The sequence below is a fragment of the Mesoplodon mirus genome (assembly GCF_964341445.2).
Source record: "Mesoplodon mirus genome assembly, chromosome: 1".
Classification (NCBI taxonomy): domain Eukaryota; kingdom Metazoa; phylum Chordata; class Mammalia; order Artiodactyla; family Ziphiidae; genus Mesoplodon; species Mesoplodon mirus.
In genome coordinates, this window is record NC_138976.1 from 99,112,311 (window position 1) to 99,184,399 (window position 72,089).

Genomic DNA, 72,089 nt, shown 5'->3' on the forward strand with positions numbered 1-72,089 from the left:
TCATCACAATGCTCAATACACTTGTCATCACAATGCTCCCTGACATTAGTCGTCAGAATGCTCCTTGAACACTCTCATAAAAAGACTCCATGCCTTTTTCATCACAATGCTCCATCCAAATGTCATCACAATACTCCACAAGCTTGTCATCACAATGCTCCATGACACTTGTCATCACAATGCTCCATGACCCCTGTCATCACAATGCTCCATGACACCTGTAATCACAATGCTCCATGGCTCTTGTAATTAGAGTGCTCCATGACACTCGTCATCAACATAATCCATGGACTTCTCATCTCTATGCTCCACGGTCTTGCCATCACAATGATCCATTCCCTGATCATCACAATGATCCAAGTCCCTTGTCATCACATTTCTCCACATCCTCCTCATAACAATGCTACATGACATTTCTCATCACAATGTTACATGCTCTTGTCATCACAATTCTCCATGCACTTGTCATTGCAATGCTCCATGACCCCTGTCATAGCAAGCTCCATGCCCTTCTCATCACAATGCACCACGCCCTTGTCATCAAAATGCTCCATGACCTTTGTCATCACAAAGCTCCTTGATCCTTGGCATCACAATGCTCCATGCTATTGTCATCACAATGCTCCATGAACCCTCTCATCACATTGCTCAATGCCGTTGTCATCACAATGCTCCATGACGCTTGTCATCAAAATGCTCGATTCACTTCTCATCACAATTCTCCACGCCCTTGTCATTACAATCCTCCCTGACTCATGTATCACAGTGATCCGTGCCCTTGTCATCACAATGCTCCATGCCCACTCTCATTAAAATAATCCATGAAACATTTCAGACCAATGATCCATGCCCTTGTCATCACAATGCTCCATTACACCTGTCATAACAATGCTCCATGATCCCTGCCATCACAATATTCCACGGTCTTGTCATCCCAAGGCTCCATGACACTTGTCATCACAATGCCCCAAGACCCCTGTAATCACAATATTCCATGCCCTTTTCATCACAAAGCTCCATGTCACATGTCATCAGAAGGCTCCATGGCCTTCTCATCACATTGCTTGAAGCCCTTGTCATCACAATGCTCCATAACCTTTGTCATCACAATCCTCCATGACACTTGGCATCACAATGCTCCATTCCATTGTCATCACAATGGAGCATGACATATGTCATCACAATGCTCCCTGACACCTGTCTTCACAATACTCCATGACCTTGTCATCACAATACTCCATGCCCTTGTCATCACAATGCTCCATAACCGCTGTCATCACAATGTTCCGTGACTCAGTCATCACAATGCTTCGTGACTTCTGTCATCACAATGGTCCATGCCCTCGTCATCACAAGGCTCTGTGACATTTGGCACCACAATGCTCCGTGAACTTTTCATCACAAAGCTCCTTGACAATGCTCCATTCCTTTGTCAGCACAATGCTCCATGACCCTTGTCATCACAATGCTCCATGCCCATGTCAGCAAAATGTTCCATGACCCATGTCATCACAATAAGCCATGCACTTGTCAACACAATGCTCTACCACATTGTCATCACAATGCTCCATAAAACTTGTCATCACAATGCTCCATTTACTTCTCATCAAAATGCTCTCTGACAACTGATATCACAAGGTTCCATCACTAGTCATCACAATAATCCTTCACCCCTGTCATCACAATGTTCCATGACCCCTGTCATCACAATGCTACATGCCCTTATCCTCACAATGCTCCATGACCCCTGACATCACAATGTTCCATAACCTCTGTCATCAAAATATTCCTTGACACTTTTCATCAAATTGCTCCTTGATCCTGTCATCACAATGCTTCCTGCCCTTCTCATCACAATGCACAACGCCCTTGTCATCAAAATGCTCCATAACCTTTGTCATCACAAAGCTCCGTGACCCTCGGCATCACAATGCTCCATGACGCTTGTCATCACAATGCTCGATGCCCTTCTCATCAAAATACTCCATGGCTTTGTCATTACAATCCTCTATGACCCATGTATCACAGTGTTCCGTGGCCTTTTCATCACAATGCTCCATGTCCACGCTCATCATAATAATCCATGAAACCTTTCAGACTTATGCTCCATGACCGCTGACATCACAATGTTCCACGGCCTTGTCATCACAAGGCTCCATGACCCTTGTCATCACAATGCTTCAAGACCCCTGTAATCACAAAGCTCCATGTTGCTTTTCATCTCAATGCTCCATGAACACTGTCATCACAGTGCACCATGCCCTTCATCATAATGCTTCATGCTATTGCCATCACAATGAAATCAAAATGCACCAAAACCTCTGTCATCATAATGCTCCAAACCCTTGTGATCACATTGTCCCATAACACTTGTCATCACAATGCCCAATGATGCTCCTCATCACAATTATCCATGGTCTTCTCATCACAATGCTCCATGCCCTTGTGATCACAAAGCTCCATTACCCCTGTCATCCCAGTGCTACATGCCCTTATCATCACAATGCTCCATCACTCCTGACATCACAATGTTCCATGACACTTGTCATCAAAATATGCCATGACCCTTTTCATCAAATTGCTCCATGACCCTGTCATCACAATGCTCCCTGCCCTTCTCATCACAGTGCACCACACACTTGTCATCCAAATGCTCCATGACCTTTGTCATCACAAACCTCCATGACCCTTGGCATCACAATGCTCCATGAACCCTCTTATCACATTGCTCCATGCCCTTTTCATCACAAAGCTCCATGACGCTTGTCATCACAATGCTTCAGGCAATTCTCATCACAATGTTTCATGCCCTTCTCATCACAATGCTCCATGACCCCTGTCATCAGAATGCTCCATGAACCGTGTCATCACAATGCTCCATGACCACTGACAACACAATGATCAGGGACTCTTTTCATCAAAATGCTCCATGACACTTGTCAACAAAATGCTCCATGCTCTTGTCATCAAAATGCTCAATTACCTTTGTCATCACAATCCTCCATGACACTTGCCATCACAATGCTCCATGCCATTGTCATCACAATGGACCATGACATATGTCATCACAATGCTCCCTAACACCTGTCTTCTCAATACTCCATGACCTTGTCATAACGATGCTCCATGCGCTTGTCATCAAAATGCTCCATTTCCCCTGTCATCACAATGCTTCATGACTCCATTCATCACAATGCTTCATGACATTTGTCATCACAATGGTCCATGACCTCGTCATCACAAGACTCTGTGACATTTGTCGTCACAATGCTCCATGAACTTTTCATCACAAAGCTCCTTGACCCATGTCATCACAATGCTCCATTCCTTTGTCAGCATGATGCTCCATTACCCCTGTCAAAACAATGCTCCATGATCCCTGCCATCACAATCTTCCACGGTCTTGTCATCACAAGGCTCCATGACACTTGTCATCACAATGCTCCAAGACCCCTGTAATCACAATGCTCCAAGCCCTTTTCGTCAAAAAGCTCCATGACGCATGTCATCAGAAGGCTCCATAGCCTTCTCATCACATTGCTCGAAGCCCTTGTCATCACAGTGCTCCATAAACTTTGTCATCACAATCCTCCATGACACTTGGCATCACAATGCTCCATTCCATTGTCATCACAATGGAGCATGACATATGTCATCACAATGCTCCCTGACACCTGTCATCACAATACTCCATGCCCTTGTCATCACAATGCTCCATAACCTTTGTCATCACAATCCTCCATGACACTTGGCATCACAATGCTCCATTCCATTGCCATCACAGTAGGGCATGACATATGTCATCACAATGCTCCCTGACACCTGTCTTCACAATACTCCATGACCTTGTCATTACAATACTTCATGCCCTTGTCATCACAATGCTCCATGACCGCTGTTATCACAATGTTCCACGGTCTTGTCAGTGCAACGCTCCAAGACCCCTGTAATCACAATGCACCCTGCCCATTTCATCACAAAGCTCCATGACGCATGTCATCAGAAGGCTCCATGGCCTTCTCATCACATTGCTCGAAGCCCTTGTCATCACAATGCTCCATAACTTTTGTCATCACAATCCTCCATGACACTTGGCATCACAATACTCCATTCCATTGGCATCACAATGGAGCATGACATATGTCATCACAATGCTCCCTGAAACTTGTCTTCACAATACTCCATGACCTTGTCATCATAATACTCCATGCCCTTGTCATCACAATGCTCCATGACCGCTGTCATCACAATGTTCCGTGTCTCCAGTCATCACAATGCTTCATGACTTTTGTCATCACAATGGTCCATGTTCTCTTCATCACAAGGCTCTGTGACATTTGTCACCAAAATGCTCCATGAAATTTTCATCACAAAGCTCCTTGACCCATGTCATCACAATGCTCCATTCCTTTGTCAGCACAATGCTCCATGACGCTTGTCATCACAAGGCTCCATGCCAATGTCAGCAAAATGCTCCATGACCCATGACATCACAATAAGCCATGCACTTGTCAAAACAATGCTCTACAACATTGTCATCACAATGCTCCATAAAACTTGTCATCACAATGCTCCATTCACTTCTCATCAAAATGCTCTCTGACAACTGATATCACAAGGTTCCATCACTAGTCATCACAATAATCCCTCACCCCTGTCATCACAATGTTCCATGACCCCTGTCGTCACAATGCTCCATGCCCTTATCCTCACAATGCTCCATGACCCCTGACATCACAATGTTCCATAACCTCTGTCATCAAAATATTCCTTGACACTTTTCATCAAATTGATCCTTGATCCTGTCATCACAATGCTTCCTGCCCTTCTCATCACAATGCACAACGTCCTTGTCATCAAAATGCTCCACAACCTTTGTCATCACAAAGCTCCATCACCCTTGGCATTACAATGCTCCATGACGCTTGTCATCACAATGCTCGATGCCCTTCTCATCAAAAGACTCCATGGCTTTGTCATTACAATCCTCCATGACCCATGTATCACAGTGTTCCGTGGCCTTTTCATCACAATGCTCCATGTCCATGCTCATCATAATAATCCATGAAACATTTCAGACTTATGCTCCATGACCCCTGACATCACAATGTTCCACGGCCTTGTCATCAAAAGTCTCCATGACCCTTGTCATCACAATGCTCCAAGACCCCTGTTATCAAAATGCTCCATGCCCTTATCATCACAAAGCTCTATGACGCATGTCATCAGTATGCTCCATGGCTTTCTCATCACAGTGCTCCATGCCCTTGTCATCACAATGCTTCAAGACCCCTGTAATCACAAAGCTCCATGCCGCTTTTCATCTCAATGCTCCATGAACCCTGTCATCACAATGCACCATGCCCTTCATCATAATGCTTCATGCTATTGCCATCACAATGAAATCAAAATGCACCAAGACCTCTGTCATCACAATGCTCCAAACACTTGTGATCACATTGTTCCATAACACTTGTCATCACAACGCCCCATGATGCTCCTCATCACAATTATCCATGGTCTTCTCATCACAATGCTCCATGCCTTTGTCATCACAATGCTCAATACACTTGTCATCACAATGCTCCCTGACACTTGTCGTCAGTATGCTCCTTCAACACTGTCATGACAAGGCCTCGTGTTATTTCATCACAGTGATCCATGCCCTTTTCATCACAATGCTCCAAGACCCCTGTAATGACAATGCTCCATGCCCTTGTGATCACAAAGCTCCATGACCCCTGTCATCACAATGCTACATGCCCTTATCATCACAATGCTCCATCACTCCTGACATCACAATGTTCCATAACACTTGTCATCAAAATATTCCATGACCCTTTTCATCAAATTGCTCCATGACCCTGTCATCACAATGCTCCCTGCCCTTCTCATCACAGTGCACCACACACTTGTCATCCAAATGCTCCATGACCTTTGTCATCACAAACCTCCATGACCCTTGGCATCACAATGCTCCATGCCATTGTCATCACAATGCTCCATGAACCCTCTTATCACATGGCTCCATGCCCTTTTCATCACAAAGCTCCATGACGCCTGTCATCACAATGCTTGATGCACTTCTCATCACAATGCTTCATGCCCTTCTCATTACAATGCTCCATGACCCATGTATCACAGTGTTCCGTGCCCTTGTCATCACAGTGCTCCATGCCCACTCTCATCACAATAATCCATGAAACTTTTCAGACCAATGTTCCATGCCCTTGTCATCACAATGCTCCATTGCCCCTGTCATAAAAATGCTCCAGGACCCCTGGCATCACAATATTCCATGGCCTTGTCATAACACTTCCCCATGACCCTTGTCATCACAGTGCTCCAGGACCCCTGTATTCACAATGTTCCATGCCCTTGCCATCACAAAGCTCCATGACACATGTCATCAGAATGCTCCATGGCTTTCTCATCACAATGCTCCATGCCTTTGTCATCTCAATGCTCCATGAACCCTGTCATCACAATGCACCATGCCCATCATCATAATGCTTCATGCTATTGTCATCACAATGAAATCAACATGCTCCATGACCTCTGTCATCACAATGCTCCAAACCCTTGTGATCAAAATGTTCCATATCACTTGTCATCACAACGCCACATGACGCTCATCATCACAATTATCCATGGTCTTCTCATCACAATGCTCCATGACATTTGTCACACAATGTTCTATAACCCCTCTAATCACAATGCTCTCTGACAATTGTCATCGCAGTGTACCATGACCCTTGTCATCACAATGCTCCATGCCTATGTCAGCAAAATGCTACATGACTTGTCATCACAATGCTCCATGCACTTGTCATCACAATATTTCTTTACCATTGTCATTCACAATCCTCCATGAACACTGGCATCACATTACTTCCTGCCCTTTTCATCACAATGCTCCATGCTCCTTGAAATCAAAATGATCCATGACCTCTGTCATCACAATGCTCCAAACCCTTGTGATCACAATTTTCCATAACACTTGTCATCAAAACGCTCCATGATTCCTTTCATCACAATACTCCATGCACTTGTCATCACAATGCTCCATGAACTTTGTCATCACAATGCTCAATACACATGTCATCACAATGCTCCCTGACACTTGTCGTCAAAATGCTCCTTGAAACCTATCATGAAAAGTCTCCATGCCTTTTTCATCACAATGCTCCATGCCCTTTTCATCACAATACTCCACAAGCTTTTCATCAGAAAGCTCCATGAGCCTTGACATCAGAATGCTCCATGACCCCTGTCATCACAATGCTCCATGACACCTATCATCACAGTGCTTCATGCCCCTTGTCATTACAGTGCTCCATGACGCTCATCATTACAATTTTCCATGGTCTTCTCATCACAATGCTCCACGATTTTGCCATCACAATGCTCCATGCCCTGGTCATCACAATGCTACATGTCCTTTGTCATCAAAATTCCCCACGTCCTTTTCATCACAATGTTCCATGACACTACTCATCACAATGTTTCATGCTCTTGACATCACAATTCTCCATGCACTTGTCATCGCAATGCTCCATGACCCCTGTCATAGCAAGCTCCATGCGCTTGTAATCTCAATGCTTCACGACCTGGTCATCAAAATTCTCAATGGCCCTTGTCATCACAATGCTCCAAGCCCTTGTCATCACAATGCTCCATTACCTTTGTCATCACAATCCTCCATGACACATGGCAACACAATGCTTCATGCCATTGTCATCACAATGGACCATGACCTATGTCATCACAATGCTCCCTGACACCTGTCTTCACAATACTCCGTGACCTTGTCATCACAATGTTCCATGCCCTTGTCATCACCATGTACCATGCCCACTGTCATCACAATAATCCATGAAACTTGTCAGACCAATGCTCCATGCCCCTTTTCATCTCAATGCTCCATGAACCCTGTCATCACCATGCACCATGCCCATCATCATAATGCTTCATGCTATTCTCATCACAATGAAATCAAAATGCTCCATGACCTCTGTCATTACTATGCTCCAAACTCTAGTGATAACAGTGTTCCATAACACTTGTCATCACAATGCCCAATGACGCTCGTCATCACAATTATCCATGGTCTTCTCATCACAATGCTCCATAAACTTTGTCATCACAATGCTCAATACACTTGTCATCACAATGTTGCCTGACACTTTTCGTCACTATGCTCCTTGAACCCTGTCATGAAAAGGCTCCATGCCTTTTTCATCACAATGATCCATGCCGTTTTCATCACAATACTCCAAGAATCCTGTAATCAAAATGTTCCATGCCCTTGTCATCACGAAGCTCCATGATGCATGTTATCAGAATGCTCCATGGCCTTCTCAGCACAATGCTATTAGCACTTGTCATCACAATGCTCCAAGACCCCTGTAATCACAATGCCCCTTGCCTCTTTTAGTGAGAATGCTCCATGATAATTGTCATCACAAGGCTCCATGGTCCGCTCATCACAATGCTCCAGGACGTTGTCATCAAAATGCTCCATTCCCTTGTCATCTCAATACTCCATGAATATTTTCAGCTCAATGCTCCATGACCTTCTCATCACAATGCTCCATGACCCCTGTCATCACAATGCTCCATGACCACAGTAATCACAATGCTCCATGACCCCTGACAACACAATGATCCTGGACTCTTGTCATCAAAATACTCCATGACACATGTCATCACAAGATCCATGCTCATGTCATCCCAATGTTCCATGTCCCCTGTAATCACAATGCTCCGTGACGCTTGGCATCACAGTGCTCCATCACCCTTGTCATCACAATGCTCCATGCCTTTGTCAGAAAAATGCTACATGACCTTGTCATCACAATGCTCCATGCGCTTGTCATCACAATCCTCCATGAACCTTGGGATCACATTGCTTCATGCCCTTGTCATCACAATGCTCCATGCTCCTTGAAATCAAAATGATCCATGAACTCTGTCATCACTATGATCCAAACCCTTGTGATCACAATGTTCCATAACACTTGTCATCACAATGCTCCATGATGCCTGTCATCACAATACTCCATGCCCTTGTCACCACAATGCTCCATGACCTTTGTCATCACAATGCACAATACACTTGTCATCACAATGCTCCCTGGCACTTGCCATCAGTATGCACTTGAACCATGTCTTGACAATGGTCCATGCCTTTTTCATCACAATGATCCATGCCCTTTTCATCACAATGCTCCAAGACTCCTGTAATCACAATGCTCCATGCCTTTTTCAGCAAAATGCTACAAGACCTTGTCACCACAAAGCTCCATGCGCTTGTCATCACAATCCTCCAAGAATCTTGGGATCACATTGCTTCATGATCTTGGCATCACAATGCTCCATGCTCCTTGAAATCAATATGATCCATGACCACTTTCATCACAAGGCTCTAAATGCTTGTGATCACAATGTTCCATAACACTTGTCATCACAACATTCCATGATGCCTGTCATCACAATACTCCATGCCCTTGTCATCACAATGCGCCATGACCTCTGTCATCACAATGCTCAATACACTTGTCATCACAATGCTCCCTGACATTTGTCGTCAGAATGCTCCTTGAACACTCTCATAAAAAGACTCCATGCCTTTTTCATCACAATGCTCCATCCAAATGTCATCACAATACTCCACAAGCTTGTCATCACAATGCTCCATGACACTTGTCATCACAATGCTCCATGACCCCTGTCATCACAATGCTCCATGACACCTGTAATCACAATGCTCCATGGCTCTTGTAATTAGAGTGCTCCATGACACTCGTCATCAACATAATCCATGGACTTCTCATCACTATGCTCCACGGTCTTGCCATCACAATGATCCATTCCCTGATCATCACAATGCTCCAAGTCCCTTGTCATCACATTTCTGCACGTACTCCTCATAACAATGCTACATGACATTTCTCATCACAATGTTACATGCTCTTGTCATCACAATTCTCCATGCACTTATCATCGCAATGCTCCATGACCCCTGTCATAGCAAGCTCTATGCCCTTCTCATCACAATGCATCACACCCTTGTCATCAAAATGCTCCATGACCTTTGTCATCACAAAGCTCCTTGATCCTTGGCATCACAATGCTCCATGCTATTGTCATCACAATGCTCCATGAACCCTCTCATCACATTGCTCAATGCTGTTGTCATCACAATGCTCTATGACTCTTGTCATCAAAATGCTCGATTCACTTCTCATCACAATTCTCCACGCCCTTGTCATTACAATCCTCCCTGACTCATGTATCACACTGATCCATGCCCTTGTCATCACAATGCTCCATGCCCACTCTCATCAAAATAATCCATGAAACATTTCAGACCAATGATCCATGTCCTTGTCATCACAATGCTCCATTACCCCTGTCATAAAAATGCTCCATGATCCCTGCCATCACAATGTTCCATGGTCTTGTCATCACAAGGCTCCAAGACCCCTGTAATCACAATGCTCCATGCCCTTTTCATCACAAAGCTCCATGACGCATGTCATCAGAAGGCTCCATGGCCTTCTCATCACATTGCTCGAAGCCCTTGTCATCACAATGCTCCATAACATTTGTCATCACAATCCTCCATGACACTTGGCATCACAATGCTCCATTCCATTGTCATCACAATGGAGCATGACATATGTCATCACAATGCTCCCTGACACCTGTCATCACAATACTCCATGCCCTTGTCATCACAATGCTCCATGACCGCTGTCATCACAATCTTCCGTGACTCCAGTCGTCACAGTGCTTCATGACTTTTGTCATCACAATGGTCCATGCCCTCGTCATCACAAGGCTCTGTGACATCTGTCAACACAATGCTCCATGAACTTTTCATCACAAAGCTCCTTGACCCATGTCATCACAATGCTCCTTTCCTTTGTCAGCACAATGCTCCATGACCCTTGTCATCACAATGCTCCATGCCCATGTCAGCAAAATGCTCCATGACCCATGTCATCACAATAAGCCATGTGCTTGTCAACATAATGCTCTACAACTTTGTCATCACAATGCTCCATAAAACTTGTCATCACAATGCTCCATTTACTTCTCATCAAAATGCTCTCTGACAACTGATATCACAAGGTTCCATCACTAGTCATCACAATAATCCCTCACCCCTGTCATCACAATGTTCCATGACCCCTGTCATCACAATGCTACATGCCCTTATCCTCACAATGCTCCATGACCCCTGACATCACAATGTTCCATAACCTCTGTTATCAAAATATTCCTTGACACTTTTCATCAAATTGCTCCTTGATCCTGTCATCACAATGCTTCCTGCCCTTCTCATCACAATGCACAACGCCCTTGTCATCAAAATGCTCCATAACAATTGTCATCACAAAGCTCCATGACCCTTGGCATCACAATGCTCCATGACGCTTGTCATCACAATGCTCGATGCCCTTCTCTTCAAAAGACTCCATGGCTTTGTCATTACAATCCTCTATGACCCATGTATCACAGTGTTCCGTGGCCTTTTCATCACAATGCTCCATGTCCACGCTCATCATAATAATCCATGAAACATTTAAGACTTATGCTCCATGACCCCTGACATCACAATGTTCCACGGCCTTGTCATCACAAGGCTCCATGACCCTTGTCATCACAATGCTCCAAGACCCCTGTTATCACAATGCTCCATGCCCTTATCATCACAAAGCTCCATGACGCATGTCATCAGTATGCTCCATGGCTTTCTCATCACAATGCTCCATGCCCTTGTCATCACAATGCTTCAAGACCCCTGTAATCACAAAGCTCCATGCCGCTTTTCATCTCAATGCTCCATGAACCCTGTCATCACAATGCACCATGCCCTTCATCATAATGCTTCATGCTATTGCCATCACAATGAAATCAAAATGCACCAAGACCTCTGTCATCATAATGCTCCAAACCCTTGTGATCACAGTGTTCCATAACACTTGTCATCACAACGCCCCATGATGCTCCTCATCACAATTATCCATGGTCTTCTCATCACAATGCTCCATGCCTTTGTCATCACAATGCTCAATACACTTGTCATCACAATGCTCCCTGACACTTGTCGTCAGTATGCTCCTTGAACACTGTCATGACAAGACCTTGTGTTATTTCATCACAATGATCCATGCCCTTTTCATCACAATGCTCCAAGACCCCTGTAATGACAATGCTCCATGCCCTTGTGATCACAAAGCTCCATGACCCCTGTCATCACAATGCTACATGCCCTTATCATCACAATGCTCCATCACTCCTGACATCACAATGTTCTATAACACTTGTCATCAAAATATTCCATGACCCTTTTCATCAAATTGCTCCATGACCCTGTCATCACCATGCTCCCTGCCCTTCTCATCACAGTGCACCACACAGTTGTCATCCAAATGCTCCATGACCTTTGTCATCACAAACCTCCATGACCCTTGGCATCACAATGCTCCATGCCATTGTCATCACAATGCTCCATGAACCCTCTTTTCACATTGCTCCATGCCCTTTTCATCACAAAGCTCCATGACGCTTGTCATCACAATGCTTGAAGCACTTCTCATCACAATGCTTCATGCCCTTCTCATTACAATGCTCCATGACCCATGTATCACAGTGTTCCGTGCCCTTGTCATCACAGTGCTCCACGCCCACTCTCATCGCAATAATCCATGAAACTTTTCAGACCAATGTTCCATGCCCTTGTCATCACAATGCTCCATTGCCCCTGTCATAACAATGCTCCAGGACCCCTGGCATCACAATATTCCATGGCCTTGTCATAACACTTCCCCATGACCCTTGTCATCACAGTGCTCCAGGACCCCTGTATTCACAATGCTCCATGCCCTTGCCATCACAAAGCTCCATGACACATGTCATCAGAATGCTCCATGGCTTTCTCATCACAATGCTCCATGCCCTTGTCATCTCAATGCTCCATGAACCCTGTCATCACAATGCACCAGGCCCATCATCATAATGCTTCATGCTATTGTCATCACAATGAAATCAACATGCTCCATGACCTCTGTCATCACAATGCTCCAAACCCTTGTGATCAAAATGTTCCATATCACTTGTCATCACAACGCCCCATGACGCTCATCATCACAATTATCCATGGTCTTCTCATCACAATGCTCCATGACATTTGCCATCACAATGTTCCATAACCCCTCTAATCACACTGCTCTCTGACAATTGTCATCGCAGTGTACCATGACCCTTGTCATCACAATGCTCCATGGCTATGTCAGCAAAATGCTACATGACTTGTCATCACAATGCTTCATGTGCTTGTCATCAAAATACTTCTTTACCATTGTCATTCACAATCCTCCATGAACATTGGCATCACATTACTTCATGCCCTTGTCATCACAATGCTCCATGCTCCTTGAAATCAAAATGATCCATGACCTCTGTCATCACAATGCTCCAAACCCTTGTGATCACAATTTTCCATAACACTTGTCATCAAAACGCTCCATGATTCCTTTCATCACAATACTCCATGCACTTGTCATCACAATGCTCCATGAACTTTGTCATCACAATGCTCAATACACATGTCATCACAATGCTCCCTGACACTTGTCGTCAAAATGCTCCTTGAAACCTATCATGAAAAGTCTCCATGCCTTTTTCATCACAATGCTCCATGCCCTTTTCATCACAATGCTCCATGCCATTGTCATCACAATACTCCACAAGCTTGTCATCAGAATGCTCCATGAGCCTTGTCATCAGAATGCTCCATGACCCCTGTCATCACAATGCTCTATTACACCTATCATCACAATGCTTCATGCCCCTTGTCATTACAGTGCTCCATGACGCTCGTCATTACAATTTTCCATGGTCTTCTCATCACAATGCTCCACGATTTTGCCATCACAATGCTCCATGCCCTGGTCATCACAATGCTACATATCCTTTGTCCTAAAAATTCCCCACGTCCTTTTCATCACAATGTTCCATGACACTACTCATCACAATGCTTCATGCTCTTGACATCACAATTCTCCACGCACTTGTCATCGCAATGCTCCATGACCCCTGTCATAGCAAGCTCCATGTGCTTGTAATCTCAATGCTTCACGACCTTGTCATGAAAATTCTCAATGGCTCTCGTCATCACAATGCTCCAAGCCCTTGTCATCACAATGTTCCATTCCCTTTGTCATCACAATCCTCCATGACATATGGCATCACAATGCTTCATGCCATTGTCATCACAATGGACCATGACCTATGTCATCACAGTGCTCCCTGACACCTGTCTTCACAATACTCCGTGACCTTGTCATCACAATGTTCCATGCCCTTGTCATCACAATGTGTCACGCCCACTGTCATCACAATAATCCATGAAACTTGTCAGACCAATGCTCCATGCCCCTTTTCATCTCAAAACACCATGAACCCTGTCATCACAATGCACCATGCCCATCATCATAATGCTTCATGCTATTGTCATCACAATGAAATCAAAATGCTCCATGATCTCTGTCTTCACAATGCTCCAAACCCTTGTGATCACAATGTTCCATAACACTTGTTATCGCATCGCCCCATGACGCTCGTCATTACAATTATCCATGGTCTTCTCATCACAATGCTCCATGACCTTTGTCATCACAAAGCTCAGTAAACTTGTCATCACAATGCTCCCTGCCACTTTTCGTCAGTATGCTCCTTGAACCCTGTCATGACAAGGCTCCATGCCTTTTTCATCACAATGATCCATGCCCTTTTCATCACAATGCTCCAAGACACCTGTAATCAAAAGGCCCCATGACGTTGTCATCAAAAGCTCCATGACGCATGTCATCAGTATGCTCCATGGCCTTCTCATAACAATGCTCCATGCCCTTCTCATCACAATGCACCACGAACTTGTCATCAAAATGCTCCATGACATTGGTCATCACAAAGCTCCATGACCCTTGGTATCACAATGCTCCATGCCATTGTCATCACAATGCTCCATGAACCCTCTCATCACATTGCTCCATGCCCTTGTCATCACAACGCTCCATGACGCTTGTCATCACAATGCACGATGCCCTTCACATCACAATGCTCCATGCCATTGTCATTACAATCCTCCATGGTCCATGTATCACAGTGTTCTGTGCCCTTGTCATCACAATGCTCCATGCCCAGTCTCATCACAATAATCCGTGAAACTTTTCAGACCAATGCTCCATAACCTTATCATCACAATGCTCCATTATCACTGTCACAACAATGCTCCATGGACCCTGCCATCACAGTGTTCCACGGCCTTGTCATCACATGGCTCCATGACCCTTGTCATCACAATGCTCCAAGACCCCTGTAATCACATTGCTCCATGCCCTTGTCATCACAAAGCTCCATGACGCATGTCATCAGTATGCTCCATGGTCTTCTCATCATAATGCTCCATGGCCTTCTCATCACAATGCTCCAAGACCCCTATAATCACAATGCTCCTTGCCGCTTTTCATCTCAATGCTCCATGAACCCTGTCATCACAATGCACCATGCCCATCATCATAATGCTTCATGCTATTGTCATCACAATGAAATCAAAATGCTCCATGACCTCTGTCATTACCATGCTCCAAGCCCTAGTGATCACAGTGTTCCATAACACTTGTCATCACAATGCCCAATGACGCTCGTCATCACAATTATCAATGGTCTTCTCATCACAATGCTCCATAAACTTTGTCATCACAATGCTCAATACACTTGTCATCACAATGTTGCCTGACACTTGTCGTCAGTATGCTCCTTGAACCCTGTCATGACAAGGCTCCATGCCTTTTTCATCACAATGATCCATGCCGTTTTCATCACAATACTCCAAGACCCCTGTAATCACAATGTCCCATGCCCTTGTCATCACGAAGCTCCATGATGCATGTTATCAGAATGCTCCATGGCCTTCTCATCACAATGCTATTAGCACTTGTCATCACAATGCTCCAAGACCCCTGTAACCACAATGCCCCATGCCTCTTCTGGTGAGAATGCTCCATGATAATTGTCATCACAAGGCTCCATGGTCCGCTCATCACAATGCTCCAGGACGTTGTCATCAAAATGCTCCATTCCCTTGTCATCTCAATACTCCATGAATATTTTCAGCTCAATGCTCCATGACCACAGTAATCACAATGCTCCATGACCCCTGCCATCACAATGCTCCATGACCACAGTAATCACAATGCTCCATGACCACAGTAATCACAATGCTCCATGACCCCTGACAACACAATGATCCTGGACTCTTGTGATCAAAATACTCCATGACACTTGTCATCACAAGATCCATGATCATGTCATCCCAATGTTCCATGTCCCCTGTAATCACAATGCTCCGTGACGCTTGGCATCACAGTGCTCCATCACCCTTGTCATCACAATGCTCCATGCCTTTGTCAGAAAAATGCTACATGAGCTTGTCTTCACAATGCTCCATAAGCTTGTTATCACCAATATTCCATTCCCATTGTCATCACAATCCTCCATGAACCTTGGGATCACATTGCTTCATGCCCTTGTCATCACAATGTTCCATGCTCCTTGAAATCAAAATGATCCATGACCTCTGTCATCACAATGCTCCAAACCCTTGTGATCACAATGTTCCATAACACTTGTCATCAAAACGCTCCATGATTCCTTTCATCACAATACTCCATGCACTTGTCATCACAATGCTCCATGAACTTTGTCATCACAAGGCTCAATACACATGTCATCACAATGCTCCCTGACACTTGTCGTCAAAATGCTCCTTGAAACCTATCATGAAAAGTCTCCATGCCTTTTCATCACAATGCTCCATGCCCTTTTCATCACAATGCTCCATGCCATTGTCATCACAATACTCCACAAGCTTCTCATCACAATGCTCCATAACCTTTGTCATCACAATCCTCCATGACACTTGGCATCACAATGCTCCATTCCATTGTCATCACAATGGAGCATGACATATGTCATCACAATGCTCCCTGACACCTGTCTTCACAATACTACATGACCTTGTCATCACAATACTCCATGCCCTTGTCATCACAATGCTCCATGACCGCTGTCATCACAATGCTCCGTGACTCCAGTCATCACAATGCTTCATGACATTTGTCATCACAGTGGTCCATGCCCTCGTCATCCCAAGGCTCTGTTACCTTTGTCACCACAATGCTCCATGAATTTTTCATCACAATTCTCTGTGACCCTTGTCATCACAATGTGCCATGCCTTTATCAGCACAATGCTCCATGACCCTTGTCATCACAATGCTCCATGCGCTTGTCAGCAAAATGCTCCATGACCCATGTCATCACAATGTACCATGCGCTTGTCATCAAAATGCTCCACAACATTGTCATCACAATGCTCCATAAAGCTTGTCCTCACAATGCTCCATGCACTTCCCATCAAAATGCTATCTCACCACTGATATCACAATGTTCCATCACTAGTCATCAAAATACTCCCTCACCCCTGTCATCACAATGTTCCATGACCCCGTCATCTCAATGCTACATGCCCTTATCATCACAATGCTCCATGACCCCTGATATCACAATGTTCCATAACCCCTGTCATCAAAATAGTCCATGACACTTTTCAACGAATTTCTCCATGTCCCTGTCATCACAATGCTCCCTGCCCTTCTCATCACAATGCACCACGCAATTGTCATCAAAAGGCTCCCTGACCTTTGTCATCACAATGCTCACTGCCCTTCTCATCACAATGCACCACGTCTTTGTCATCAGAATGCTCCATGACCTTTGTCATCACAAAGCTCCATGACCTTTGGCATCACAATGCTCCATGCCCTTGTCATCACAAAGCTTCATGACACATATAATCAGAATGCTCCATGGCCTTCTCTTCACAATGCTCCATGCCCTTGTCATTACAATGCTCCAAGACCCCTGTAATCACAATGCTCTATGCCCCTTTTCATCACAATGCTCCATGACACCTGTCATCACAATGTTCCATGCCCCTTGTCATTACAGTGCTCCATGATGATCGTTATCAAAATTATACATGGTCTTTTCCTCACAATGCTCCACGGACTTGCCATCACAATGCTCCATGCCCTGGTCATCACCATGCTCCATGTCCCTTGTCATCACAATTATCCACGTCCATGTCATCACAATGCTCCATGACACTTCTCATCAAAATGTTACATGCTCTTGTCATCACAATGCTCCATGCACTTGTCATCGCAATGCTCCATGACCCCTGTCATAGCAAGCTCCATGCACTTGTCATCACAATGCTTCACGACCTTGTCATCAAAATTCTCAATGGCCCTTGTCATCACAATGCTCCATACCCTTGTCATCACATTGCTCAATGAACCTTGTCATCACAATGCTCAAAGCCCTTGTCATCACAATGATCCATTACCTTTGTCATCACAATCCTCCATGACACTTGGCATCACAATGCTCCATGCCATTTTCATCACAATGGACCATGACATGTGTCATCACAATATTCCCTGACACCTTTCTTCACAATGCTCCATGTCCTTGTCATCACAATGCTCCATGACCGCTGTCATCACAATGATCCGTGACTCCAATCATCACAATGCTTCATGAACTTTGTCATCACAATGGTCCATGCCCTCATCATCACAAGGCTCTGTGACATTTGTCACCACAATGCTCCATGAACTTTTCATCACAATGCTCCGTGACCCTTGTCATCACAATGCTCCATGCACTTGTCAGCACAATTCTCCATGCGCTTGTCAGCACCATGCTCCATGACCCACGTCATCACAATGCACCCTGAGCTTGTCATAACAATGCTCCATAAACTTTGTCATAACAGTGCTCCATGCACTTCTCATCAAAATGTTCTCTCACAACTGATATCACAATGTTCCATCACTAGTCATCAAAATACTCCCTCACCCCTGTCATCACAATGTTCCATGACCCCGTCATCTCAATGCTACATGCCCTTATCATCACAATGCTCCATGACCCCTGACATCACAATGTTCCATAACCCCTGTCATCAGAATGCTCCATGACCCTTTTCATCACAATGCTCCATGACCCCTGTCATCACAATGTTCCATAACCACTGTCATCAAAATATTCCATGACACTTTTCACCAAATTTCTCCATGTCCCTGTCATCACAATGCTCCCTGCCCTTCACATCACAATGCACCACGCAATTGTCATCAAAATGCTCCCTGACCTTTGTCATCACAATGCTCACTGCCCTTCTCATCACAATGCACCACGTCGTTGTCATCAAAATGTTCCATGACCTTTGTAATCACAAAGCTCCATGACCTTTGGCATCACAATGCTCCATGCCCTTGTCATCACAAAGCTTCATGACGCATATCATCAGAATGCTCCATGGCCTTCTCTTCACAATGCTCCATGCACTTGCCATTACAATGCTCCAAGACCCCTGCAATCACAATGCTCTATGCCCCTTTTAATCTCAATGCTCCATGAACCCTGTCATCACAATGCACCATGCCCATCATCTTAATGCTTCATGCTATTGTCATCACAATGATCCATGCCATTGTCATCCCAATGGTCCATGACCCCTGTAATCACAATGCTCCATGACGCTTGTCATCACAGTGCTGCAAAACACTTGTCATCACAATGCTCCATGCCTTTGTCAACAAAATGCTACATGACCTTGTCATCACAATGCTCTATGCGCTTGTCATCACAATACTCCATTCCCATTGTCATCACAATCCTCCATGAACCTTGGATTCACATTGCTTCATGCCATTGTCATCACAATGCTCCATGCTCCTTGAAATCAAAATGATCCATGACCTCTGTCATCACAATGCTCCAAACGCTAGTGTTCACAATGTTACTTAACACTTGTCATCACAACGCTCCATGATGCCTGTCATCACAATACTCCATGCCCTTGTCATCACAATGCTCCCTGACTCCAGTCATCACAATGCTTCATGACCTTTTTCATCACAATGGCCAATTCCCTCATCATCACAAGGCTCTGTGACCTTTCTCACCACATTGCTCTATGAACTTTTCATCACAATGCTCCGTGACCCTTGTCATCACAATGCTCCATGCCTTTGTCATCACAATGCTCCATAACTCTTGTCATCACAATGCTCCACGCGTTTGTCAGCACAATGCTCCATGACCCATGTCATCACAATTTGCCATGCGTTTGTCATCACAATACTCCACAAACTTATCATCACAATGCTCCACAACCTTGTCATCACAATGCTACATAAACCTTGTCATCACAATGCTCCATGCACTTCTCATCCAAATGCTCTCTCATCACTGATATCACAATATTCTATCACTAGTCATCCCAATACTCGTCACCCCTGTCATCACAATGTTCCATGACCCCTGTCATCACCATGCTACATGCCCTTATCATCACAATGCTCCATGACCCCTGACATCACAATGTTCCATAACCCCTGTCATCAAAATGTTCCATGACCATTTTCATCACAATGCTCCATGACCCCTGACATCACAATGTTCCATATACACTGTCATAAAAATATTCCATGACACTTTTCATCAAGTTGCTCCATGACCCTGTCATCACAATGCTCCCTGCGCTTCTCATCACAAAGCACCACGACCTTGTCATCAAAATGCTCCATGACGTTTGTCATCACAAAGCTCCATAACCCTTTGCATTACAATGCTCCATGCCATTGTCATCACAATGCTCCATGAACACTCTCATCACATTGCTCCATGCCCTTGTCATCACAAAGCTCCATGACGATTGTCATCACAATGCTCGATGCACTTCTCATCACAATGCTCCATGCACTTGTCATTACAATCCTCCTTGAGCCATATATCACCGTGTCCGTTCCCTTGTCATCACAATGCTCCATGCCCACTCTCATCACAATAATCCGTGAAACTTTACAGACCAATGCTCCATGCCCTTTTCATCACAATGCTCCATTACCCCTGTCATAACAATGCTCCTTGACCCCGGCCTTCACAATGTTCCACGGCCTTGTCATCACAAGGCTCCATGACACTTGTCATCACAATGATCCAAGACCCCTGTAATCACAATGCTCCATGCCCTTGTCATCACAAAGCTCCATGATTCATGTCATCAGAATGCTCCATGGCCTTCTCATCCCAATGCTCCTTGCCCCTGTCATGACAATGCTCCGAGACCACTGTAATCACAATGCTCCATTCGCTTGTCAGCACAATGCTCCATGACCCATGTCATCACAATGCACTATGCGCTTGTCAACACAATGCTCCACAATATTGTCATCACAATGCTCCATAAACCTTGTCATCACAATGCTCCATGCACTTCTCAACAAAATGCTCTCTCACCACTGATATCACAATGTTCCATCACTAGTCATCACAATACCCCCTCAGCCCTGTCATCACAATGTTCCATGACCCCTGTCATCACAATGCTACATGCCATTATCATCACAATTCTCCATGACCCCTCCCATCACAATGTTCCATAACCCTTATCATCAAAATAATCAATGACACTTTTCATCAAATTGCTCATGACCCTGTCATCACAATGCTCCCTGCCCTTCTCATCACAATGAACCACACACTTGTCATCAAAATGCTCCATGACCTTTGTCATCACAAAGCTCCATGACCCTTGGCATCACAATGCTCCATGTCATTGTCATCACCATGCTCCATGCACTTTTCATCCAAATGCTCTCTCACCATTGATATCACAATGTTCCATCGCTATTCATCACAATACTCCCTCAACCCTGTCATCACAATGTTCCAAAACCCCTGTCACCACAATGCTACATGCCCTTATCCTCACAATGCTCCATGACCCCTGACATCACAATGTTCCATAACCCATGTCATCAAAATGCTCCATGACTTTTTTATCACAATGCTCCATGACCCCTGACATCACAATGTTCCATAATCACTGTCATCAAAATATTCCATGACACTTTTCATCAAATTGCTCCATGACCCTGTCATCACAATTCTTCCTGCCCTTCTCATCACAATGCTCCATGCCCTTGTCATTACAGTCCTCCACGACCCATGTATCACAGTGTTCCGTGCCCTTGTCATCACAATGCTCCATTCCCACTCCCATCAAAATAATTCAAGAAACTTTTCAGACCAATGATCCATGCCCTTGTCATCACAATGCTCCATTAACCCTGTCATAAGAATGCTCCATGACCGCTACCATCACAATGTTCCACGGCCTTGTCATCACAGGGCTCCATGACCCTTGTCATCACAATGCTCCAAGAACCCTGTAATCACAATGCTCCATGACCTTGTCATCACAAAGCTCCATGACGGATGTCATCAGAATGCTCCATGGCCTTCTCATCACAATGATCCATGCCGTTGTCATCACAATGATCCAAGACCAATTTAATCACAATGTTCCATGGCCCTTTTCATCTCAATGCTCCATGAACCCTGTCATCACAATGTGCCATGCCCATCATCATAATGCTTCATGCTATTGTCATCACAATGAAATCAAAATGTTCCATTACCTCTGTCATCACAATGCTCCAAACCCTTGTGATCACAATGTTCCATAACATTGTCATCACAATGCCCCTTGACGCTCGTCATCACTATTATCCATGGTCTTCTCATCACAATGCTCCATGCCATTGTCATCACAATGGACCATGACATATGTCATCACAATGCTCCCTGACACCTGTCTTCACAATATTCCATGACCTTGTCATCACAATGCTCCATGCCCTTGTCCTCACAATGCTCAATGTCCTTGTCATCACAATGTGCAGTTCCCACTGTCATCGCAATAGTCCATGAAACTTGTCAGACTTATGCTCCATGCCCCTATCTTCACAATGCTCCATGCCCTTGTCATCAAAATGCGCCATGACCCCTGTAATCACAATGCTCCGTGACTCCAGTCATTACGATGCTTCATGACTTTGGCATCAAAATTGTCCATGCCCTCATCATCACAAGGCTCTGTGACCGTTCTGACCACAATGCTCCATGAACTTTTTATCACAATGCTCTATGACCCTTCTCATCACAATGCCCCATGCCTTTATCAGCACAATGCTCCATGATATGTCATCACAGTGCTCCATGCGGTTGTCAGCACAATGCTCCATGACCCATGTCATCACAATGCGCCATCCGCTTGTCAACACAATGCTCCATTACATTAGTCATCACAATGGACCCTGACATATGTCATCTCAATGTTCCATCGTTAGTCATTACAATATTCCATCACACCTGTCATCACAATGTTCCATGACCCCAGTCATCACAGTGCTATATGCTCTTATCATCACAATGCTCCTTGACCCCTGCCATCACCGTGTTCCACAGCCTTGTCATCACAAGGCTCGTTGACCCTTATCATCTCAATGCTCCAAGACTGCTGTAATCACAATGCACCATGCCCATCAGCATAATGCTTCATGCTATTGTCATCACAATGAAATAAAAATTCTCCATGACCTCTGTCATCACATTGCTCCAAACCCTTGTGATCACAATGTTCCATAATATTTGTCATCACACGCCCCATGACGCTCATCATCAAAATTATCCATGGTCTTCTCATCACAATGCTCCATGAACTTTGTCATCAAAATGCTTAATACACTTGTCATCACAATGCTCCCGGACACTTGCCATCAGTATGATCCTTGAAACCTGTCATGAAAAGGCTCCATACCATTTTCATCACAATGATCCATGCCCTTTTCATCACAATTCTCCAAGACCCCTGTAATCACAATGTTCCATGCCCTTGTCATCACAAAGCTTCATGACACATGTCATCAGAATGCTCCATGGCCTTCTGATTACAATGCTTCATGCCCTTGTCTTCACAATGTTACAAGACCCCTGTAATCACAATTCTCCATGCACCTTTCATCAGAATGCTCCATGAGACTTGTCATCACAAGGCTCCATGCTCTTCTCATCAAAATGCTCCATGACCTTGTCATCACAATGCTCCATTCCCTTGTCATCAAAATGCTCCATGACATCTGTCATCCCAATACTCCATGAACATTTTCAGTCCAACGCTCCATGACCTTCTCATCACAATACTCCTTGTCCCCTGTCATCACAATGCTCTGTGACCAGTGTCATCAAAATGCTGGATGACCCCTACCAACTCAATGATCCGGGACTCATGTCATTAAAATGTTCCATGACACTTGTCATTACAATGATCTATGCCCTTGTCATCCCAATGCTCAATGAACCCTGTAATCACAATGCTCCGTATCGCTTGTCATCACAGTGCACCGTGAACCTTGTCATCAAAATGCTCCATGACTTTGTCAGCAAAATGCTACATGACCTTGCCATCACAATTCTCCATGTGCTTCTCATCATAATACTCCATTACCATTGTCATCAAAATCCTCCATGAAACTTGGGATCACATTGCTTCATGCCCTTGTCATCACAATGCTCGATGCTCCTTGAAATCAAAATGATCCATGACCACTCTCACCACAACGCTCCATGACCCCTGACAACACAATGATACGGGACTCTTGTCATCAAAATGCTCCATGACACTTGTCATCACAATGATCCATGCCCTTGTCATCCCAGTGCTCCATGACCCTTGTAATTACAATGCTCTGTGATGCTTGTCATCACAGTGCTCCATGATATTTGTCATCACAATGCTCCATGTCTTTGTCACCCAAATGCTACATGACCTTGTCATCACAATGCTCCATGCCCTGGTCATCACAATGCTCCATGTCCTTTGTCATCACAATTCTCCACGTTCTTGTCATCACAATGTTCCATGACACTTCTCACCATAATGTTATATGCTATTGTCATCACAATTCTCCATGCACTTTTCATTGCAATGCACCATGACCCCTGTCATAGTAAGCTCCATGCGCTTGTCATCACAATGCTTCACGACCTTGTCATCAAAATTCTCAATGGACCTTTTCATCGCAATGCTCCATGCCCTTGTCATCACAATGCTCCATTAACCCTGTTGTAACAATGCTCCATGACCGTTACCATCACAATGTTCCACGGCCTTGTCATCACAGGGCTCCATGACCCTTGTCATCACAATGCTCCAAGACCCCTATAATCAAAATGTTCCATGCCCTTGTCATCACAAAGCTACATAACGGATGTCATCAGAATGCTCCATGGCCTTCTCATAACAATGATCCATGCCCTTGTCATCACAATGACCCAAGACCCTTGTAATCACAATGCTCCATGCCCCTTTTCATCTCAATGCTCCATGAACCCTGTCATCACAATGCACGATGCCCATCATCATAATGATTCATGCTATTGTCATCAAAATAAAATTAAAATGCTCCATGACCTCTGTCACCACAATGCTCCAAACCCTAGTGATCACAATGTTCCAAAACACTTGTCATCACAATGCCCCATGACTTTCGTCATCACAATTATCCATGGTCTTCTCATCACAATGCTCCATGACCTTTTTCATCACAATGCTCAATACACTTGTCATCACGATGCTCACTGACACTTGCCGTAAGTATGCTCCTTGAACGCTGTCATGACAAGGCTCCATGCCATTTTCATCACAATTATCCATGCCCTTTTGATCACAATGTTCCAAGAACCCTGTAATCACAAAGCTCCATGTACTTGTCATCACGAAGCTCCATGACGCATGTCATCAGAAGGCTCCATGGCCTTCTCATCACAATGCTCCATGCCCTTGTCATCACAATGCTCCAAGACCCCTGTAATCACAATGCTCCATGCCCCTTTTCATTAGAAGGCTCCATGAGACTTGTAATCACAAGGTTCCATGGTCTTATCATCACAATGCTCCTGGACATTGTCATCACAATGCTCCATTCCCTTGTCATCACAATTCTCCATGCCTTTGTCAGCAAAATGCAACATGACATTGTCATCACTATGTTCCATGCGCTTGTCATCACAATCCTCCATGAACCTTGGGATCACATTGCTTCATGGCCTTGTCATCACAATGCTCCATGCTCCTTGAAATCAAAATGATCAATGACATCTGTCATCACAATGCCTCAAACCCTTGTGATCACAATGTTCCATAATACTTGTCATCACAACACTCCATGAATCCTGTCATCACAATACTCCATGCCCTTGTCATCACAATACTCAATGACCTTTTCATCACAATGCTCAATACACTTGTCATCACAATGCTCCCTGACACTTGGCGTCAGAATGCTCCTTGAACCCTGTCATGAAAAGGCTCCATCCCTTTTTCATCACAATGCTTCATGCCATATTCATCAGAATGCTCCATGCCATTGTCATCACAATACTCCACAAACTTTTCATCAGAATGTTCCATGAGCCTTTTTATCACAATTCTCCATGGCCCCTGGCATCACAATGCTCCATGACACCCGTCATTACAATGCTCCATGCCTCGTGTCATTACAGTGTTCCTTGACGCTCTTCATCACAATAATCCATGGCCTTCTAATCACAAAACTCCACGGTCTTGCCATCACAATGCTCCATGCCCTGGTAATCACAATGCTCCATGTCCTTTGTCATCACAATTCTCCACATCCTTGTCATCACAATGCTCCATGACACTTCTCATCACAGTGGTCCATGCCCTTGTCATCACAATGTTCCATGACCACTGTCAACACAGTGCTCCATGACCCCTGACCACACAATGATCCGGGATTCTTGTCATGAAAATGCTCCATGACCCTTGTCATCACAATGATCCATGCCCTTGTCATCCCAGTGCTCCATGACCCCTGTAATCACAATGCTCCGTGACACTTGTCATCACAGTGCTTCAAGACATTTGTCATCACAATGCTCCATGTCTTTCTCAGCAAAATGCTACATGACCTTGTCATCACAATGCTCCATGCGCTTGTCATAACAATCCTCCATGAACCTTAGGATCACATTGTTTCCTGCCCTTGCCATCACAATGCTCCATGCTCCTTGAAATCAAAATGATCCATGACATTTGTCATCACAATTCTCCAAACCCTTGTGATCACAATGTTCCATAACACTTATCATCACAATGCTCCATGATGCCTGTCATCACAATACTCCTTGATCTTGTCATCACAATGCTCCATGACCTTTGTCATCACAATGCTCAATACACTTGTCATCACAATGCTACCTGACAATTTTCGTCAGAATGCTCCTTGAAAGCCGTCATGAAAAGTCTCCATGACTTTTTCATCACCATGCTCCATGCCCTTTTCATCACAATGCTCCATGCCCTTGTCATCAAAAAGGTCCATGACTAATGTCATCAGAATGCTCCATGGCCTTCTCATCACAATGCTCCATGCCCTTTTCATCACCATGCTCCATGACCCCTGTAATCAAAATACTCCATGACCATTTTCATCAGAATGCTCTATGAGCCCTGTCATCACAAGGCTCCATGGTCTTCTCATCACAGTGCTCCAGGACCTTGTCATCACAATGCTCCATTCCCTTGTCATCACTATGCTCCATGACCCCTGTCATCACAATGCTCCATGACCACTGTCATCACAACACTCCATGACCCCTGACAACACAATGATCCGGGACTCTTGTCATCAAAATGCTCCATGACCCTTGTCATCACAATGATCCATCCCCTTGTCATCCCAAAGCTCCATGACCCGTGTAAACAAAATGCTCCGTGACGCTGGTCATCACATTGCTCCATGGCCCTTCTCAGCACAATGCTCCATGCCTTTGTCAGCAAAATGCTACATGACCTTGTCATCACAATGCTCGATGCGCTTGTCATCACAATCCTCCCTGAACCTTGGGATCACATTGCTTCATGCCCTTGTCATCACAATTTTCCATGCTCCCTGAAATCAAAATGATCCATGACTTCTGTCATCACAATGCTCCAAACGCTTGTGATCACAATGTTCCATAACACTTGTCATCACAATGCTCCATGATGACTTTCATCACAATGCTCCATGACCTTTGTCATCACAATGCTCAATACACTTTTCATCACAATGCTCCCTGACACTTGTCGCAGAATGATCCATGAAACCTGTCATGAAAAGGCTCCATGCCGTTTTCATCACAATGCTCCATGCCCCTTTCATCACAATGCTCCATGCCATTGTCATCACAATACTCCACAAGATTGGCATCACAATGCTCCATGACCCTTGTCATCACAATGCTCCATGTCCCCTGTCATAACAATGCTCCATGAACCCTGTCATCACAATGCTCCATGCCCATTGTCATTACAGTTCTCCATGATGCTCATCATCACAATTATCCATGGCCTTCTCACCACAATGCTCCACGGTCTTGCCATCACAAAGCTCCATGTCCTGATCAGCACAATGCTCCATGCCCTGATCAGCACAATGCTCCATGTCCATTGTCATCACAATTCTCCACGTCCTTGTCATCACAATGCTCCATGACATTTCTCATCACAATGTTACATGCTCTTGTCCTCACAATTCTCCATGCAATTGTCATCGCAATGCTCCATGACTGCTGTCATAGCAAGCTCCATGCGCTTGTCATCACAATGCTTCACAAAAGTGTCATCAAAATTCTCAATGGCCCTTGTCATCACAATGCTTCATGCCCTTGTCATCACAATGCTCCATGACCCTTGTCAACACAATGCTCCAAGCGCTTGAAATCACAATGCTCCATTAAGTTTCACATCACAATCCTACATGACACTTGGCATCACATTGCTACATGCCATTGTGCTCACAATGGACCATGACATATGTCATCACAATGCTCCCTGACACCTGTCTTCACAATACTCCATGATCTTGTCATCACAATGCTCCATGCCCTTGTCATCACAATGCACCATGCCCACTGTCATCACAATACTCCATGAAACTTGTCAGAACTATGCTCCATGCCCTTGTCATCACAATGCTCCATGACCCCTGTCATCACAGTGTTCCATGGCCTTGTCATCACAAGGCTCCATGACCCTTGTATTCACCATGCTCCAAGAACCCTGTAATCACAATGTTCCATGCCCTTCTCATCACTAAGCTCCAAGACGGATGTCATCAGAATGCTCCATGGCCTTCTCATCACAATGCTCCATGCCCTTGTCATCACAATGCACCAAGACCCCTGTAATCACAATGCTCCATGCCCCTTTTCATCTCAATGCTCCATGAACCCTGTCATCACAGTGCACCATGCCCAACATCATAATGCTTCATGCTATTGTCATCACAATGAAATCAAAATGCTCCATGACCTCTGTCATCACAATTCTCCAAACTCTTGTGATCACAATGTTCCATAACACTTTTCATCACAACGCCCCATGACGCTCGTCATCACAGTTATCCGTGGTCTTCTCATCACAATGGTCCATGACCTTTGTCATCACAATGCTCAGTACACTTGTCACCACAATGCTCCCTGACACTTGTCGTCAGTATGCTTCTTGAACACTGTCATGACAAGGCTTCATGTCTTTTTCATCACAATGATCCATGCCCTTTTCACCTCAAAGCTCCAAGAGACCTGTAATCACAATTCTCCATGCATTTGTCATCACAAAGCTCCATGACGCATGTCATCAGAATGCTCCATGGCCTTCTCATCACAATGCTCCATGCCCTTGTCATCACAATACTCCAAGACCCCTGTAATCAAAATGTTCCATGCCCATTTTCATCAGAATGCTCCATGAGACTTTTCTTCACAAGGCTCCATGGTTTTCTCATCACTATGCTCCAGGACCTTGTCATCACAATGCTCCTTTCCCTTGTCATCACAATGCTCCATGACCACTGTCATCACAATACTCCATGAATATTTTCAACCCAATGCTCCATGATTTTCTCATCACAACGCTCCATGACCCAATCATCACAATGCTCCATGACCCCTTACAACACAATGATCCGGGAATCTTGTCATCAAAATGCTACATGGAAATTGTCATCACAATGAACCATGCCCTTTTCATCCGAATGCTCCAGGAACATGAGGTTTAAGGCTAGGGCTCAGTGCTTGGTTCAGGATTAGAGGTCACAGCAATATGGATGGGGGGGCTCCCTCTTTCCCAAGTTTCTGCTTACTCCCACCTCTTCTCTGTGGTCTTAAGTCTACTGGAGTGGGAAAGATGGGACACAGCTGGTCCCCCAGATTCCCTGAGGACAATGGCAAGTAGCATGGTAAGACTGGGGAAGATCTCACCAAGGTCTCCATAGGACTATCACAGTGACTGCATATCCCTCATCTGAGACATACTCCTCTCTTCGACAAGCAGGGCTAGAGGGAAAGTTCTTTGAAAGCAGGTCCATCTCCATATCACCCATCTCAGGACTCTAGGGCTTCAACCTCCTGGCCCAGCCAGTACTGTCCCTCTCCCCCATTATTTTCCTGTGCCCCAAACTGAGTCAGAGAATTATCGGTAGCATGAGGGGAACCTGGCTTAGAACACCCCCTTCTGCCATGCCTTCCCTATCCTGGGAATTGAGAGGGGATTTCTGAGGAGAGGGGCTGGTGAGCTCCCAGGGACACAAGGAAACTAGAGAGGAGGGAGGGGAGCAAGTGTTTAACCCACCTGATGAGAGGTACCCAAGAGACGGAGAACAGAGGAGGAGACCTCTCAGGAGACACCAATCGTAGAGTGCTGTCCCTTTAACTTAATTCTGTGGTGCCCTCCCCGGTGCTGGGGCCAGTCCCTAACTGAAAGCAGACCCACTAGGAGTCCCTGACCCTTCATCACTTCAGTTGCTAGTCGATTTCAGCCCAACTCGGTGACAAGACAGAAAGGAAAGGTAGGGAGCAGTGGCCCTTGGGTTCTCCTAGGGAGGTTACACTTCGGGGGGCTGATGCCAAGTATCTATGTACCTTTTTATTTTTATCTTTTGGCTGCGCCGCGTGGCATGCGGTATCTTAATTCCCCAGCCAGGGATAGAACACATACCCCTTGCAGTGGGAGCATGGAGTCTTATCCACTGGACCATCAGGGAAGTCCCTGATGCCCAGTATCTTTCAACCCGGGATCCAACTGAAGGAGCCAGAAGCTGGGGTGTTAACTGTAGGAAAGACCTCCAACAGTTCTCAGTCATTCCCCTATGGCAGGCCAAGGGTGGCAGCTTCTAGGAATCTTTCCCTCCTCTCACAGCCTACTTCCTACAACTATGGGCTTGAAATATTTTCGATCCACTCCCAGGAGGAGAAGATGCTTCAGGCACCAGACAAAGTCCTGTCTAGGAGGAAGGTGGCAGCAGAGTGCTGGGATTGTGAGGATTTATGGACGTGGGGACAAGGCTGGGAGGAAGATAAAGCCAGGATTATTGAGCTCCCTCCATACAGGCCACTCACAGAGACGAGTGTGTGTGTGGTGGGGCGGGGGGCTTAGGTGGTGGAAGGCAATCACTGGTAGTAAGGGGAGGCCTGACTCTGATGAGGGGCCCTTAGGAATAATGGGAGCCTGGACACGGATGGACACCTTATCAGGGAGAGAGGCCCTGTCGATATGGAAACAGCCGGCATGGAGAATGGCTCCCAGCCCAAATGGCAGCAGCGGCGGCAGAATCAGGAGGACAGGACGGTGGCTTCGGTTTAAATCTTTAACTCACCAGCTGGCTAGGCAGCGGCAGCAGGGGTGCGGTGGGGGATGTTGCGACCGGAGCCCTGGAGAGCAGTGCCCAGTCCGCTTGACAAACAGCTCATCAGGCCCCGCAGAAGCTCCAGCTTCTGCTCCCGAGGGTGCGCTGAGCTGTGTGGGGACTCGACACAGGCATGAGGCGGGGCGGGGGCTCCCGGCTTCCCCGCGACCGGTTCTCCCGGACTGAGCCTCGTCCATGCCCTGGGCGGGTGCGCGGTATCCCAAGACCTTCGCCTCCGCTCCCTCCACCACATGTGCAGCCAGGGGAAAAAGTAGAAACAGCCCCTGCAGATCCTGGAAAGAGAAGGCAGAGCAGGGCGGGGCGGGGCGGGGCTGACTCCACTGACTCCGCCCCTTGGACGCTTCTACCCTCTCGTGGAAGGCTCCGCCCTTTTAGAGGCGGTTAGAGGCAGTTTACAGGCGGTTTACAGGCGGTCTTTAGAGGCTCCGCCCTTTTAGAGGCGGTTAGAGGCGGTTTACAGGCGCTTTACAGGCGGTTTTTAGAGGCGGTTCCTCCAGTCCACGCCCCCTAAGAGGCCCCTCTCCTCCCGCTTCTCCCGCCCCAGAGAACTCGCGCCTTCCCCGCCCCTTCCCCACCAACCAGGAGCGGCTAGGTTCCTCCTCCGCAGAACCCCGCCTGCACTCACGCCTCCTCCTCCTCCTCCTCAGCTTCCTGCATCAAATTGTATCTCCTCAATCCTGACATGTCCTGGGTTCCCAACGTCTCCTGGTGAGCGGCATGATTGGATCAAGGATTCCCCAAATCCTTGGGAGGATCCCATTCTCTGTCATTCTCTGGACCAGTCTGACTTGTTCTCAGATAATATGAGACAGGTGCCCCCGGGAAGACTCAGTTGCCACATTGGGACAGGGTTGGATTGAAGATTTGGGAGGCACTAGTCATTAAGGGATTGGGTGGTAGGGCCTCTCGGGGGCATGGGGCATTTAGGGGGTTAGAGCCAAAGGCCTTCGAGGCCATGGGGCTGGGATATTTGGGGTCCCGCGTGAGGATTTTCGGGGATTGTGGTCACCCGGATGGGGGTTGAGGGTTCGGCACAGCCTAAATGCCCACCCTCTCTGGCTCCACCCTGGAAACACGCCGGTGCATTAGGTCACAAAGACAGCATCACGCACTAGGGGTGGGGCTTACCTATTACCAGGAAGGGGCGGAGCCAGGGCATTTCTTCAGAGGAGGGGTAGTCCAGAAGGTGGAGCCAGAGCCTATCAATAAAGAGGCGGAGTTAGGGTTTGTTACAAAGAGGCAGGGCACGGACCCTCTTTTATAAGGGTGGAGTCAGATTTCAGAGCTGCGCCCTGGGAAGACGGAGACCTCAGCACCAGGCAGCAAGAAAAGAGCTTTGGGACGCTGTCCAGTACTGTTTTGCCAATCCCCTCTCCTCTCTGTCTTCCTGGCTTCTGCTCCGACAATTACCTTTCTTGTCTGCCCCATTCTGTTTGTACGATTCTGGGCAGAGGAGGAATAGGGCTCCAGAGAGGGCCCAGTCTAGACAGGCCAGGCTATGGGAACACTTGTTGGCTGAGTGGCCTTGGCCAAGTCACTTCATGGTTAGAGGGTCACAGCCCTTCCTCTCTGAGCTGAGACCTCCTTTCATGTGATTTTTGTTCCGGCAGTCACTAATCAACAAATATCTATCGAGTGACTACTAGGTGCCGGGTGATGTGCTTGGGCATGAGGATACAGCAGAGAAGGCAGGCACAGACTCTGCCCTCAGAGAGCTTGTCATCTAGGTTGGACAGGGCAGGGGAATCAAAAGAGACAATAAGATCACTACAATAGACGAAGCTGACTGGCTGGGGGCCGTGGAGGGTGCTTTGGCAAAGCCAAGAAAGAGCAATTAACCCAGTGTGGGAGGTTGGAAATAGCTGCCCTATTTGGTCTGTGGAGGTGGGAAGGGAGCCTTGTGGCTGGACGGTATGGGAGAGAATGACCAGAAATGAGTGAAGTAAAAGTTCCCTCAGGCTGAAGTGTGGAGAATGGATTCACCTATCCTCTTCCCACCATCCCACACTCTTTTCCCCTCTCATACCTATCGTCCCCTGCCTGGTCTACATACAGACAGGTGACAGACAGATCCACGGATGCCAGTGGGAAGCACTGCAGTCTGGGCATGGAGAAGCTGTGCTTCCACCGCACTCACCCTCACTTACACTCACACTCACAGTGACACTCCTGCCCTGCTGCAGCTGGGTCAAGTCTGGTGCACGGGAAGAGGAGGCCTGGTCCCCAGGGCTTCAGTAATTCACATCCCTCCACTCAGACGCAGGGCTCTGTCTGTTGTATACTAAACAATTTGCCTTTTGTCCCTGGTTCCTGAGAGGGAGACTCTAAATCTTTGGAATACCTCAAGTAATACGAGTGTCTTTGTTATCTGTGAGTCCCTCGGCTCACACCTGAGTTGATGCTAAGAGATGAGGTGACTTGGGCTGAGGCCTGGTCAGCAGAAAGACCAACCATATCATTGCAGAATTGGGGCTTTGAGCCAATCCGTCAGAGGAGATCGAGTCATGTTGCCAACAATTCATTCCTGCCTCTGTATGAAATCTCGGTAAAAACTGTGGACCCCAAAGCTCATGGAACTGCCTGGTTGGTGAACATGTTGATGTAATGGGAGGGTGACGTGCCCTTTGTGTCTCCATGGGGAGAGAGCATGGGAGCTCTGCACTGAGACCCTCCTTGTGTGTCTTTTCGTTTGGATGTTCCTGATATATATACTTGATAAAAAACTAGTTGTCAGGATAGCACTTCTGAGTTGTGTGAGTCATTCTAGTGAACTATTGGACCTGAGGGGGGTTTGAAGACCTCTGGACTTGTAGCTAGTTAGGCATAAATGCAGGTGGCCTGGGGACCCCACTTGTGACTGGCAGTTCAAGTGGAGGCAGGCTTGTTGGGACTGTGCCCTTAAACCTGTGGAGTCTAACACTAGCTCTGGGTAGTTAGTGTCTGAATTGAATTGCAGTACACGAGTTGGTAGCAGAATACCTTTCCACTGAGTGCACTCCCCACTGTCTCCATCTATCTGGAACCTTTTCTCCCTTTCATAACTCCTTAGTAGCCTCCCTGTCCCCATTTCCCACTCTTTGTCTTTAGCTCTGAGAACGTCAGCACTCAACATTTTGGACAAGGGAAGTGGGTTGCATTGTCCCTGTTAGGGGAAGGTTTGCAGTGTCGTCCCCTTGAAGGCATTTGAACATGAGTTTTAAGGCTAGGGGTCAGAGCTTGGTTCAGGATTAGAGGTCAGAGCAATATGGTTGTGGGGCTCCCTCTTTCCCAGGTTTCTCCTTACTCCCACCTCTTCTCTGTGGTCCTAAGACTACTGGAGTGGGAAAGATGGGACCCAGCTGGTCCCCCAGATTCCCTGAGGACAATGGCAAGTAGCAGGGTAAGACTGGGGAAGATCTCCTCCCAGGTCTCCATAGGCCTATCACAGTGACTACACATCCCTCATCTGAGACCTACTCCTCTCTTCGACAAGCAGGGCTAAAGGGAATGTTCTTTGGAAGCAGGTCCGGCTCCCATATCTCACATCTCAGGACTCTAGGGCTTCACCCTCCAGGCGCAGCCAGTACTGTCCCTCTCCCCCATTATTTTCCTGTGCCCCAAACTGAGTCAGAGAATTATCGATAGCATGAGGGGAACCTGGCTTAGAACACCCCCTTCTGCCATGCCTTCCCTATCCTGGGAATTGAGAGGGGATTTCTGAGGAGAGGGGCTGGTTAGTTCCTAGGGACAGAAGGAAACTAGAGATGAGGGAGGGGAGCAAGTGTTTAACCCACCTGATGAGAGGGACCCAAGAGGCAGAGACCAGAGGAGGAGACCTCTCAGGTGACCCCAATTGTAGTGTGCCGTCCCTTTAACTTAATTATGTGGTGCCCTCCCTGGTGCTGCGGCCAGTCCCTAACTGAAAGCAGACCCCCTAGGAGTCCCAGACCCTTCATCCATTTCAGTAGCTAGTCGGTTTCAGCCCAACTCGGTGACAAGACAGAAAGGAAAGGTAGGGAGCAGTGGCCCTTGGGTTCTCCTAGGGAGGTTACACTTCGGGGGGCTGATGCCAAGCACCTATGTACCTTTTTAATTTTTTTTTTTTGGCTGCGCTGCACGGCACGCGGTATCTTAATTCCCCAGCCAGGGATAGAACGCATACCACCTGCAGTGGGAGCATGGAGTCTTATCCACTGGACCATCAGGGAAGTCCCTGATGCCAAGTATCTTTCAACTCGGGATCCAACTGAAGGAGCCAGAAGCTGTGGTGTTAACTGTAGGAAAGACCTCCAACAGTTCTCAGTCATTCCCCTATGGCAGGCCGAGGGTGGCAGCTTCTAGGAATCTTTCCCTCCTCTCACAGCCTACTTCCTACAACTATGGGCTGGAAGTATTTTCGATCCACTCCCAGGAGAAGATGATGCTTCAGGCACCTGGCAAAGTCCTGTCCAGGAGGAAGGTGGCAGCAGAGTGCTGGGATTGTGAGGATTTATGGACGTGGGGACAAGGCTGGGAGGAAGATAAAGCCAGGATTATTGAGCTCCCTCCATACAGGCCACTCACAGAGACGAGTGTGTGTGTGGTGGGGCGGGGGGCTTAGGTGGTGGAAGGCAATCACTGGTAGTAAGGGGAGGCCTGACTCTGATGAGGGGCCCTTAGGAATAATGGGAGCCTGGACACGGATGGACCCCTTATCAGGGAGAGAGGCCCTGTCAATATGGAAATAGCCGGCATGGAGAGGGGCTCCCAGCCCAAATGGCAGCAGCGGCGGCAGAATCAGGAGGACAGGACGGTGGCTTCGGTTTAAATCTTTAATGCACCAGCTGGCTAGGCAGCGGCAGCAGGGGTGCGGCGGGGGATGTTGCGACTGGAGTGCTGGAGAGCAGTGCCCAGTCGGCTTGACAAAGAGCTCATCAGGCCCCACAGAGGCTCCAGCTTCTGCTCCCTAGGGTGCGCTGAGCAGTGGGGCGACCCGGCACAGGCATGAGGCGGGGCGGAGTCTCCCGGCTTCCCCGCGATCGGTTCTCCCGGACTGAGCCTCGTCCATGCCCCAGGCGGGTCCGCGGTATCACAAGCCGTTCGCCTCCGCTCCCTCCGCCACATGTGCAGCCAGGGGAAAAAGTAGAAACAGCCCCAGTAGATCCTGCAAAGAGAAGGCAGAGCTGGGGCGGGGCGGGGCTGACCCCACCGACTCCGCCCCTTGGACGCTTCGCCCCTCTTGTGGAAGGCTCCGCCTAGCCCTTTAGAGGCGGTTCCTCCAGTCCACGCCCCCTAAGAGGCCCCACACCTCCCACTTCTCCCGCCCCAGAAACCTCGCGCCCTCCCCGCCCCTTCCCCACCACCCGGGAGCGCCTAGGTTCCTCCTCCGCAGAACCCCGCCTCCACTCACTCCTCCTCCTCCTCCTCCTCCTCCTCCTCCTCAGCTTCCTGCATCACCTCGTGTCTCCTCAATCCCGACATGTCCTCGGTTCCCAACGTCTCCTGGGGAGCGTCATGATTGGATCAAGGATTCCCCAAATCCCTGGGAGGATCCCCTTCTCTGTCATTCTCTGGACCAGTCTGACTTGTTCTCGGGTAATATGAGACAGGTGCCCCCGGGAAGACTCAGTTGCCACATCTGGACAGGGTTGGATTGAAGATTTGGGAGGCACTAGACGTTAAGGGATTGGGTGGTAGGGCCTCTCGGGGGCATGGGGCATTTAGGGGGTTAGAGCCAAAGGCCTTCGAGGTCATGGGGCTGGGATATTTGGGGTCCCGCGTGAGGATTTTCGGGAATCGTGGTCACCTGGATGGGGGTTGAGGGGTCGGCACAGCCTAAATGCCCACCCTCTCTGGCTCCACCCTGGAAAGACGCCGGTGAGTTAGGTCACAACGACACCGTCACACGCTAGGGGTGGGGCTTACCTATTACCAGGAAGGGGCAGAGCCAGGGCATTTCTTCAGAGGAGGGGTAGTCCAGAAGGTGGAGCCAGAGCCTATCAATAAAGGGGTGGGGTTAGTGTTTGTTACGAAGAGGCAGGGCACGGACCCTCTTTTATAAGGGTGGAGTCAGATTTCAGAGCTGCGCCCTGGGAAGACGGAGACCTCAGCACCAGGCAGCAAGAAAAGAGCTTTGGGACGCTGTCCAGTACTGTTTTGCCAATCCCCTCTCCTCTCTGTCTTCCTGGCTTCTGCTCCGACAATTACCTTTCTTGTCTGCCCCATTCTGTTTGTACGATTCTGGGCAGAGGAGGAATAGGGCTCCAGAGAGGGCCCAGTCTAGACAGGCCAGGCTATGGGAACACTTGTTGGCTGAGTGGCCTTGGCCAAGTCACTTCATGGTTAGAGGGTCACAGCCCTTCCTCTCTGAGCTGAGACCTCCTTTCATGTGATTTTTGTTCCGGCAGTCACTAATCAACAAATATCTATCGAGTGACTACTAGGTGCCGGGTGATGTGCTTGGGCATGAGGATACAGCAGAGAAGGCAGGCACAGACTCTGCCCTCAGAGAGCTTGTCATCTAGGTTGGACAGGGCAGGGGAATCAAAAGAGACAATAAGATCACTACAATAGACGAAGCTGACTGGCTGGGGGCCGTGGAGGGTGCTTTGGCAAAGCCAAGAAAGAGCAATTAACCCAGTGTGGGAGGTTGGAAATAGCTGCCCTATTTGGTCTGTGGAGGTGGGAAGGGAGCCTTGTGGCTGGACGGTATGGGAGAGAATGACCAGAAATGAGTGAAGTAAAAGTTCCCTCAGGCTGAAGTGTGGAGAATGGATTCACCTATCCTCTTCCCACCATCCCACACTCTTTTCCCCTCTCATACCTATCGTCCCCTGCCTGGTCTACATACAGACAGGTGACAGACAGATCCACGGATGCCAGTGGGAAGCACTGCAGTCTGGGCATGGAGAAGCTGTGCTTCCACCGCACTCACCCTCACTTACACTCACACTCACAGTGACACTCCTGCCCTGCTGCAGCTGGGTCAAGTCTGGTGCACGGGAAGAGGAGGCCTGGTCCCCAGGGCTTCAGTAATTCACATCCCTCCACTCAGACGCAGGGCTCTGTCTGTTGTATACTAAACAATTTGCCTTTTGTCCCTGGTTCCTGAGAGGGAGACTCTAAATCTTTGGAATACCTCAAGTAATACGAGTGTCTTTGTTATCTGTGAGTCCCTCGGCTCCCACCTGAGTTGATGCTAAGAGATGAGGTGACTTGGGCTGAGGCCTGGTCAGCAGAAAGACCAACCATATCATTGCAGAATTGGGGCTTTGAGCCAATCCGTCAGAGGAGATCGAGTCATGTTGCCAACAATTCATTCCTGCCTCTGTATGAAATCTCGGTAAAAACTGTGGACCCCAAAGCTCATGGAACTGCCTGGTTGGTGAACATGTTGATGTAATGGGAGGGTGACGTGCCCTTTGTGTCTCCATGGGGAGAGAGCATGGGAGCTCTGCACTGAGACCCTCCTTGTGTGTCTTTTCGTTTGGATGTTCCTGATATATATACTTGATAAAAAACTAGTTGTCAGGATAGCACTTCTGAGTTGTGTGAGTCATTCTAGTGAACTATTGGACCTGAGGGGGGTTTGAAGACCTCTGGACTTGTAGCTAGTTAGGCATAAATGCAGGTGGCCTGGGGACCCCACATGTGACTGGCAGTTCAAGTGGAGGCAGGCTTGTTGGGACTGTGCCCTTAAACCTGTGGAGTCTAACACTAGCTCTGGGTAGTTAGTGTCTGAATTGAATTGCAGTACACGAGTTGGTAGCAGAATACCTTTCCACTGAGTGCACTCCCCACTGTCTCCATCTATCTGGAACCTTTTCTCCCTTTCATAACTCCTTAGTAGCCTCCCTGTCCCCATTTCCCACTCTTTGTCTTTAGCTCTGAGAACGTCAGCACTCAACATTTTGGACAAGGGAAGTGGGTTGCATTGTCCCTGTTAGGGGAAGGTTTGCAGTGTCGTCCCCTTGAAGGCATTTGAACATGAGTTTTAAGGCTAGGGGTCAGAGCTTGGTTCAGGATTAGAGGTCAGAGCAATATGGTTGTGGGGCTCCCTCTTTCCCAGGTTTCTCCTTACTCCCACCTCTTCTCTGTGGTCCTAAGACTACTGGAGTGGGAAAGATGGGACCCAGCTGGTCCCCCAGATTCCCTGAGGACAATGGCAAGTAGCAGGGTAAGACTGGGGAAGATCTCCTCCCAGGTCTCCATAGGCCTATCACAATGACTACACATCCTTCATCTGAGACCTACTCCTCTCTTCGACAAGCAGGGCTAAAGGGAAAGTTCTTTGGAAGCAGGTCCGGCTCCCATATCTCACATCTCAGGACTCTAGGGCTTCACCCTCCAGGCGCAGCCAGTACTGTCCCTCTCCCCCATTATTTTCCTGTGCCCCAAACTGAGTCAGAGAATTATCGATAGCATGAGGGGAACCTGGCTTAGAACACCCCCTTCTGCCATGCCTTCCCTATCCTGGGAATTGAGAGGGGATTTCTGAGGAGAGGGGCTGGTTAGTTCCTAGGGACAGAAGGAAACTAGAGATGAGGGAGGGGAGCAAGTGTTTAACCCACCTTATGAGAGGGACCCAAGTGACAGAGACCAGAGGAGGAGACCTCTCAGGATACACCAATTGTGGAGTGCTCTTCTCTTTCCCATTCCCAGCCCTACAGCATATGATGTGAGAAACTTAACTGTGACCCCTTTTTTGTCTGCCTTATCTTTCCATCATCCATGCAACCATTTATCAATTGATCAATCCGTCCATCTATGTGTTCATATGTCTCCCCATCTTTGTCTCATCAGTGGTCCATTCTCCCATCTTTACTTTCATCTGTCTTTTCACATATTTCTCTTCATTTATTCATCTGTATTTTTAACCATTAGCTGTATATTTAATGCATCCATTCATCTATTTATCAGTTATGGTAATAATGAACATTTTTTGATACTTAAGTGCCATGCACCATGCTAAGTGCTCTAAAATCATTTTCTCATGACAAATCTATGAAGTAGAATGCTGTGAGTTATGTTTTTGTTCATGCAGACACTTTTTTTTTTTTTGCTGTTCGCGGGCCTCTCACTGCTGTGGCCTCTCCCGTTGCGGAGCACAGGCTCCGGACACGCAGACTCAGCGGCCATGGCTCACGGGCCCAGCTGCTCCGCGGCATGTGGGATCTTCCCGGACCGGGGCACGAACCTGTGTCCCCTGCATCGGCAGGCGGACTCTCAACCACTACGCCACCAGGGAAGCCCTAGACACTTTTTAATACTCCTTTTCCTGCTTCCTTTAGGGAAGTTCTCTCTCACTTCACGTGGTCTTTGTGGCTATGTTCACTACAGTGATCTGATAAGAGTACTCCATTCCCTGGGCACTGTAATATATTGAAGAACTGAGTATGTGTCACAAGCACAGTTCAAAGCTTTTCATGAGCTTTGATATTAGGAGAAAGAGGCCCTGTGTTTTGGATCACTCACTATACAAATGTGGACTTGAGGCTTCCAGTGGTCATATTTTCTGCTGCTAGAAAATCACCTGTCTATAACCAGAATGAGGTCTCCACATAAAAAAATTAGAGATAATTCGGGGCTTCCCTAGTGGTGCAGTGGTTGAGAGTCCACCTGACGATCCAGGGGACGTGGGTTCATGCCCTGGTCCGGGAAGATCCCACATGCCACAGAGCGGCTGGGCCCATGAGCCCGGGCCACTGAGCCTGGGTGTCCGGAGCCTGTGTGCCACATCAGGAGAGGCCACAGCAGTGAGAGGCCTGCGTGCCACAAAAAAAAAAAATTAGAGAGAATTCAAGTTAAAAGATGGAGATAACATAATTTGATTCCCTGAGTCCAACCAGTGCTGAAGTAGACCAAATCTTAATCTAGTTATGTGATATGACAAATTTAACTTTTTGCTTAAGCTACTTTAAGTTGGGTTTTTTTCACTCGCAATAGAAAGAGCCCTAGATAATGATCATTGTACTATTATCCCCATTTTACAGATGAGGAAACTAATATCCAGAAAGATTAATTTACCCCATGTTTCACCGCTTATAAATGGCAGAACATTGGTACATATTTGGAGCAAAACTCCGACATATTACCCATATATGTCTGTCCATCTGTTGGTTCAGTCCATCCATCTATCCATCCATCCCAGTTATTTATTTATCTGACCATCCTTCAATGACAAGGCACCAAAGGCAATAAGACTTGCCAACTCCAATTTGAGGCTGGGTTTGGATCAGAGGTTAGCAAACTTTTGTGTTAAAGCTTCAGCTAGGAAATAAGGTTTTGCAGGCCATACTGTCTCTGTAGTCACTTGTCAGCTTTGCTGTTGTAGCCCCAAAGCAGCCATAGACAATATGTAAATGAACAGGCATGGCTATATTCCAATAAAGTTTTATTTACAAAAACAGGCAGCAGGCTGGCTGGGCCATAGTTTGCCAATCACTGATCTGGATCAGTGGGGAAAACATATATGTTCTGTCATTGTTGGGAACATGAGTAGGGAATGGAAACATATATTCCTTGCATTTGCCATTACTAATGTAGTGGAAACAACAGGGTTTTTATACTCAAACTCTTCTATTTGAATCTTGTTTTAGAACCCTGGACAGTCGAGGGAACAGGATTTGTAAAATGGGAATAATATGTATCTTGTGAGGTGGTCCATGTGCCTGACACACAGTGGGTGCATTCAGTGGTAGTTAGGTCCATCCCCTTTTCTCATTCATCACCTCCCATATACTACCAGCATCAGGAGGCCTCTCTCTTTTTAGGGTGTCCTGGGATGCAGTGAGGATAGTTCAATCTGGCTTTCTGAGTTCAGGAGCCCAACTTCTAAGAATGTGCTTTCATACAAGTTATATAGATTAAGCTCTTGCAAACTCCAAATTTCTCTTTTTAGTAGCTCTACCCCAACTCTTGTCCATACTGTTCCACAACTGTAACCACTCCAGTGCCCAGCAAAACAAAAGGCTCTCTAGTCAACAGGCCCCATTAGACTGAGAGGAAGTTTAGGTACCTTCTTTTATTAAGTCCACCATTCATGATATTACCCTGTTCCCCAGGTGGCTTTTTAACCTTTTTATTCCAAACAAATACTCTTCTCTGGGAGGAAGGATTGTGTCCATATGTGTCTTTGTGTCTGTGTGCCCATGACGGTTTGTGTGTAATTGTGTATGTGTGTCTATATGTCCCCTTGTGTCCGTACTGTGATTATATGCTTAACTGTCTGTGGTGTGTCCTTGGTAGATGCGAGTGATTGACTGTGTGATTGATTATATGCCTGTGTATGTGTGTGTCGGTATGGACTTATGTAAGTGGGTAAGGGTGTCCCCACTTTTGTGCTTGTGTGTATATGTGTGTTCTGTTTAATCCATCCCATTGTGGCTCTCAACCTCACAAGGCCTGCAGGGGGCATCCAGTGCACAGGGAAAGGGGATGCGAGTTTCCTGGCCTGTGCTCCAACCTCATGGGGCCTGCAGAGGGCATATAGTGTCTAGAGAAAAATAGATTGTGTGGCCTGTGGAAGTGGGGCTCTGGTCTGAGGAGCCTGGGCTCTCATATTCCAGAAAGGAGCTGGAAATGAGCAAGAAGCCTGATGACTCAGCTTCTGAAACTCCCTGATCCTAGGAGGGGGTCTGCTTCACCCCGCAAAACCTTCTCCAAATCCTCTGTCCACATCCAGAGGTTCCTGACCCAGCCTGCAGGGCAGAGCTTGTCCCTTTAGTCCAAGTGTGGGTAGGATATTGCACAGCACTTCTGGAGGTGACTGGACATCAGGATGGGGGGAAGTCTTGAGCAATAGTACACCCTCCTTCTCTGCCTCCTGCCCTCAGCATCTTGAAGGACTGCCTCAGTCACTGCCAGGATTTCCTGAACACCCCCTCTCTTTCATTTTCTGCAGTTTGGGCCACTCTGGGCCCCAGGATTTCTGGGCCTGGACTGAGCCTTCTCAGGAGACGTGCAGGAAACAAGGGCCTCTGAAACCAAGCAGAAGGTGACCTGTGTCGCTGGTGATGAGCCTGATGGGTAGGGGGGCTAGAGGGAAGGCAAGGGAGTCTCCATATAACAGGGAGCTCTGCAGAGCCTTAAGGATGGGTAAGGCAGGAGGTAGGACATTCCAGGTGGAATGAACAGCAAGCACAGAGGCTCAGGAGGGACAGGGCTTTGTGGTTAATCCTGATGTGGGTGAGGCAGTGGAAGGCAAGTGGTGTGAGAAGCTATGTATGTGGGGGTAATCCCTGGGTACTTGGGGCACCTCCTAGTGATGCCATGCCCAGTGGTCAAAGTTCATGGAAGACCCCTGTAACCTTAATCAGGCAGGACCATCAGGGACCAGTATTCCCTAGGCATGAAGGTTTGGGTCCCTTAGCCAGCATAGAATATCAACCAGCTGAAGTGCCAGTTGGAGGTAAAGGGAATGAATCATAGAGGAAGTGTGGCAAACAGAATTTAATATTCCTCCCTCATGGTGTGCATATCCTGTATAATCTCGCTTTGAGGGGATCCCCTTGGCCTCCTGGCCTGTGAATATGATGGGATATCAGTGATGTGGTTAGGTTATGCTATATGGCAAAAATGAAGGGGCTTTGCAGATGTAATTAAGGACGCAAAATCAGTTGACTTTGAGTTAGTTGAAAGGGAGATTACCCTGGGTGGGCCTGACCTAATCAGGTGAGCCCTTTAAAAATGTGTCTAGGGCTAAGAAATAAAAAGCAGCAGCAGGGAGGAAGATGGCGGAAGAGTAAGATGCGGAGATCACCTTCCTCCCTACAGATACATCAGAAATTCATCTACACGTGGAACAACACCTACAGAACACCTACTGAACTCTGACAGAAGACCTCAGATCCCCCAAAAGGCAAGAAGCTCCCCACATACCTGGGTAGGGCAAAAGAAAAAAGAATAAAGAGAAACAAAAGGATAGGGACGGGACATGCACCAGTGGGAGGGAGCTGTGAAGGAAGAAAGGTTTCCACACACTAGAAGCCACTTCACAGGCGGAGACTGCGGGTGGAGGAGGGGGAAAGCTTCAGAGTAGCGGAGGAGATCACAGCAACAGGGGTGTGGAGGGCAAAGCAGAGAGATTCTGGCACAGAGGATCGGTGTCCTCAGGCACACACCAGCCTGAGAGGCTTGTCTGCTCGGCCACCGGGTCGGGTGGGGCTGGGAGCTGAGGCTCGGGTATTGGGTTTCAGTCGGACCGCAGGGAGAGGACTGGGGCTGGTGGCAGGAAGAGAGCCTGAAGGGGTTAGTGCACCATGGCTAACCTGGAGGGAGTCCACGGAAAATGTCTGGAGCTGCCGAACAGGCAAGAGACTTTTTCTTCCCTTTTGTTTCCTGGTGCACAAGGAGAGGGCATTAAGAGCGCTGCTTAAAGAAGCTCCAGAGACAGGCGTGAGCCACGGCTAAAGGCACGGACACTGGAGACGGGCGTGGGATGCTGGGGTTGCTGCTGCCGCCGCCACAAGGCCTGTGTGCAAGCGCAGGTCACTGTCCACCCTGCCTTCCGGGGAGCCTGTGCAGCCCACCACTGCTGGGGTCCCGGGACACAGGGGCAGCTTCCCCAGGAAAGCGCATGGAGCACCTCTGGCTGCTGCAACGTCACGCCGGCCTCTGCCGCCGCAGGCCCGCCCTGCACCGTGTGCCCCTCCCTCCCCTCGGCCTGAGTGAGACAGAGCCCCCAAATCAGTGGCTCCTTTAAACCCATCCTGTCTGAGCGAAGAACGGACACCCTCCGGCGACCTACATGCAGAGGCGGGGCCAGGTCCAAGGCTGAGACCCGGGAGCTGTGAGAGCACAGAAGAGACCGGGAAATCTCTCTGTGCAGCCTCGGAGGCAGCGGATTAAAGCTCCACGGTCCACTTGATGTGCCCTGTGTCTGTGGAGTGCATGAATGGATAGAGAATCATCCCAAATTGAGGAGGTGGACTTTGAGGACAAGATTTCAGACTTTTTCCCCTTTTCCTCTTTTTACAACGAATTATCCCAAATTGAGGAGGTGGACTTGGACAGCAAGATTTTCGATTTTTTCCCTGTACTCTTTTTGTGAATGTGTATGTGTATGCTTCTGTGTGAGATTTTCTCTGTATAGCTTGGCTTCCACCATATGTCCCAGGATTCTATCTGTCCGTTTTTTTTTCAATAATTACTTTTTAATTTTAATAATGCTACTATATTTTATAATTTATTCTATTTTACTTTACCTGTTCTTTCTTTTTTTCCTACCTTCCCTTCCTCCCTCCCTCCCTCCTTCCCTCCTGTCTTTCTTTCCTTCTCTCTTTTTCTTCTTTTCTTTCTTCCTTTCTTTCTTTCTTTCCTTCTTCCATCCCTCCCTCCTTTCTTTCTTTCTTTCCATCCTTCCTCCCTCACTCCCTCCTTTCTTTCTTTCTTTCTTTGTTTCTTCCTTTCTTTCCTTATTCCTTTCTTTCTCTCTCTCTTTCTTTCTTCTACTAATTCTTTCTTTCTACTTTTTCTCCCTTTAATTCTGAGCTGGGTAGATGAAAGGCTCTTGGTGCTGCAGCCAGGAGTCAGTGCTGTGCCTCTGAAGTGGGAGAGCCAACTTCAGGACACGGGTCCACAAGAGACCTCCCAGCTCCACATAATATCAAGTGACAAAAATCTCCCAGAGATCTCCATCTGAACACCAGCACCCAGCTTCAGTCAACGACCAGCAAGCTACAGTGCTGGTCACCCTATGCCAAGCAACTAGCAAGACAGGAACACAACCCCACCCATTAGCAGAGAGGCTGCCTAAAAACATAATAAGGCCACAGGCACCCCAAAACACACCACCAGACGTGGACCTGTCCACCAGAAAGTCAAGATCGAGCCTCAACCACCAGAACACAGGCACTAGTCCCCCCCCCCACCAGGAAGCCTACACAACCTACTGAAACAACCTTAGCCACTGGGGACAGACACCAAAAACAACGGGAACTATGAGCCTGCAGTCTTCAAAAAGGAGACCCCAAACACAGTAAGATAAGCAAAATGAGAAGACAGAAAAACACACAGCAGGTGAAGGAGCAAGATAAAAACCTACCAGGCCTAACAAATGAAGAAGTAATAGGCAGTCTACCTAAAAAATAATTCAGAATAATGATAGTAAAGATGATCCAAGATTCTATTTCCAAGATACAAAATTTTGGAAATAGAATAGACAAAATGCAAGAAACAGTTAACAAGGACCTAGAAGAACTAAAGATGAATCAAGCATCGATTAAAAACACAATAAATGAAATGAAAAATACTCTAGATGGGATCAATAGCAGAATAACTGAGGCAGAAGAACGTATAAGTGAGGTGGAAGATAAAATAGTGGAAATAACTGCTGCAGAGCAAAATAAAGATAAAAGAATGAAAAGAATAGAGGACAGTCTCAGAGACCCCTGGGACAACACTAAACGCACCAACATTCGAATTATAGAGGTTCCAGAAGGAGAAGAGAAAAAGAAAGGGACTGAGAAAATACTTGAAGAGATTAGAGTTGAAAACTTTCCTAATATGGGAAAGGAAATAGTTAATCAAGTCCAGGAGGCACAGAGAGTGCCATACAGAAAAAATCCAAGGAAAAATATGCCAAGACACATATTAATCAAACTGTCAAAAATTAAACACAAAGAAATCATAATAAAAGCCACAAGGGAAAAACAACAAATAACACACAAGGGAATCCCCATCAGGTTAACAGCTGATCTCTCAGCAGAAACTCTACAAGCCAGAAGGGAGTGGCAGGACATAATTAAAGTGATGAAGGAGAAAAACCTGCAACCATGATTACTCTACCCAGCAAGGATCTCATTCCGATTTGATGGAGAAATTAAAAACTTTACAGACAAGCAAAAGCTGAGAGAGTTCAGCACCACCAAACCAGCTTTACAACAAATGCTAAAGGAACATCTCTAAGCAAGAAACACAACAAGAGGAAAATACCTACAATAATGAACCCAAAACAATTAAGGAAATGGGAATAGCAACATACATATCAATAATTACCTTAAATGTAAATGGACTAAATGCTCCCACCAAAAGACACAGAGTGGCTGAATGGATACAAAAACAAGACCCATTTATATGCTGTCTACAAGAGACCCACTTCAGACCTAGAGACACATACAGATTGAAAGTAAGGGGATGGAAAAAGATATTCCATGCAAATGGAAATCAAAAGAAAGCTGGAGTAGCAATTCTCATATCAGACAAAATAGACTTTAAAAGAAAGACTACTAGAAGAGACAAAGAAGGACACTACATAATAATCAAGGGATCGATCCAAGAAGAAGATATAACAATTGTAAATATTTATGCACCCAATATAGGAGCACCTCAATACATAAGGCAAATACTAACAGCCATAAAAGGGGAAATCGACAGTAACACACTCATAGTAGGGGACTTTAACACCCCACTTTCACCAATGGACAGATCATCCAAAATGAAAATAAATAAGGAAACACAAGCTTTAAATGATACATTAAACAAGATGGACTTAATTGATATTTATAGGACATTCTATGCAAAAACAACAGAATACACATTTTTCCCAAGTGCTCATGGAACATTCTCCAGGATAGATCATATCTTGGGTCACAAATCAAGCCTTGGTAAATTTAAGAAAATTGAAATTGTATCAAGTATCTTTTCCGACCACAATGCTGTGAGACTAGACATCAATTTCAGGAAAAGATCTGTAAAAAATACAAACACATGGAGGCTAAACAATACACTACTCAATAACGAAGTGATCACTGAGGAAATCAAAGAGGAAATAAAAAAAAATACCTAGAAACAAATGACAATGGAGACACGATGACCCAAAACCTATGGGACGCAGCAAAAGCAGTTCTAAGGGGGAAGTATATAGCAATACAATCCCACCTTAAGAAACAGGAAACATCTTGAGTAAACAACCTGACCCTGCACCTAAAGCAATCAGAGAAAGAAGAACAAAAATCCCCCAAAGTTAGCAGAAGGAAAGAGATCATAAAGATCAGATCAGAAATAAATGAAAAAGAAATGAAGGAAACGATAGCAAAGATCACTAAAACTAAAAGCTGGTTCTTTGAGAAGATAAACAAAATTGACAAACCATTAGCCAGACTCATCAAGAAAAAAGGGAGAAGACTCAAATCAATAGAATTAGAAATGTAAAAGGAGAAGTAACAACTGACACTGCAGAAATACAAAAGATCATGAGAGATTACTACAAGCAACTCTGTGCCAATAAAATGGATATCCTGGAAGAAATGGACAAATTCTTAGAAATGCACAACCTGCCAAGACTGACTCAGGATGAAATAGAAAATATGAATAGACCAATCACAAGCACTGAAATTGAAACTGTGATTAAAAATCTTCCAACAAACAAAAGCCCAGGACCAGATGGTTTCACAGGCGAATTCTATCAAGCATTTAGAGAAGAGCTAACACCTATCCTTCTCAAACTCTTCCAAAATATAGCAGAGGGAGGAGTAATCCCAAACTCATTCTACAAGGCCACCATCACCTTGATACCAAAACCAGGCAAGGATGTCACAAAGAAAGAAATCTACAGGCCAATATCACTGATGAACATAGATGTAAAAATCCTCAACAAAATACTAGCAAACAGAATCCAGCAGCACATTAAAAGGATCATACACCATGATCAAGTAGGGTTTATTGCAGGAATGCAAGCATTCTTCAATATACGCAAATCAATGTGATACACCATATTAACAAATTGAAGAAGAAAAACCATATGATCATCTCAATAGATGCAGAGAAACTTTTGACAAAATTCAACACCCATTTATGATAAAAACCCTGCAGAAAGTAAGCATAGAGGGATCTTTCCTCAACATAATAAAGGCCATATATGACAAACCCACAGCCAACATCATCCTCAATGGTGAAAAACTGAAACCATTTCCACTAAGATCAGGAACAAGTCAAGGCTGCCCACTCTCACCACTCTTATTCAACTTAGTTTTGGAAGTTTTAGCCACAGCAATCAGAGAAGAAAAGGAAATAAAAGGAATCCAAATTGGAAAAGAAGAAGTAAAGCTGTCACTGTTTGCAGATGACATGATACTATACATAGAGAATCCTAAAGATGCTACCAGAAAACTACTAGAGCTAATCAATGAATTTGGTAAAGTAGCAGGATACAAAATTAATGCACAGAAATCTCTGGCATTCCTGTACACTAATGATGAACAATCTGAAAGTGAAATCAAGAAAACACTCCCATTTACTATTGCAACAAAAAGAATAAAATATCTAGGAATAAACGTACCTAAGGAGACAAAAGACCTGTATGCAGAAAATTATAAGACACTGATGAAAGAAATTAAAGAAGATACAAACAGATGGAGAGATATACCATGCTCCTGGATTGGAAGAATCAATATTGTGAAAATGACTCTACTACCCAAAGCAATCTACAGATTCAATGCAATCCCTATCAAACTACCACTGGCATTTTTCACAGAACTAGAACAAAAAATTTCAAAATTTGTTTGGAAAAACAAAAGACACCGAATAGCCAAAGCAATCTGGAGAAAGAAAAATTGAGCTGGATGAATCAGGCTCCCTCACTTCAGACTATACTACAAAGCTACAGTAATCAAGACAGTGTGGTACTGGCACAAAAACAGAAAGATAGATGAATGGAACAGGATAGAAAGCCCAGAGATGAACCCACGCACATATGGTCAACTTATCTTTGATAAAGGAGGCAGGAATGTACAGTGGAGAAAGGACAGCCTCTTCAATAAATGATGCTGGGAAAACTGGACAGGGACATGTAAAAGTATGAGATTAGATCATTCCCTAACTCCATACACAAAAATAAGCTCAAAATGGATTAAAGACCTAAATGTAAAGCCAGAAACTATCAAACTCTTAGAGGAAAACATAGGCAGAACACTCTATGACATAAATCACAGCAAGATCCTTTTGGACCCACCTCCTAGAGAAATGGAAATAAAAACAAAGATAAACAAATGGGACCTAATGAAACTTAAAAGCTTTTGCACAGCAAAGGAAACCATAAACAAGACCAAAAGACAACCCTCAGAATGGGAGAAAATATTTGCAAATGAAGCAACTGACAAAGGATTAATCTCCAAAATTTATAAACAGCTCATGCAGCTCAATAGCAAAAAAAGAAACAACCCAATCCAAAAATGGGCAGAAGACTTAAATAGGCATTTCTCCAAAGTAGATATACAGACTGCCAACAAACACATGAAAGAATGCTCAACCTCATTAATCTTTAGAGAAATGCAAATCAAAACTACAATGAGATATCATCTCACACCAGTCAGAATGGCCATCATCAAGAAATCTAGAAACAATAAAAGCTGGAGAGGGTGTGGAGAAAAGGGAACACTCTTGCACTGCTGGTGGGAATGTGAATTGGTACAGCCACTATGGAGAACAGTATGGATGTTCCTTAAAAAACTACAAATAGAACTACCATATGACCCAGCAATCCCACTACTGGGCATATACCCTGAGAAAACCATTATTCAAAAAGAGACATGTACCAAAATGTTCATTGCAGCTCTATTCACAATAGCCTGGAGATTGAAACAACTTAAGTGTCCATCATCGGATGAATGGATAAAGAAGATGTGGCACATATATACAATGGAATATTACTCAGCCATAAAAAGAAACGAAACTGAGCTATTTGTAATGAGGTGGATAGACCTAGAGTCTGTCATACAGAGTGAAGTAACTCAGAAAGAGAAAGACAAATACCGTATGCTAACACATACATATGGAATTTTTAAAAAAAAAATGTCATGAAGAACCTAGGGATAAAACAGGAATAAAGACACAGACCTACTTGAGAATGGACTTGAGGATATGGGGAGGGGGAATGGTAAGCTGTGACAAAGCAAAAGAGAGGCATGGACATATATACAGTACCAAACATAAGGTAGATAGATAGTGGGAAGCAGCCACATAGCACAGGGAGATCAGCTTGGTGCTTTGTGACCACCTGGAGGGGTGGGATGGGGAAGGTGGGAGGGAGGGAGATGCAGGATGGAAGGGATGTGGGAACAGATGTATATGTATGACTGATTCACTTTGTTATAAAGCAGAAACTAATAAATAAATAAATAAATAAATAAATAAATAAATAAATAAATAAATAAATAAATAAATAAAAAGCAGCAGCAGATGCTTTCATGTTGCCCTTGGAGAAGCAAACTGCCACGTTGCAAAGAGGGCCATGGAGCAGGGAGTTGCAGGCAGCTCTAGGAACTCAGGGCTTCAGTCCTAAAACCACAACTGTCAACACCCAGTGAATTTGGAAGAGGACTCAGAGCCTAAGGTGAGATGGCAGCCTGGCTGCCACCTGAGATTAGCCTGGTGAGGCCCTGAGCAGAGGACCCAGTTAACCTGTACCCAGACTGTTGACCCACAGAAACTGTGAGATAATAAATTTGGATTGTTCGAAGCTGCTGAATTTGTGGTGATTTGTTACACAGCAATAGAAAACTAATTAAGAAAGAAGTAATAGGGCTTCCCTGGTGGCGCAGTGGTTGAGAGTCCGCCTGCCGATGCAGGGGACACGGGTTCGTGCCCCGATCCCGGAAGATCCCACATGCCGCGGAGCGGCTGGGCCCGCGAGCCATGGCCGCGGAGCCTGTGTGTCCGGAGCCTGTGCTCCGCAACGGGAGAGGCCACAGCAGTGAGAGGCCCGCGTACAGCAAAAAAAAAAAAAAAAAAAAAAAAGAAAGAAGTAATAAATTCTAGTTAAGCCCCAGGACTATTTTCAGAACTACTGACTACAGCTTTTATTCATATTTCCTTCCTGGCTCTGAAATGTCTCCATTTCTTTAACTGACTCCTCTTTTCTTTCATCCTCCTTTATTCCATTCTTGAATATAGGTTGTTGTGGACATATTACTACTACTCACCAAGATTCTGGTTTGCTTCTCCTCCTGGCAGTTGCTCCCTTGAAGTTAGACATGGAGGTATGACCCACTTTGGCCAACGAAATGTGTTCAGAAATGGCATGTGCCATTTGTGGATAGAAGCATTTAAGGAAGGGTTCCCCTTGCTGTCTTGCCTGGCTGGAGTCATCATGGAAACATGTGTTGAGATGAAAGAACATGCCAAGAGATCAAAGCAGCCTGGAATGTTGAGCCACCACATGGAGTACAGTTGTGCTAGAGATTGCCTAGACCCACAGCAGGGTTGGTATGTGTGCAGCATAGAATTTTGTTGTGTTCAGCCACTCAGATTTAGGTGTCATTTGTTATTGCAGCATCACCCAACCTATCCTGACCAATCAGGTGCGCTGCTGGTGGTCATCAGGTGTTGTAGAATAGAGAGATGAGATTACAACAGAACTAGAGGAGGAATGGATGTCATTCTGAGTTCTTGGATTTAGATTTGGCTTTTGCTATGGGCTGAACTCTGTCCCCTAGCATTCATATGTTGAAGACCTAACCCTCAATGTGACTGTATCTAGAGATAGGGTATTTAGGAAGTAATTTAGGTTAAATGAGATCATAAGGGTAGGGCTCTAGTCTTATAGGACTGTGGCCTTCAAAGAAGAGGAAGAGAGAGAGATCTCTGCCATGTGAGGACCTAGTAAGAAGGTGGTCATCTACATGCCAGGAAGAGAGCTCTCAATAGAAACTTACCATACTGGCACCTTTATGTTGAACTTCTAACCTCCAGAACTGTGAGAAAATAAATTTATCTTGTTTAAGCCACTCAGTCCATGGTATTTTATTATGGCAGCTCAAGCTAAGACAGGTGTGGTAATTGCTAAGGCTCTGAAGAGTCTCTTTTTGGGGAGCAGTGAATTTTTTGGTTTTATAAACAAAAGTGATCTTATGCTAGGTGACACCCTTAAAATGTTAAGTCTAGGGTTTGGTAAGAAGGATGCATGTTGATGTTGGACAGCCATAGGGTGGACTATCAAGGTATTTATCTTTTTTTTTTCACTGCCCACAATCTTAAGCCCTTTCTGTGTTTGAGGAATTTCCTATTATATTAGTCTTAAGTTACCAGTAGATCTTGCATTCCATCGTAGAATCCCCAAAGGATTACATTCAGCTCCCTGAATCTCAAGAAAATATGTCTTGCTTACTATTGTACCATCAGCACCCAGAACAGTGCCTGGCGTGAATAACTATTTCTGGGTTCCAGACAGTGATGTAGCATCACTTTAGACAAAAGGGTTTGCCAGGGCTGGGACTCTATGTCATGGCAGCACCAAGACCACTGGAGACCCTGTGTTAACAGATGCTCTGACGCTTAGGGCTGCCATGCCAAGAGGTGCCATTTACATAGACTACATGGAAAATGGTGTTCCTGGAGTGGTGCGTCGCTGCTGTCCTGCCTGACAGGCTTGGGTGTTCCTGACAGAGATAGGATTTCCCAAGAAGAATGGTGGCCTGATAGTAATGGGGGGACCTTGACATGAATGGGGCTCCTGTCAGTAGTGGGGACACAAATAGGTGTTGGGATGTCCTTCCAGGATTCCTGAATTGATGGAGGGCTTTATAGTGTTGGGTCCCTGGTAGGAAGGGGTGTCTTCCTCTTGGGGGAGGATCCTTGAAATGATAGTCTGACAGGTATGAGGTCGGTAAGGTGATTGAGGTTTTGATGGTAATAAGTCCAGATTTCCAGTGAGTGCGATTCTGAGATCCAGAACTCTGGGGGTGGGGGTGGGGGGTGGAGGGGTCCTGTTGTCTGATAGGGCAGTGTCAAAGCTGCTGGGGTTACAGCCATCCTACTTCAGCCGGGTTGGAGCCAAGGGCAGCTCAGGTCTTATGCTTCCTCTCCGGAGCATGGAAGACTCAAAGGTCCTAGGAATAGAAGTGGGCTGGGAGGTCTGACTCCCCCATCTACTCTGATCCTCAGAGTTTCCACCCCATGCATGGCCCCTCAGGAGATGGAACCAGCCCTCAGAAGTAGGTCCTTCAGGATCTGATCCCACCCTTGAAGTCCCCAGAAGCTCTGCCCTACAGGAGCCCCAGCCAGGCTGGCTCAAGGCCCCCTGAGAGGCCCACTCCTTCCAGAAGTCCCGCCCACAGAACCTCTAGTCCTTCCCCTATCCCTACCCTCCAGATCCCAACCCTGCCCTCCGTTCCTCCTTTCCTTTCAACATTACCAGGTCCTGGCCTCTGCTATTCCCATGGGAATGGAGGTAAGAAGGTGGGCATAGTTGTAGGCTGAGCCCCTTCTCCTCTGCCCCACTCCTGGAAAAACTGAGGCCTGAGAAGACCTTGAGAACCTGTGCCCACTTCCTCCTGGAGGCTCTGGGGAAGCAGGCTCCCCTTCTGCTGGAGAGGCCGGCCCAGGAGGCCTCCAAGGGGCATATCTGTGTCTGAGCTCAAGCACTGGGGTCCTGCCTGAGACCTTCAGCTCCTTCTCTTGTTTTTTTCCCAGCTCTTCTGACAAAGCCAAGCCTTTCTACCCCATCTGGACATCCCAGCCCCCAGCCCTCAGCCTAAGTGCTACCCGTCAGGCAGACGGGCTGCAGTCTCAGCTTTGCCACTCACCAGTTGAGTGGACTTGGGAGATCACTCTACCTCTCTGTGCCTCAATTTTCTCATACATAGAATGGGACTAGCGATCCCCACTTCATAGGGTTGTTTGAGGATGCAATGATAATGCACATAAAGGACTCAGCTTGGAGCCTGGCACATGGTCAGCACCTCAAAGGAACGGTTTTCCCTGTTCTCTGAGGGCCACTTCCTCAGACCTGCACCTGCTGTACTATTTCCCATTTTTATTTAGGAGGTGGATCGACTCAGAGAGGTAGTATGTGTGGTAGCTAAGAGTCAGATTCTGGAGCCCGTCTGCCCAGCCAGGACCTCCAGCTCTGCCACTTTACCGGCCATCCAGCCTGGGTAAGTCATTTAACCTCTGCACCTCAGTTTCCTCAGCTGCAACATAAGAATGATAATAGTGCTTAAAGCAGTGCCCAGCACCTAGTAAGCACCAGTGGTGATAGAGCTCGTACTACAGAACCAAGTCCTCCCACGTGGACAAAGTCTCAGGGGCCATCACGAAAGTTCTCTGACCAGAAAAGTGCCTGTTTCTTCTGACAGCGGGCCTCTTGGAGGAAACTCCCCACTTGGGAGTCCTGCTCCCTTGTGAAGCTCTCATTCCCAAGGTTTTCTGGCTGTTTCTGAGTTTCCCGGAGGCTGGAGAAGGGAGTATGTGGTGAAGGCTTGCCGAGAAATTGAACATGAGATGATGAAAACCTGATCAAAACCGTATGGAGCTGGCTCTGACCAAACACTTAGCCATGTAACCGAGACAGCCCCCGCCCCGAGAACTGGATGTGCTCCAGGTGTGAGCGGTGCTGGGGTAATCGTGGGAAAGGGTCACGTTCAATTCCATTTTCTGTTACTCACATGTGTACTAGGCCTTGTTCTGTGCCAGGCCCTGGGCAGAGCAATGTTGGCAATGGTAGTTTCCTGGGAACTCTATCAGGGAGCCATTTTTTTGGGGGGCCGAGAGGTTTGTGTGATCTCAGTTCCCCAACCAGGGATTGAATTGGGGTCCCGGCAGTGAAAGCACCAAGTCCTAACCACTGGACCATCAGGGAATTCCCTCGTGGATAGGAAGCTTTTTGTCCCCCATAGAGGTGGACAAAAAGCCTGGGAGCTCCCTAAGTAGGGATGTCAGGTCCCTTTAGGGAGATGTTGGCTGCTGGGACCACAGAACTTCAGGTAGGGAGGTGTCACTCAGCTGCCCGCCTTAAACCTTTAGCAAGTGTCATGTGCCTGAGAGAGGAAGGTGGCTACTTAGAGGCATGCAGCAAGGCCCCCATATCCTGGTTAGGGAGCTAGGAGTCCACCCCACCCCTCAGAGAGCAGGCAGCTTCATCATTGTCAGGTAGGCAGTCCTGTCAGAACTTGGAATAAATAAAGACTCAACACTTGCCAGTGAATCATTGTGAAACAGGGCAGGTGTTGATTAGATGAAATCAGAGTTCTGAGAATGTTTAAGTGGATCAGGACAAGTCACAGGTTGCTGGGCTAAGCCCTCCTGTGTCTGGCAGGGAGATAAGGGAAAAAGACCTAGTGTCCGGGAGGGTTGGTGGCTGGGGGTGGGAAAAACAGGGAAGGAGAAAGCCAGGAGGAAAGACACTGGCCGAAGAAGAGGTGGGGAGGGCTCAGGCTTCTTCAAAATTATTCACCCTCCAGGACTCCAGGGTCCAGCAGGGGGCTGTTCCAGCCACTTCACCAGCACCTGGATTATTTTCTTTCTTCCTGGACCTCAGCTTTCCCTTTATTCCCAGAGGGTGGTCCCTGGGGCCCCGGGAAGTGAAGACTTTCCTTTCTTTCTATTTTTAAAATAAATAAATAAATTTATTTATTTATTTTTGGCTGCGTTGGGTCTTCTTTGAGGCTCGTGGGCTTTCTCTAGTTGCGGCGAGTGGGGGCTACTCTTCGTTGTGGTGCGAGGGCTTCTCACTGAGGTGGCTTTTCTTTGTTGAGAGCAAGGGCTCTAGGTGTGCGGGCTTCAGTAGTTGTGGCACATGGACTCAGTAGTTGTGGCTCACGGGCTCTAGAGCACAGGCTCAGTAGTTGTGGCACACAGACTTAGTTGCTCGGCGGCATGTGGGATCTTCCCGGACCAGGGCTCAGACCTGTGTCCCCTGCATTGGCAGACGGATTCTTAACCACTGTGCCACTAGGGACCCTTCTGAATGTGCATGACTTTGGGGAGACTGTGTGAATGCTGGGGAGGGTTAGCCTAAGACCCAAAGATTTAGGAATTGTCTTTGTTTGGAGGGACCCTTAAAAATGAAGCCCCCCATCCCCCACCTGACAGATGGGGGAAGTAAGGTCTTGGAGGGGGCAGTGAGGAAGGGACTTCCCCAGAGTTGCACAGTCAGGGGCAGAAACAGGATTGGGGGATTGGGGACTGGTCATTGAGCTCATGACCTGTTACTGCATCCCTGCGCCCCCCACCTGTGGCAGTGTCAGGGAGGTGGTGTCCAGGTGCCTCTCTCCTGGTAACACCTACTCAGGGCTCCCACCCTCACCTTCTCTACTCCATCTGTGTGTTTCTGCAAGCGTCCAGAGGGTGGGTTTGTGTCTGCCTCTTTGTCAGGCGGAACTTTGCTTGGTTTCACTGGGGACCCAGAAGGATTTGAGGGGATGTACCCCCCTCACACCTGTGTTTGTCCTCTGCCTGCTACAGTGCAGGGCACAGGTCCAAAGAGTGTCCACAGCTGTGAACTCTGGAACACCATGGTTGGCTGACTTAATGGACGGATGAGTTGGTGGGGGGGGGGTGGATGGATGGGTGAGGTCTAATGGATGCAGAGACAGCTAGATGGATGGCTGCATGCATGCATGAATGGATAGGTAATTTCCCCCAGGTAGCGGAGCCAAATTTCCGGGCTATACCAGTTGTTCTTGCAAACTATCCGCATTCCACCCACTCCTCTGACTCCAAGACCTGATTTATCTGAGGTTCTGGACACCTCATCCTAGGAGCAGAGGTGAGGAAGAAGCTGCCATGCTCCCAGCTCAGTGAGGAAGGGCTGGCACAAACCCTCACTGCTGCTTCCCTTCCAAGTTTGCCCAAGCCTGCCCAGGTCTGCTTTTGTTACCAGATAAGGTATATGGTGTAGTGGTGGCCCCTGTTCCCAGGTGAGGATGCTCAGTCTGCTGTACTAGCTGTCATCCCAACCCCAGGGGCACAGACTTGCTGCTCCCAGCTGGACAGGCCCTTAAGGGCCATAGTTGGGCAACCACCCAGCTTTCCCAGAGGACTTCCCGAGCACGAGGAGTTCATTCCTCCCAGAACAGTCTTGTGAGATGTCCCAAGAGTCGAGGGCTTTTGTCTCCCAGAGCTGAGACTCCTTCCCTGTGACTCCTCTGGTCTCAGTGTTGCCTTGGCCCTGGAGCCCATGTGGCTATGAGGTGGTGGGGGTCTCCCCATGCTGAATCTCCCCAGCTCTCTGGATGTTCCTTTTTCCTTCCTCTCCCACTCTGACCTCTGGCTCCCAGGTCTGTCCATCAGTACCCCTGAGAAGCATGGCCCCAGGATTGCCACGTGGACCCAGATGGGGCTGGACCTGGCCCAAAGTGACTGGGCGAGAGAAGAGGGCTGGCCTGGAGGTCAGATTCTATGTGGACAGATGGGCCCTCACCTCTGGCTGCTGACCCTTTTCTTATATATTTATCTGCTCTCAAGACAAATATTTTTTTCAGTGACTACCTTGTGCCAAGCAACGTACTTCATACCAGGGAGACAGTGGAAACCAAAATAGACAAGATCCCTGTTCAGGAAGGCTGACAAACTAACAATTATAACTCAGCATCTTGAGTGCTGCAAGAAGAGAGGGACAGAGGGCCCTGGGAGCTTGGGAGGGAGGGAGGCTGCCTAACCCTGTGTGGAGTCAGGGAAGGCTTCCTGGAGGAGGAGTCATCCAGACTCAGATGGGAAGCCAGGTAGGCAGAAGAGAGAGAAGAATTCCAGACAGAGGGCATGACTTGGGTGGATGGGTTCTTTCACCCCAGGCAACAGAGTTGGGCCTCCTGGCCCTCCCCAGCCATGAGAGCTGGTTCCCAACAACTCCCTTCCCCACCCCCATGATACCACATCCCTGAGACACCTGGATGCTTGAGCACCTGTCCTGGAAGGCAAAAACTCAGAGGGCTCAGAGAGTTTGGGTCATTCAGTGGACAGGCACAAGTTTAATGTTGCTGAGCCGTGGAGTCTGATAGGGCTGTGAGGAGACATGATGTGGGGCCCTGATCATGGGAGCTGATCCTGAGAACACAGCATATTAGGTGGAGGTGGATGAGGATGTTGCTTGGGCTGCAGGGTGGAAACTAACCCGGCCATTCCACCTCACCCTTCCTGTCACAGTCCTCCTGGACAGACAGCAAACAGACAGCAGACAGATGGATTCGTGGGTACAAGCTGGGCTTTATTGGAAACACTGCAGTCTGGGCATGGAGAAGTTGTGCTTCCACCACACTCATCCACACTCACACTCACACTCACACCCACACTCCTGCCCCACCCCAGCTGGGTCAGTTCTGGTGCAGGGGAGCAGGAAGCGTGGTCCTCCCTTCTGGTCCTTGGTTCCCCAGGGCTTCAGTGATTCACATTCTTTCCCTCAGACCCAGGGCTCCCTCTGGGGCTATCATGGGCTACCTGCTCTAGTGCTTTCCCTGGGGGAGGAAGGAGAGACAAGGTCATGGGCTGGGGTCTTGGGCAGGGGCTTGGAGGGAGGAGGCAGGGCTGGGGAGGGCCAGGCTTGCCTTGGCTGAGTTCTTCTGCAGTCTCCGGATGATGCGGCCCACCCAGGGCTGGTCTAGGGGTGCACAGAGATGGTAACCTCTCAGCGTGGAGAATATGGAGACAGAGGTCAGAGGTCAGAGAAAATAGAGCCCTGGAACCCAGCTTCCTGGAAGGCCCTGGTATGAGGAGCTGTGGCTGGGGACCACACCCAGGAGCCTGTTTCAGGGGCTTCCTTGCAGAGTTTGGGCTTGGCAAGGAGAAGAGAAATAAGAAGGTGGGGGTGGGTCTCCCCAGGGGCTGATGGGGGAGATGAGGATTGTCAGGCTTGTCTTGCAACTCACACAATGGAAGACACCCTGAAGCCATTGTTGATGAGCAGGTAGCAATAGGCTAGCACCAGGAATCCAGGGAAGGGGAGCTGGGTCAAAGACAGGCAGCAGTCTTCAGCGTCGTTGGCATCTCCCAGAGCTGGGGTAGGATTAGTGTCAGGACACAGGGACACTGAGGAACGGAGGCCACAGCCCTCACTGGCATTAAGGATGCCTGTCTGTGTGTGGCGGCAGCTAGCCCTGATATTCGCTAAATATATTGAAGCACTTCTAAGCAGTTCGGCAAACGACCAGTGTCCTGAGCCCCACAAATGCCCTCCTGCTTCCCTGATCACCCCAACTTCTCTCCTGAGTCTTTTCAACTTCCCCACAAATGAAGAGTTCACGCTGGTTACAGTGTCAGTGGGGGGAAGGATGTGGGGTAGGGAAGGGGGTGAGGTGGGTAACAGGAGGGTGGCATTAACGGAACATAGGAGTTGTTAAATTTTTTGACCCTTCTTAGACCAATACCTCCCATTCCCTCCACTTTAACAGTATACTCTGTTCTCTCCTGCCTGGGAAACAGAGGCAGCAGGAAATAGAGCCTGAAGAGACAGGGCTAGTCATAGGCCCTGGGTACACCAAGAGACAGATACACACTGGAATTCAGGAGCCCAGGTACACCGCCACTCACAGGCAAACACACGGGGCACAACCCAAGTTCACTGAAACATGCAGTCCTAACTCACAGAGTCCCTCACGTCCAGCGTCAAGCAGTCTGAGCCCTAGACACCCCTGATACTTGCCTCCCCCACACTAAACCTCCCCTCAGCCTTACCAGGGGAGGTCCATAGATTCTACAGGCTGAGGGCTAGTAGTGCAGCTGCATGGGATGCCATGGAGGATGAGTGGAGACTGACTGCAAGCAAGCTGTGAGAATGAGTGAATCTGGGCAGAGACTGTGTGAAGCCGAGGCCTGGCTGGGAGTGAGTGAGTGTGCTGGAAAGTGCAGGGTGTGAAGGGGTCTGGGAACGTGAAAGTGGACGAAGCTGGAGGAAGCTGTCACTGCCACCCATTTATGGCCCGGAACTAATCATGGAGAAGAGTGAAATTATGCTATTTTCAAAAATATGGGAGATCAGATTTTCTGCCTAATTATATAAGATTTATCTTAAAAAATACATATTATTTTAAAGACTTATTGGCTGTGAAATAAGTTAAGGGTATTTCAAAGGGCTTGTCTGCAAAGAAAGGTGAGAAGCAGGAAGACACAGAAAGTCGAGGGGAAAATATATCAATATATACATTGCTATATGGTGAACTAAGCCTTAGGGCAGCAACAAAGTGGAGGACCTGACACTTAGATATTTACAAGTAAGCTGGAATCTTTAAAAAGTTCAACTCTTTATAATTAAAAAGATTTATTAAAGTTAATAACCAAGTGTTTTAATTGACATCAGAAGATCAAAACAATAAACCCTGAGAACACAGAAAAATAAAAATAAAGATATGAGCAGAAGTTAATAAAACAGAAAACATATAAAATTGAGGTGATTAGTAAGTCAAAAGAATATTCTTTGAAAAGGTTTAAAAAACACACTTTGATTAAGCAAAACAAAAACATAAGTAAAGAATATGAAAGAGTCAGGACAATGTTAGAGCAGAGAATATATGAAATGCCAGTAAATTTGAACATTTCTGTAAAGTGGACCATTTCCTAGCTCCTAAAGTTTACCAAAACTGACACAAGAGGAAATAATTTAGGCCATCATGCCTGCTCTTGGCATCCTCGGAATGTCCCGGCGTCAGGCTGCAGCTTCTGTAGTCCATGGCAAAATAGGGAGAGGGGCCGGGGCTGCAGTAGGTTGAAACACTGCCCTCACTGAGTGTGTGGGTGTGGCCATCTGTGCAGTGACTGAACAAAGAGCAGGGGAGCAGGGTTCCCAGGGCAGGGCCTTCAGAGCCAGCAGGCACAGGGAGTTGGCACAAGCATTTAGGCCCAGAACAAAGAGTGCCTTCTTTGTCAGAACGGCAGACCGGCCTCTCACCTTCCCACTCAGGCTGCTCTCCCACCTGACCTGTGTGTGGAACGTGTCCACAGGGTACACCTGTCTGCACATTTAACCATAGGTCTGGGCGTCGCAGCTTCCAGCCAGGTGAGCGAAGGTCGCAGGCAGGTGGGTTCTGGACACACACGGAGAGTCTCCTGCCTGGGCCCCTGGCCGCTCAGTGCCCCTGCCCCAGAGCGGACACCACAAAGCAGCCCTGTCTGAGTCCCCTGCCACTAGAGGGAGTATTTGCCCAACTCTTCTAGAAAACGGGGTCCTTGCGGGCAATTCAGTGGAGGGACAAAAATAAATCTTTGACAACTTTCTGCTGAAACTTACGAGCGTTCACACCTAAGCCTCTTACAAGGTCAGCTGTTAAGCTAAACATGAGCTCATGATCTAAATTTACACAATAATGAAAAAATCAGCTACAACTGGAGACATTCAGCAAAAACAATCAATACCAGAATTAGATTCCCAAGGCCATCCATCAGATGTTGGAATAATCAGGTATAAGGCAGAAAATATACATAAAACTAGAACTGAAATAAGGAACAAGGATGTTTTAAAAGACTGGTAGGGTCTTTAAAACATTTTTAAAGTACATGTCATTAATAAAGCAAAAAATTCGAAGGTTGTGTAATACAACAGATTAATCACGGAGAAGAGTGAAATTATGCTGTTTTGAAAAATATGGCAGATCAGGTTGTCTGCCTAATTATACAAGAAGATTTATCTTAAAAAATACACATTATTTTAAAGACTTATTGGCTGTGAAATAAGTTAAGTGTATTCCACAGGGCTTGTCTGCAAAGAAAGTTGAGAGGTAGGAAAACACAGAAAGTCGAGGGGAAAATATGTGAATATATACATTGCTATATGGTGAACTACGCCTTAGGCCAGCAACAATGTGGAGGACCTGACCCTTAGATACTTACAAGTAAGCTGGAATCTTCAAAATGTTCAAATCTTTATAATTTAAACGATTTATTAAAATTAATAACCAAGTGTTTTAATTGACATCAGAAGATCAAAACAATAAATTCAGAACATAGAAAAATATAAATAAAGATATGTGCAGAACTTAATTGAACAGAAAACGTATAAAATTGAGGTGATTAGTAAGCCTAAGTAATATTTTTAAAAAGATTTAAAAAACACACTTCGAGTAAGCAAAACAAAAACATAAGTAAATAATATACAGAGAGAATCAGGACACTGTTATAGCAGAGAATATATGAAATGCCAGTAAATTTGGACATTTCTGTAAAGTGGAAAATTTCCTAGCTCCTAAAGTTTATGAAAACTGACACAAGAGGAAATCATTTAAGGCCATCATGTCTTCCCTTGGATAACCTCAGTATGATCTGGCCTCAGGATGCACCTTCTGTAGTCCATGGCTACCTGCAGAGAGGGGGCGAGGCTGCAGGATGTAGGAACACTGCCCTCAGTGAGAGTGTGGGTGTAGCCATCTCTGCTGTAACTGAACGAATGCAGGGGAGCAGGGGGCCCAGGGCAGGGCCCTCAGAGACCGACAGGCCCAGGGGTTTGGCACAAGCATTTAGGCCCAAGCCAAAGAGTGCCTTCTTGGTCTGCATGTCAGCGCGGCCTCTCACCTTCCCACACAGACCACCCTCCTACTTGAAGTGGGTTTGGAACGTGTCTGCAGAGTACACCTCGCTGCGCCATTAGGCATAGGTCTGGGCGTCGTAGCTTCCTGCCAGGTGACCGAAGGTCGCAGGCAGGTAGGGCCATGGGACGCTCTTAGGCCTAGGCCTAAATGCTTGTGCTACACACCGGGGCCGGCCGGGTTCTGAGAGCCCTGTCCTGGGACGCCTGCTCCCCTGCCCTTTCTTCAGTCACATCAGAGATGGCCACACCCACACCCTCAGTGAGGGCAGTGTTCCAAACTCCTGCAACCCCGAACCCTCTGCACAGGTTGCCATGGATTAGAGAAGCTGCATTCTGAGGTAAGGGCGTTCCGAGGATTCCAAGGGCAGACATGATGGATTTAAAGATTTCCTCTTGTGTCAGTTTTGGTAAACTTTAGGAGGATGGAAATTGTCCACATTACAGAAATGTTCAAATTTACTGGCATTTTATATATTCTATGCTATAACATTGTCTTGATTCTTTCTGTATATTATTTACTTATGTTTTAGTTTTGCATAATCAAAATGTGTTTTTTAAATCTTTTCAAAGAATATTCTTTTGACTTACTAAATCACCTCACTTTTATAAGTTTTCTCTTTTATTAAGTTCTGCTCATATTTTTATTTATATTTTTTCTCTATTCTCAGGGTTTATTGTTTTGATCTTCTGATGTCAAATAAAACAATTGGTTATTAATTTTAATAAATCATTTTAATTATAAAGATTTGAAACTTTTGAAGATTCCAGCTTACTTGTAAGTATCTAACGGTCATGTCCTCCACATTGTTGCTGGCCTAAGGCTTAGTTCACCATATAGCAATATATATATTCACATATTTTCCCCTCAACTTTCTGTGTTTCCCTAAACCTCACCTTTCTGTGCAGATAAGCCACTTGAAATACACTTAACTTATTTAACAGCCAATAAGTCTTTAAATAATGTGTATTTTTTAAGATAAATCTTCTTATATAATTAGGCACAAAATCTGATCTGCCATATTTTTCAAAACAGCATACTTTCACTCTTTTCCATGATTAATATGTTGTATTACACAACCTTCAAGTTTTTAGCTTTATCAATGACATGTATTTTAAAAATGTTTTAAAGACCCGAACAGTCTTTTAAAACATCCTTGTTCCTTGTTTCAGTTCCAGTTTTATGTATATTTTCTGCCTTGCACCTCATTATTCCAACATCTGATGGATGGCCTTGGGAATCTAATTCTGGTATTGATTGTTTATGCTGAGTGTCTCCATTTGTACCTGATTTATTCATTATTGTGTAAATTTAGATCATGAGCTCATGTTTAGCTAAACAGCTGACCTTGTAAGAGGCGAAGGTGTGAACGTTCGTGAGCTTCAGCAGAAAGTCGTCAAAGATTTATTTTTGTCCCTCCACTGAATTGCCCGCAAGGACCCCGTTTTCTAGAAGTGTTGGGCCAATACTCCCTCTAGTAGCAGGGGACTCAGAAAGGGCTGCTTTGTGGCCCCCTCTCTGGAGCAGGGGAACTGAATGGCCAGGGGCGGGTTCAGGAGCCTCTCTGCGTGTGCTCCAGGGACCCACATGCCTGCAACCATAGGTCACCTTGCAGGAAGCTACGATGCCCAAACCTATGGTTACCTGTGCAGCGAGGTGTAATCAATGGACACGTTGCACACACACTTTAAGTAGGAGGGCGGGCTGAGTGTAAAGATTAGAGGCCGGGATGTCGTGCAGACCAAGAACGTGCTCTTTGGCCTGGGCCTCAGTGCTTGTGCCACCCCCCTGGGCCTGCCGGGCTCAGAGGGCCCTGCCCTGGGCCCCCTGCTTCCCTGCCATTTGTTCAGTCACAGCAGAGATGGCCACACCCACACGCTCAGTGAGGGCAGTGTTCCAACCTCCTGCAGCCCCGCCCCCACTCCACAGGTTGCCATGGACTACAGATGCTGCAATCTGAGGCCAGGGCATTCCAAGAATGTCAAGGGCAGATATGATGACCTTAAATGATTTCCCCTTGTGTCAGTTGTGGTAAACTTTAGGAGCTAGGAAATTGTCCACTTTACAGAAATGTTCAAATTTACTGGCATTTTCTATATTCTCTGCTGTAACATTGTCCTGATTCTTTCAGTATATTATTTACTTATGTTTTGTTTTGCTTAATCAAAGTGTGTTTTTTAAATCTTTTCAAAGAATATTCTTTTGACTTACTAAATCACCTCAATTTTATACGTTTTCTGTTTTATTAAGTTCTGCTCATATCTTTTTATTTTTTCTCTGTTCTCAGGGTTTATTGTTTTGATCTTCTGATGTCAATTAAAACACTTGGTTATTCATTTTAATAAATATTTTACTTATAAAGATTTGAATTTTTGAACATTCCAGCTTACTTGTAAGTATCTAAGGGTCAGGTCCTCCACATTGTTGCTGGCCTAAGGCTTAGTTCACCATATGGCAATGTATATATTGACATATTTTCCCCTCGACTTTCTGTGTTTCCCTACATCTCACCTTTCTTTGCAGGCAAGCCATTTGAAATACCGTTAACTTAATTCACAGCCAATAAGTCTTTGAAATAATGTGTAATTTTTAGATAAGTCTTCTTATATAATTAGGCGGAAAATCTGATCTGCCATATTTTTCAAAACAGCATAATTTCACTCTTCTCCATGATTAATCTGTTGTATTACACAGCCTTCGAGTATTTAGCTTTATCAATGACATGTACCTTAAAAATGTTTTAAAGATCCTACCAGTTTTTTAAACCATCCTTGTTCCTTGTTTCAGTTCCAGTTTTATGTATATTTTCTACCTTGCAGCTGATTATTGCAACATCTGATGGATGGCCTTGGGAATCTAATTCTGGTATTGATTGTTTTTGCTGAATGTCTCCAGTTGTAGCTGATTTCTTCATTATTGTGTAAATTTAGATCATGAGCTCATGTTTAGCTAAACAGCTGACCTTGTAAGAGGCTTAGGTGTGAACGCTTGTAAGCTTCAGCAGAAAGTCGGCAAATATTTATTTGTGTCCCTCCAAAGAGTTGCCCGCAAGGACCCCGTTTTCTAGAAGTGTTGGGCCAATACTCCCTGAAGAGGAATGGGACACAGACAGGGTGACTTTTCAGACCCCACTCTGGGGCAGAGGCAGTGGGCGTCCTGTGGCCCGGGCAGGAGCCTCTCCACAGGTGTTCCAGGCACCCATCGGCCTGCGACCTTTGGTCAACTGGCAGGAAGCTACGATGCCCAGACGTATGGTTACCTGTGCAGTGATGTGTACTGCGCGGACGTATTCCGCACACACTTCAAGTAAGAGTGCAGCTTGAGTGGAAAGGTAAGAGGTTGGGCTGCTGTGCAGACATGAAGGCGCCCTTTGGCCTGTGCCTAAATGCTTGTGCCATGCCCCTGGCACTGCTGGGCTCTGAGGGCCCTGCCCAGGGTCCCCTGCTCCCCTGCACTTTGTTCAGTCACAGCAGAGATGGCCACACCCACACCCTCAGTGAGGGCAGTGTTCCAACCTCCTGCAGCCCTGCCCCCCCTCCACAGGTTGCCATGGACTACAGATGCTGCATTCTGAGGCCAGGGCATTCCGAGAATGCCAAGGGCATATATGATGACCTTAAATGATTTCCTCCTGTATCAGTTTTGGTAAACTTTAGGAGCTAGGAAATGGTCCACTTTACAGAAATGTTCAAATTTACTGGCATTTCATATATTCCCTGCTATATCATTGGCCTGATTCTTTCTGTATATTCTTTACTTATGTTTTTGTTTTGCTTAATGAAAGTGTGTCTCTTAATCTTTTCAAAGAATATTCTTTTGACTTACTAAATCACCTCAATTTTATACGTTTTCTGTTGTATTAAGTTCTGCTCATATCTTTATTTATATTTTTTCTCTGTTCTCAGGGTTTATTGTTTTCATCTTCTGATGTCAATTAAAACACTTGGTTATTAATTTTAATAAATCTTTTTAATTATAAAGAGTTGAAATTTTTGAAGATTCCAGATACTTGTAAGTATCTAAGGGTCAGGTCCTCCACATTGTTGCTGGCCTAAAGCTTAGTTCACCATATAGCAATGTATGTATTGATATATTTTCCCTCCGACTTTCTGTGTTTCCCTACATCTCATCTTTTTTGCAGACAAGCCATTTGAAATACCTTCAATTTATTTCACAGACAATAAGTCTTTGAAATAATGTGTATTTTTAGATAAATCTTCTTATATAATTGGAAGAAAATCTGATCTGCCATATTTTTCCAAACAGCATAATTTCACTCTTCTCCATGATTAATTGGTTGTATTACACAACATTTGAAAATTTAGCTTTATCAATGATGTGTACTTTAAAAATGTTTTAAAGATCCTACCAGTCTTTTAAGCCATCCTTGTTCCTTATTTCAGTTGTAGTTTTATGTATATTTTCTGCCTTGCAGCTGATTATTCCAACATCTGATTGATGGCCTTGGGAATCTAATTCTGGTATTGATTGTTTTTGCTGAATGTCTCCAGTTGTAGCTGATTTATTCATTATTTTGTAAATTTTGATCATGGGCTCATGTTTAGCTAAACAGCTGACCTTGTAAGAGGCTCAGGTGTGATCGCTCATATGCTTAAGCAGAAAGTTGGCAAATATTTATTTGTGTCCCTCCAATGAGTTGCCCGCAAAGACCCCGATTTCTAGAATTGTTGGTCCAGTACTCCCTCTAGAGGCAGGGGACTCCAACAGGGCTGCTTTGCGGTCCCTGCTCTGTGGCAGGGTCATTGGGTGGCCTGTGGCCCGGGCAGGAGCCTCTCCACGTGTGTCCCAGGGACCCAACTGCCTGCAACAGTCAATCACCTGGCAGGAAGCTACGATGCCCAGACTTATGGTTACGTGTGCAGCGAGGTGTACTCCGTGAACACGTTCCAAACACACTTCAAGTAGGAGGGCGGCCTGAGTGGAAAGGTGAGAGACAGGGCTGATGTGCATATCAAGAAGGTGCTCTTTGGACTGGTCGTAAATGCTTGGGCCACATCCCTGGACATGCCGGGCTCTGAGGGCCCTGCCCTCGGCCCCCTGCTCCCCTGCCCTTTGTTTAGTCACAGCAGAGATGGCCACACAAACATCTTCAGTGAGGACTGTTTTCCAAACTCCTGCAGACCCGCCCCTACTCCGCAGGTTGCTGTGGACTAAAGAAGCTGCATCCTGAGCCCAAGGCATTCTGAGGATGCCAAAGGAAGACATGATGTCCTTAAATGATTTCCCCTTGTGTCAGTTTTGGTAAACTTTAGGAGCTAGGAAATTGTCCACCTTACAGAAATGTTCAAATATACTGGCATTTTATATATTCTCTGCTGTAACATTGTTCTGATTCTTTCAGTATATTATTTACCTATGTTTTGTTTTGCTTAAAGTGTGTTTTTTAAATCTTTTCAAAGAATATTCTTCTGACTTACTAAATCACCTCAATTTTATACGTTTTCTGTTTTATTAAGTTCTGCTCATATGTTTATTTATATTTTTTCTCTGTTCTCAGGGTTTATTGTTTTGAACTTCTGATGTCAATTAAAATACTTGGTTATTAATTTTAATAAATCTTTTTAATTATAAAGAGTTGAAATTTTTGAAGATTCCAGCTTACTTGTAAGTATCTAAGGGTCAGGTCCTCCACATTGTTGCTGGCCAAAACCTTAGTTCACCATATAGCAATGTATGTATTGACATATTTTCCCTCCGACTTTCTGTGTTTCCCTACATCTCACCTTTCTTTGCAGACAAGCCATTTGAAATACCTTCAATTTATTTCACAGCCAATAAGTCTTAGAAATAATGTGTATTTTTTTAGATAAATCTTCTTATATAATTGGAAGAAAATCTGATCTGACATATTTTTCAAAACAGCATAATTTCACTCTTCTCCATGATTAATCTGTTGTATTACACAACCTTTGAGTATTTAGCTTTATCAATGACGTGTACTTTAAAAATGTTTTAAAGACCCTACCAGTCTTTTAAACCATCCTTGTTCCTTGTTCCAGTTCTAGTTTTATGTATATTTTCTGCCTTGCAGGTGATTATTCCAACATCAGATGGATGGCCTTGGGAATCTAATTCTGGTATTGATTGTTTTTGCTGAATGTCTCCAGTTGTAACTGATTTCTTCATTATTGTGTAAATTTAGATCATGAGCTCATGTTTAGCTAAACAGCTGACCTTGTAAGAGGCTCAGGTGTGATCGCTCATAAGCTTCAGCAGATAGACGGCAAATATTTATTTGTGTCCCTCCAATGAGGTGCCCGCAAATACCCCGTTTTCTAGAATTGTTGGTCCAATACTCTCTCTAGAGCAGGGGAATGCGACAGGGCTGCTTTGCGGTCACCGTTCTGTGGCAGGGCCATTGGGCGGCCTGTGTCCTGTGCAGGAGCCTCTCCACATGTGTCCCAGGGACCCATCTGCCTGCGACCTTCAGTCACCTGGCAGGAAGCTACGATGCCCATACTTATGGTTACCTGTGCAGTGAGGTGTACTCCGTGGACACGTTCCACACACACTTCAAGTCGGAGGGCGGCCTGAGTGGAAAGGTGAGAGGCAGTGCCGATGCGAATATCAAGAAGGCGCTCTTTGGCCTGCTCCTAAATGCTTGGGCCACATCTCTGGACCTGCCGGGCTCTGAGGGCCTTGCCCTCGGCCCCCTGCTCCCCAGCCCTTTGTTCAGTCACAGCAGAGATGGCCACACAAACACCTTCAGTGAGGACTGTTTTCCAAACTCCTGCAGACCTGCCCCTACTCCGTAGGTTGCCGTGGACTAAAGAAGCTGCATCCTGAGCCCAGGGCCTTTTGAAGATGCCAAGGGCAGAAATGATGGCCTTAAATGATTTCCTGTTGTGTCAGTATTGGTAAACTTTAGGAGCTAGGAAATTGTCCACTTTACAGAAATGTTCAAATTTACTGGCATTTCATATATTCTCTGCTATAACATTGGCCTAATTCTTTCTGTATATTCTTTACTTATGTTTTTGTTTTGCTTAATCAAAGTGTGTTTTTTAAATCTTTTCAAAGAATATTCTTTTGACTTACTAAATCACCTCAATTTTATACGTTTTCGGTTTTATTAGTTCTACTCATATCTTTATTTATATTTTATCTCTGTTCTCAGCGTTTATTGTTTTGATCTTCTGATGTCAATTAAAACACTTGGTTATTAATTTTAATAAGTATTTTTTAATTATAAAGAGTTGAAATTTTTGAACATTCCAGCTTACTTGTAAGTATCTAAGGGTGAGGTCCTCCACATTGTTGCTGGCCTAAGGCTTAGTTCTCCATATGGCAATGCATATATTGACATACTGTCCCCTCGACTTTCTGTGTTTCCCTACATCTCACCTTTCTTTGCAGACAAGCCATTTGAAATACCCTTAACATATTTCACAGCCAAAAAGTCTTTGAAATAATGTGTATTTTTTAGATAAATCTTCTTATATAATTAGGCAGAAAATCTGATCTGCCATACTTTTCAAAACAGCATAATTTCACTCTTCTCCATGATTAATCTGTTGTATTACACAACCTTCGAGTATTTAGCTTTATCAATGACGTGTACTTTAAAAATGCTTTAAAGATCCTACCAGTCTTTGAAAACATCCTTGTTCCTTGTTTCAGTTCCAGTTTTATGTATATATTCTGCCTTGCAGCTGATTATTCCAACATCGGATGGATGGCCTTGGGAATCTAATTCTGGTATTGATTGTTTTTGCTGAATGTCTCCAGTTGTAGCTGATTTCTTCATTATTGTGTAAAGTTAGATCATGAGCGCATGTTTAGCTAAACAGCTGACCTTGTAAGAGGCTTAGGTGTGAACGCTCGTAACATTCAGCAGAAAGTCGGCAAATATTTATTTGTGTCCCTCCAAAGAGTTGCCCGCAAGGAACCCGTTTTCTAGAAGTGTTGGGCCAATACTCCTTCAAGAGGAAGGGGACTCAGACAGGGTGGCTTTGCAGCCACCACTCTGCGACACAGGCAGTGGGCAGCCTGTTGCCTGGGCAGGAGCCTCTCTGCATGTGTCCCAGGGACCCATCTGCCTGCAAACTTCGGTCACCTGGCAGGAAGCTACGATGCCCAGACTTATGGTTACCTGTGCAGCGAGGTGTAATGCGCGGACA